Below are 54,686 nucleotides of genomic sequence, written 5' to 3' on the forward strand. Positions count from 1 at the left end.
CCTGAGTAAATAAAAGGTGAAAAGATAAAAAACCAGCATTACTGAGCGACCTCCTGGTTGTCACTGCTGGTCTCAGACAAATATAAATATCAGCATGCCCAGACTAATAAATATATAAGACAGTGTAGCTGTTTGTACTTTTCTAGGGCATCCTTTCCTTCATCCATCCTACCCCAGATAGGATCATGCAAAGCAATGTGCATGAGCACAATCCACTTGTTTTGCTTTCAGTGTATAAAACTGGTTTTGTTCCCAGGAATATCTATGAAGCAGGAAAGGAATTTGAATTTATAGTGTCCCTAGAGAGGGATACAATGGTACTATAAATCCAGAGCAATTATTGCCCTACCTTGTAGCTGGGAGTTTCCAGGACTTTTCATCAGCCCACTAAGGAGCAGGGGAGCTCCCCTGGCCCAACAGTGTAAAATACATCCTGAAGAGAGCGAAAGGGAAACTCTAAATGCCACATTAATATCTCTAACACACTCAAGAAACACAAAAAGAAACCACCCCAAAAAAAAAGAACTGGAGTTTTAACACCATAAGAAACAAGGCTGTGCTGTGTGTTCACGTGTCCAGTTTCAAACTGGTTCTGCTCTCCCGACCAAGGGCTTCAAAAACGAAGCAACTTCTTTGCTCAGGAAGTGGTGGCCCACGTCTTGCAGGAAAATAATTCAACTTCTATTGTGCTATTAAGTTCTACAGATCATACCATACAGTGTGATCACAGCTATGACACTACCAGTACTCATCAGCTCGTTGCAGATATGGAATCCAGAGCAATTCTGTAACACCTTACAAACAACAAACTGACACTTTATAAATACTGTGCTTTGGCCACACAGCACCCCACAAGCTCAGCAGGATCCTCAGCCCCTTCTGCAGAGAGCAAAACTGAGATCCAGAAGCCCACAAGGAATATTTACATAGGGAAAAAATGGCAGCGAGCTGCCAAATTAATCAGAATTAGACCTTAATTAGATGGAAAATTCAGGTCAGGATAAGATAAGAATTCAAATCTCGTGGGCACCAACCAGGGCTTTATTTCTAAAGTTGTTGTGCATTTTTAAGACAACAGTCAAGATGATTCCTTTTCCAGAGAAACAACTTGGCCATCAAATATGGATAAATCTTTTTTTTTTAGATATGCACAGTGGATCTTGGTTCTGACATAATGCTTCTCTCTCCCATCCTTTTAGATCTCCTACTGACATCAGAATGGGACAGACAGAAAGATTGTTCCAAGCAAGGAAATGGAGATCATTGTGGCAAATACTCTAATGGAGCCTTCAGCAACAAACCAAATGGCTATAAATAAGATAAAGAAATAAAATAAGAGATGTACCAACCCAAACTGTGATCTCTTCTAGTTACTGTCACTGAGATCAGAATTCCAAGGCAGCAAGGAGCTGCTTTGTACAGGAACAGTGATCCAGTTCTGGAAATCTCCCAGCAGCAACACCATCCTTTGTGTTCACATTCTCTTGGTCTCTGTGGAAGTCAAATTCTACCTGCTGCTGATCCAGGAACAGCATTATTCCTTATTGCCAAGGAATAAAAATGATTCAGACTAAACTCAGATCACCTTAATTGTCAACATTAAACTTGTATTTTATCACTGATTTCTCTGCTGTTTTTGTGTGATTGTTTCATGTCAGGATTTTTTTGCATTTTGCTGTTTAAGCTATAAGCTTCTTAAAGGGGGAGAGAGGAAAAAAACCCCCTTGACATAATACCATGAAATCAAAGAGCAAGCTGACTGGAAAAAACAGTTACTATATTTAAACTGCATTATCCTATGACAGAACTGCAGATTTAAAACCTTTCCACTTTGATACAGCACTTTTGCAGCATTTTAATGTGCCTGAGTAGATTTCAACTGGCTGAAACATTTTAATAACTGTAATTTCAGAGGAATAAAATAGCACCGTGGGAGGAAGAAACAATGCCCCCATTTGTCACTCATGAAGACTTTGGATTTGGAATCAGCTGGGGAGACGAGAGCAATGAGTTTGGTGGTCTCAGCCTAAGCCCCATCAGGCAATCAGCCAGGCTGCAAAAATCATGACATAATTTGGCACAATTAAGCAGAATATGATCACTTTGTCTACGTGCACTGAAAGAGATCCAGGCCTGAAATAATAAGGCTATTGCAGGTCAGCATTCAAGTGCATTGGCTCAACAACTGGCATTTTGTGTGGTGCCCTTCTGTGCTGTGTTCAGCTCCACTCAAAACTATTAATCTTGTTTGAAAATGGAGCTACAAAACGTATGTTTTTGTGTATGGCAAGAGACAATTCACATTATGACCAGTAACTCTGCTGTGAATCTGCTTTGCAGCAATAGGGATGACTTAATGTTATTGCAGTTTGAAGGAAAGCATCCTGCAGTCCTCTCTCAGGCCAAATTCCCATTTACTTCAATTAGTAAGCATTACAGGAACTGTTTTAATGCTGCTGCCTGATGTGTTGGCTGCTTCTTCTTAATATATTACAGGGAAAAAAGATAGTAGGCCAAATGTCTGAATATATCCTTCCATTATGGGAATGGAATTTCAGCAAGGCCAAAGCTGCCCCATTTTGTTGTGTTGCTTTCTGAGGTACCGCTCCGAGGGGTTCCAGTCTAAAAACCAAACTGCAGCTTCACAGGGGCAAAATAAATGGATTTCCCTTCCTTAAGAAGGGAGAATGCAAAGCTCTCTGCACCTGCTGGGAGTATGAATCACCTGGAGCTTTCATGAGCTCGGTGCTTCAGGCAGAGCTGAGATTCTGTCACTCTGATTTGGGTCAAGATAACCATCCTCTTTAAGAGACAAGGCAAATGTCATCAGAAGCTTCATGAATCCTTGCAGGGCGATGGAAAACAAGACTGATTTCAACTCACAATTCTAAATTTGTATGATATCAAGCGATGCCAAATTTAGCAGGTACTGCTTCTGCGGCACTGTCTACATGGGTATTTGTAGCGCATTCTGCACCGTTCTGTCTAGACCAAGCACTGTATCTGCAAATGTTCTTCAAGAGTGTGGCTGCCAGAAGATTTGGAAGGTGCCACCTGCAAAGAAATCCTGCACTGGTCAGCAGGATTGGTCTTGCACATCTGGGGAAAGACGGGGAAATGACTGTGAAGGAAACGCAGAGGTTACTCTGCTCTGGGGGAGAAAGAACTGCAGAACGGTCCCTAATTCAGTCATTCTTCTCTCAAAATTCCCTGAACCATAACACAACATGTGACAGAGATAAACACAGGCAGAGGACTGCCTAGAATCTTTCCAGATTTTATGGTGGGTCTATGCTCAAGATGGAAAAAAAGGGGAAGAATGAAGTCATCTAATATTAATGCACGAGAGAGAGACAATGGGAGTGGAGTTTACAAACTGTGGCTGAACTAGTGGATCCCAGAGAATCCCAAGAGTTCTCTCCAGGATTCACTAGAATGCAAGCTCTCTTCGCCTTCCTAGCAGCATTTTCCTCCTGCTAACAAGTTAGACTGAAAGAACACCATATCTACTTTATCCTACAGTCTGCCAAGCCCTGATTGCACATGCCATGGCTCTGGTATGCTTAAAATATTTTTCCATGAGCCTTTTTGGAGACAGGCACAAAAAGGAACCCAAGAATGACATAAGAAGTATATCACAGGGAGAAATAATATGAAATACGATCTGGGATTCTTTTTAATATCATTTTGTTTTGCAAATTGCTACTGATGTTTAATTGTAATGCTTAAAAATAGTAAGAAAATGAAAGGTGGGAGTTTCAAGTCCTTTGCAGGTGCTCTTGTATATGAAGGCTTTTAAAGATGCTTGTGTGTAAAAATACTGCTGTGGTAAATGTATTTTTAAAAAGAACTTACACATAATGCAGGTGATATTAACTCGGTAGAAGGGAAGAAACTACTCAGTGTGCTGTTAATCAGTGAAATACGTGAATTCAAGTCGCTGGTGTTATCCTGTATATGATCACTGTGGAAATTACGTGGGTTTTAATGTTGCATATGTATGTACTTATGTGTTAGAGGATACTAAAAACTCAGGTGTGGGTTAGGTAGGCCTGTGGCAGGCGTTTACCAGCAGTTTTGTTGGGACTGAGTGCATATTTTCCAAGATACATTGTTTTGATTTCAGATGCATGTGCACCTTGTGACTCTGGTTTTGGTTTGGGGATGATGGGATCATAGTTTATCAAGAAAACTATTACAACTGGTTAAGAAACATACAGTAAACTGTATGAACTATGTGCAAGTGCCACGATGACATTCCTTTCCTCTGTAACAGGCTATGTCTATTTAGGTGCAGTGTGAGGTTGTGGTATGAAAAGGAACATAACTGTACCGAGGCAACATTTGGCCATGCTGATTAATCCTGCTGATAAGCAAGATGAAATTAATATGGGCATGGCATGGAATAAGTAGTTGCCTTACCTGAACTAGGTCATCAGATCTAACCCATGAATTTCATTCAGAGCTGCCCTGTGAAGTGTAGGCTGTTGAGTCCTCCTTCCCTGGACCTTGGCCAGCCACAGAGGAGTCTTTTAGAGCAGTTGTACTTTTGTTAGAAAGGATGTAGGGCCACATAGACCTTAGAACATCATAATTTTACATGGGGTGTCCCCTCTCCATCCTTCTTTTGCTATCACGGAGATAAGACTGAGGTATTTCGTTCCAGATCAGACATACAGTTTCTTATAGCGTGGTGCTGTGGGTGGTTTATAAGTGATGGAAATGCAGATTGTATGTAGGATCTGCATTTATGTAAGCCAGCACACATGTAGGGATGAGCTTTTCTATTTGCACACGCATATATATACAAGAACATCTCCTGGCACCAAGTTTTAAAGGGATGGTATTTACACCGTGCGCTGAATTACTTGCTGTGTTGTGTGTGTGTTTTGCAGGTGTATTAATGTCAGTTGGCACTGATTTCTCTCTGTTTTGTGTTCACTGAAGTGCCTGTGAGTTGCTGGGTGGGATGGCGGGACCAGGCAGTTTTCTGTGTTCTGTATCAGCGCCGAGGGAAGCTGGGATCTCACCCCACACACGGCGCTGAAATCACACCCCGCAGCTCATTCCTGCTCACGTTATCGCCGCGCGAGCCGGGGCTGAGTGCGCTGTCACTGGGATGTGTGCGACGGGAACGGGGGGAGCTGTGGAAAGGACACTGCTCGGTGCCAGCGCAGGGCAGGACCTCTGGGCTAGGGGACACGCAGGGACACGGCCCTCACCGCTGCGCACTCTCGTGAGGGGTGAGGCTCCTGTCGCGACAGCGGTTGGTGCAGCCCCACAGAATCACAGAGTCGCTGGGGTTGGAAGGGACCTCTGGAGTTCATCCAGTCCAACCCCCCGCCAAGGCAGGGTCACCTGGAGCAGGTGGCACAGGAACGAGTCCAGGTGGGTTTAGGATGTTTCCGGAGAGCTGCCCTCCCTGGGCAGCCTGTACTCACACACAATCTGACTGCATGATGCTCGTGTCACGGCTGAGTTAGGGGTAGTCACCACACTATCACCACTCTTGACTGGATGATGCTCCTGTCGCGACAGACTTCGCCAGCCCCCCACACCTCCTTGGCCTGGATTGGTGCTCCTGTCACGACCGAGGTGGGGGCAGGCCCACACTCACCCTTTGAATGGACGATGTCCCTGTTACGACTGAGCTGGGGGCAACCCCACGCTCACCCTTTGCCCGGATGAAGCTCGTGTCACCACAGCGCTGAGGGCAGCCCTCACAGGACGGCTGGCGCTCCCGTCACGACACGCGCCGCTGCAGCCGCGCGCCAGCCCCGCCGCGACGCCTATCGCGACAGCGCGGCGGCATCTCCCCCTCAAGGGGCAGCCCCGCTCCCCTTCGGGCGCGGGCTGAGGCCGGCACAAGAGGGCGGTTCAGGCGGGGGCAGCGGGGCCGTCCCGGTGCTGCGGAAGCGCCGGCGCCGCCGCCGCGTGAGGCGCCGAGCGCCGTGAGGGAGAGCGGCTCGCGGTGCGCAGCGCCCGCGCCACGGCCATCGCCTCAGCGCCGCGGGGGCGGGGCCGAGCGCTGGCCCCGCCCCGCGCCGCGGCCCCGCCAATGAGCGGCGTCCACATGCCGCGGCGGCGAGCGCGGCCCGGGCGGCCCCCGAGTTACATTAGAGCGGCCGCCGCCGCTGCGCGCCCGGAGCGAGCGGAGCCATCGGCGGGCGCGGGGGAGCCCGAACCGTGACGGCGACCAGCGGCCTGGGCCGGCTAGGGGGAGCATCGGGCCGCTAAAAAGGGAGGGCGTGATTCCGAGCCTTCGTGGGCAGCGGGGCGGCTGCGCCTTGTTCTTCCCCACACCGCCCCCCCCGCGCCGCGCCGTTATCGCCCTCCCGTTGCCGGGGGTGGCTCGGGGCCGCTGAAGGCGAGCGGAGAGGCCGCTCGGCCACCTGGACGCGGCCCGTCCCCGCAGGGACCCGCCGCGCCCCTGAGACGACAGCGGCTCCCGGGGGCCCGCGGCTCCCCCCCGGCCGAAGCACCTGGTCCCCGCCGGAGAGGCGGCTCGGCTCCCTCGGAGGCGTGTGGGGTGGGAGGGGGTGGGGGCTTTTTTTTTTTTTTTTCCGGCGGCATTCCCTTTTTTCTCTGATTTTTTTTTTTTTTTCATTTTTTTTTCCTGCCCCTCCCGGCCTCCGCCGTGAGGAGTGAGGTGGGCTCGGGCTGCTCTGTCGCGGGAGAGGGTCTATGGTGGTAGCACGGGGGTGGTGAGGGCTGAGCAGGGGTCTCGCCGCCGCGCCCGCCGCCGCTGAGGAGGAGGAGGAGGAGAGGGAGGAGGAAGAGGCGAGGCACGGCACCATTTGCTGCTCCCTGCCCCGGCCATGGAGAACGCGCACACAAAGACTGTGGAGGAAGTTTTGGCTTATTTCGGCGTCAACGAGAGCACCGGGCTCAGCCTCGAGCAAGTCAAGAAGCTGAAGGAGAAATGGGGCTCCAACGGTAGGTGAGGCGGCCCCGCCGCGGGGATGCTGCCGCCGGCCTCGCCCTCTCCCCGCTCGGCTCCCTCTCCCACCCCTCTCTCCTCTCCCCCATCCTTGCCGGGGCCCTGTGCGAGGCCTAACGCGTGTGCACTGGCAAAGCCGGCATCTCTTCCAGGACCCGGAATAGGAGCGAGGGAGAGAAGATGGCTGACTTGAACTCCACCTCGTGGGTTTCTTTCAATCCCGAGCTCGCGGGGCTGCTCTGGGATGGAGGATGTCACCTCCGATCCCTTTCACCTTAACGGTGGGAAACCTCCTTGCATTCTGAATTGACGCCCCTTGGGGTTTAGTATTTTTATATTTTTTTTTGTCCGTCTTGACCTTCATTTTTCCTCGCTTTTCAGCGCCTTTTTGTCCCTTATTTTATATTCTTCTCTCCAGTCGGGACATAGAATTCAACCGATAAGATGTTCCCTTTTTTTTTTAATCCTTACTGCTTGGCCGTCCTAGTCCCTTCTGTACTCCCGTGCCGTTGTGTGAAATTGAAAATCTGTGAGAAGATTATACGGTGGAGGTGGTTTTTTTTAGCTTTAACACTGCTTTTATGCCTCTTGGATTACTAAATCTAGTTACAGGGAAATAAAGGGGAGAACAGAAATAAGGAAATACCCTTAAAATGGAGGAAAGAACTTGAAACATTTTGAACCAAGTTTGACGGTTTGGGTTGGTTTTTTTTAAGTGAATGTGGAGGAAAAGCTTTGTCAGAACGCGTTTGAAAAGCAGTTTGAGCCTTTGACCCTTTGTGTGCAGCAACAGCACAAGCCCCACAGCTGGCTGGAGTGATGACTTGGCTGAATTATAACCCTTGGCACACTCCGGCCAACCTTTGTGTCTTAAAACGCGAAACTCTCGGGCCCATTCACGTACTGTGGTGAAAAGAGCCACCTTATTGTGGCTTTCAGTGTGTCTGTCAAATCCAGCCCAGCTGAGTGTGTAATTCAGGAACAATACGTGGTGGATGCCTTCTAACGCTCTAACGTGTTTCTTCAATGATTTCTTTTCTCTGACATGCTTCCTGGAAAAACCTTCCACCGACAGAGTTACCAGCTGAGGAAGGTGAGCATGTTTGTGAAGTCTTCTCCTAATTCTTGTTGATAATTCATCTTTTTTTTTGTTGTTGTTTTTTTTTTTAACGTGCATGACTAAATGGCTTTGTTACGTATTGCAGGAAAAACCTTACTCGAGCTTGTGATCGAGCAATTTGAAGACTTACTAGTTAGAATTTTGTTGCTGGCTGCTTGCATATCTTTTGTAAGTATGACTTATTCTTTTTGATTTCATAGGCTTCTGTATCTCAGAATGACATGTTCCGGTGTATACAGAGAGAATTATTCTTTCTCAAGAGGTAGAATTATGAGATGCAAAGTAAATTGCTGCCTCTTAAATTTGTTCCTTGCGATGGGGTTTCTGTAGGAAACAAAATTTCAGGAGACTCTTTTCGTTGCATGAGTCATAAGCGCGTAACTGCATTAGACAGGTATGTTAAAAAGTGCTTCTCATTCAACCCAGTTTGCTTATTTGAGGTGGGATTTCCCAACGCTTTTGTTGGCTTTGAAAACTAACCTTGAGTAAGTAAGTGTTTAACTGGACATTCTTCTTGCCTGTGGGTTAATTGTTATCAGGCTCAACGTATAATCATTGGAAGACATTTTTGGATGCAATGCAGACTGTAAATAGAACCTCCATGGCGATTATTCCAGTTGCCTTCCCTTCCTGATAATAGCAAGGTGACAGTTGTTGCTATTGACAGTGACAGGAATGATGACGGCTGTGATGGCACCATAGTTGACCAAATTTGGTAACTGACCTTTGGATAGTCAAGTCATTAAATGGACATCTTCCTTTGCTTGCAGGATTAAAAGAACAAGAATATTTTAAACTTTTTTTTTTTAAAAAAAGGTCTTTCTGCATTATGTGTAATGGATATGTGCTCGCTGGAAAACTGAGCCAAGGCTAAGTATAGGAAGAAGATGAAGTCTGTATGTCTTGGGGGAGCTGGACAACAGAAACAGAAGTGTGCAGAATATTAAATTGTTTAGGTAGGAGTACAAGTTTACAGTAGACTTTGCCCTGGAGTTGTAATTAACTACTTAAAAAAAAAAAAATGCTGCAGCAGCTCTTGGGGGGAGTGGAAATTGTGGTGACTCTTTAGCTGAGGGCAAACCAATTAGGATGGGCAGAGGAGAATGTGCTCTGAGGCGATTGTGTTTGATGGGGGAAAGTGCCCTGGTGTGGTGCTGCAGTTTGTGCTGTGCTGGTGATCCACTCTCCCCACAGAGCCTCTTCTCAAAGGGCTCTGGTTTTGGTCTGCAAGACACCATTACCAGCTGAGCAATGACTGGTGACACCAATCTTGACCATGGAGACAGATGTGCTTTACTCACTGTTCTGATTCCTGCAGAGCAAATCAAGCTGATTGTAGAAAATTGAATTAAACGTCATTCAAAAGCTTTTTTTCTCCCTCCTCTTTGCTCTTTTCCCCTCCCAGAGGTTGAGAAGGGGATGTATTTTTGTTCATGAAAAGTCAGGAGTGTTGCTGTCATCTCATGAGGCAAATGACAGCGCAGAAGTTTGTTAGCCTTTGGTGCCAAGGTGCATTATTTGTTTTTATTTTAAGCAAGTAAGTGAAATAAATATCAAATTCACCAAACTCATTGCTGAATCTGAGTAAGTAAGAGACCAGGCTGGCAGAGGTCATAGAACATACACTGCTGAATCCTCTTGGAAAACTTGATTAGTGGCTGAATTCAGTTGCTTTTTTCAGGATGGTTAATTTTCCTATCTAATTAAGAGGAGACTGGAGTTTGATGGAGTGTGGGATAGATCTGGGTTCTCTGCTTCTGTGCAGCTGACATGGTATATGACCTTGGGCTACTGCTCTGCCTTTTCTGTCTCCTATTTTAGTTATGGATTCACACTAAATTGATGTCACTAGTAAAGATTTTCTCTGTTTGATGAAATGTAGGAAAATCCCTAGATATATTATAATTTTGATAGTTCCAAAGCACTTTGCCTTTGTGCTTGTTTCTGGCTTTTTCCTTGTTCAGAAGGTGATTATCTATCTGGTTTTCTTAGGTTTTAACACTTTTCTTGATGAAAGCTTTTTCTTTTTTTAATGAGACTTCTGCAGTAGCGGTAAAGAACTGTTGAGTATGTTGATATCAAGATTGTATTACTGCAAAAATTAGAAGTAATTACATCACTTAGATTCTGGTGTCCTTTATCAGCTGTATATTGTCAAATTAAGAAAATGATGGAGATGCAGGTATGAGAGGATCTTGAAGTCACTGTTTCGTGTTGTGGGAGTTTTTATGGTGATGGTGTTGCAGTCATAAATCATATTAGTTTATTGCTATTAGAACCGGCTGCACAGAAACAGCCATCTGTAACAGAGATCTGCATTAGGTTTTTGTGCAGAACCATCCCCTCTTCTCTACAGTATAAACTCCTGTGTTCAGAGCTTGTGTGCCCTCTGCTCCCACCCTGCCTGTCAGGGACGTGTCAGTGAAACGACTCAGACCGGCAGCTGGGTCTGTGTCACCCCGGCTGATGGCTGGGGGCAGATGCTGCTGGTGCCACGTCCCACATTCCAGGTCAGAGCTGCTGCTACAGATGTGCTGGTTAGTGCAGCCCTTAAGTCTGGCCTTTGAAGAGAAACAATATAAATCATTTCTGATGGTGAGTAAATGCATCTGTGGATAGGCTTGTCCTGGTCTTCTGTTGAATCTGCGAAGCCTCCGCAGAAATGAACCCGTAGAGTGTCTCAGCAGTTCGTGGCTTTTCATTCTTGATACGTGTGTAGCATGTACTCAGATCTTCAGTATTTACTTAAAAGAACAACTTTCTTTGCTGTATAAACGATTTTGACAGGTTGCAAGGTGTTAGCTGGACGTGGTGTGGGATAGTTCCGTGGTGTGGGTGCTTTAGGCAGCGGTGTGTGCTGAGCTGTGCAATCTCAGCTTTGCATCGCACTGTGATTTCCTTCTACAAGATATGACCCAGGCTATAAACTCTACCAAAACTTGAAGTATTTTACAGCATCCTAAGAGCATTCCCTCCCCTCAGTTATTCCTGTGATTCCTAAGCTGACTTAGAAGTGAATGTTCTGGGAATAGTGGGTATCTGTGTTCAGAGTAAAACAATATATTGTTAAAACAGAGATTTTTCTAACCGGTAAATTAGCATGAGTATAACCTGTGTTAAAAGGGGAGCAAAGGTCCTCCTGGAGGAAGTCTGAGACGTGTCAGTAACAATGTTTCAAGCTTTGCCCTGAAATCACCCCAAAAGTTACCTGTTAAGGTCAGCAGCAGTGAGTATGTGGCACAAGATAAGGGTTGCTGTAGGACATTACACTGACATACTTTTAGCTAAACTTAGATTGCTCAGTAGCACAAGGGTAGCGGTGATAAAATTGTGAGAAGTCATTGTGGTTTCATTTTATGTTGTAGAAATTAAACTGTGGGTGCTAGGTATCTTCCCCCCCCTTATTTCTATAATAAACACAAAAATACATTTATTTTCAGAAGTATGGAGTAATAGATCTGATGAGTGCTCACAATCTGCTAACCCAACAAAATTCTTAATTTTGTACTTACGCATGTGGTTAAGATGTCTTGGTTTGTGTTTGTTGGGTTTTTTTTTCCCTCCTCTCTCCTTGTGTAGCAAACAAAAATCTCTGCTGAATTAATGGAACTAAAACTGGGAGATTTTTCTTTAGTAATTCCTGGCACTCAATATAACTGACACGGACCAAGTATCAGGACTCCTAAAATAGTTCACATCGGCTTAATTTTAAGCTGTTTTGTACTGAAAAGATAAATCACTTAAAAGAGGGTTTTCTGAGCAGTAGTTGGTACTCTGTCCAAAACACACTAAAACTTTAATTCGTGGTATCCTGTGAGAAGAAAGCTCTCTTAAAAGCAATCTGGACATCTTACATGGCCTGTTTAATTAATCCAGGGCTTTTTGTTAGGATGAGGTCTTACTCCCCCTGCTTGATGCCGAGTTTCCATTGTCAAAATGAAAACCAAACAGAAATTCCTGTGAGGTTGTTGACAACGACCTGTTTGCTTTTCCTCTGTTGGTGGTGAGCGGGTACAGCCTGCTGGGCAACACAGTCCTGCCTCCAAACTTCCACTCTTTAGTTCTGTTTTTGTTACTTAATGACACCTGAGGTAACTTGTCTCCATGAGGTACCTGCCAGCACAGCGGTGGTTCACTCGTGGAAGTGGAGAAAGCTGTGAGGGCGCTTGTGTTGTTTTCAGCAGTGGTCACCTCATTGCTGGCTGACTTTGGCATTGTCCCTCTGCCCCCTTTTCACAAATAACTCTGAAAACTCAGTGCTGTTTGCCTGTCGTTGTGTATCTTCTGCCTTAGTGTCCTGCAGGTCCACCCCATTAGGCTTTGTTTAAAATAGGCTCTGCAAGCTCTGGCAGCCCTAAAGCAAATATGCTGAATGAAAGTTGTCCTTTAAGCTGCTTATGTTGGCTGTTGATATGGGACTCTTATGTCTTGCTATTATTGCCCTTATGTTTTTAGATTTGAATTTCTCTCGAGCGATTATTTTATTTTTCCTACTCTTTCTTGAATACGTGATGACTTTACTCATTGACAGTAGTGCCTGAACAGTGCATTGGAGATCAATGACCTGGAAATTAAGCTGTTCTACATGAGTCCTTAAAGTGATTAGGGCTGAAATATGGAGGGGGCCTTTCTGAGTAGAAGTTAAAAAAGAGGAAAAAAAAAAAAATCTCTCATTGTAAACCTCTCCAGGGTCTTAAAAGTGTGCTAGTGGAAACTTTTTGACAAGGACTCAATGACTTGGACAAGAATTGTCTAGTCTTTACCAGGCTTCAGAATATGGGTTGTTGTTACTAAAAACGCCGAGCTAAATACTTGTGTTGCTTGTTCTGCTTCCTCTTTGTTTTCACTGTGGGTTGTTTTTTTTTTTATTTTACTCCAGGCTACTATCAAATAATAAACCTGATCTGTTAAGCAGCGTGTGCTGTGTGTCACAAGTATCCTAAATGGAGTGTTAATGTAGCTGTGGTCTGCTGTAACAAAACCAAGAACTCGCAGTGTATTTGGTTATTTTGATGTGTCTGTTTACTAAAACGTTCTAGAACTAGAGTTTGGATTGTTCCACTGTTAGTAATTGTGTGGAAAATTTTGGGGGGGAGAAATTTGTATTGCTGGCTTCCAGGATTAATTAGATACATCATTTCAATCTTGTCGCAGATCGATACTTTTGCCAGAAAAACAACCATCCGATTCTGTACCCTCAGGATCTCCAATTTGAGTTCATCTGCTCCTTTTGAAATAATGGCTTATTGAAAGTAAAGATCCCTTGAAAACTTAATTTTGGCTCTCCTTGACACACTTGGATCTCGCTGTCCTTGCAGCTGCTTTCCTGGCCTCTGGAAGTTGTGGCCTCTCTCAGTGTTACTTCATAACACACGTGGGCTTCAATCAGGAAGGGTTCTGGTTTAGCATCTTGTAAAGCAGATGTTTTATACCAGTTAACCTTGTAGGTGCCTGCTCAGATGAGAACATCCCAAAATAATTGAATTTACTTGCTTTATTGGAAGCAAAACAGGGGCTCTACAGAATTCCAGTAAAGAAAAGGAGGGAAGAAATAGACACCAAGCAGCTTTTCTGGCGGCAGAGTGTGACCTTGTAGACACTGAGAAGTCTGGAAATGTACCATTGACTTCTCCTGGAGCTCAAATGGCAGAAAGTGTTCGAGGGGATTGGATATCCAGGGGTGTGGGAGGAGGGAAGAAGCACCAAGATGTGGAGAGCATGAGAGATCCTGACTAAAGCCCTTCTCCAGAGGAACTACCCAGCCCCTGCAAACGTTGTGTTGCCAGTTGGAATGTCTCAGTCCCCTTAATGGCAGCCTGGATCTTACAAGTTTATCCTTTTGTAATAAAAATGGGTTGTAGGGTTGGATTTTCTTGACAGTCTGTTTTCTGCTGGAGGCTTTCATTGCTGCTGCTCCTTCCTTTGCCCGTCCTGGAGCGTCTCTCAGTTGAGCAATAGCTCAGAGCAGCATGTTGGGGGAATTCTGGTGCTGCTTTAGTAACAGTTTGCTCTCTGCAGCCCTCGGTGATTCACTGTGCTGTTGCCTGACTACCAGCCCTAATTATCTCAACACGTTGTTCCTATTTACTGTCACTTTCCAGGCTTCCTGTTGCTCAACAGGCTGATGAAAAAGCCCTTCCTCTCTGGTCATGTTGGCTTGACTTGTCCTCAGGAGATGCAGAGCTCTGCAGAGGCCTTGACACAGTCAAGTGAATGACAGAAGCCTAAAACTAGAGTGCATTTGTAAAGCAAATTAATGAAAATAGAATTTTATGCCTTTTATGCAAGTCCTCAGGTTGATTCACCTTTAAAAATTGAGTTTTGTCAACTACTCAGCTTAGAATTCAGCTTCAGTGAATTCACTTAGATGCTTCAATGAGACACCACTTGTACTTAAATAAGTAGATGCTTGTTTTTCATATCTACTCAACAAAACCTTGTAAAGCTGTATTAAGTTTTTTGTCTAAGTTGCTGGTAAAGGACAATTAAACTTGACTAAAATTCAGATTCTGGCAAGGTCTGTGTTTTAAGTAGTCTAACTAATCTATCTACATTCTGTTTTATACAGTAAGGGATTTTCTCTTTTTTCATTGTCATAACTGTTGTCACAACTTCTGCTTTCGCTTCTGAAGCAACAGTAGCAATTGTTTCCCAAGTAAATAGTTTAAAAGAATCCTTTAAAAGAAGAGTGGCCTTTAAAATGAACTTTGTACTACTTTAGTAAAGATTCTTTTTCTTTTCCATTGCATATTGCCAACTCATTCAACTAATTACAAAACTACAACTTGGTAGGTTGAAGCTTCTAAGATTGCCCAAGTCCAAGCAGTTGAATCTCTCAGGCTGAAACTCAGCAAAGGGGTAAAGTTTGCAAGGTGTCTGTGTCAATCAGTAATGTAAATCGTTGTGTTCCTCTTACAGGTCCTGGCCTGGTTTGAAGAAGGTGAAGAAACAATCACAGCGTTCGTAGAACCTTTTGTAATCTTACTTATTTTAGTAGCCAATGCCATTGTGGGAGTGTGGCAGGTATGCAGAGATTTTTACAATGTCAAATCACAAATATTTGGGGGGTTTTATGGTTTGGGAGGAGTCTGTGTGCACTGCAGTGTTGGGTGCTCCATACAAAGCAAGTAGGATGTGTTGCTAACTTTAGATTCCTGAGAGTCAGCAAACCATGAAGCTTCTCGACACAAAGTGTTGACTTAAAGGTAAAATGAAAAGCTTCAGAAGTGTTGCCAAAAAGGCAAAGTGCCCATCAGTGTGTTTGGCCACACACTGGTGAACACATGAACCAGACAGGCCAGAATGAAGGCCTGAATTCAGGAAACAGATCAGATCTTGCAGAGCTCGGAACAATTGGATCAACTTGCTTGGATTTTTTTTTTCCTAACTAAGGAGCAAAGAATGCACTTCTAATCTCATTTCTTGTCTGTTTTCTCTTGAGACAACTGCTATGTTGTAGTACATTATTAATGCACTATTAATTCTCCCAGTTCAATTACTGTGGTACCTATTAAGTGTACACCCAAAGGCTGCATGTCTGTCAAAAGGCAGAAGTTTCTTCTGAAAACATCTAAATACCATGACATTTTTCCTACATTATCAGCTGTGAGCTGACTTAGATGGCTTTTTATAAATCATGGAGACAGTAATAACAGTAACACAGTCTAACACTTCCTGAGATGCCAAAGTAAAGTGGTTCACATCATTTTAGCTTAATAATTCGATCACTTCACACAGGGCATGTTTTGTTAGAATTGTTTTTCTGCAGATCAAAAATACTGAAGGTTTTTTAGGGTCATTCAAGTTATTTGTGCAGTTGGTTGGGTTTTGGGGTTTTTGGTGTTTTTTTTTTTTTTTTAAAGGAATGGTACTAATGTGCAATAATCACTGGCTATCTTAGTGCATTAGGTTTCATGCTTTAACAAAAAAAGGCAAACTCACCAAAATGACAACAAAAATCAAGAGGAGAAGTCCTGTTAATGTTTAGAACATGTTAGAGAGGACCCTGCATGCTGGAAGAAGTGGCATTGCTGCCTGCTGTGCTCTGCTTTGTGCTGGCCCAAGTGAGCTGACTGAAGGCTATCCCTCCAAAAAATTAGTTTTTAGCAGTTCCCAACTTGCTGCAGAACTGCTGGAGCTGGTGTGGAGGGAGGAGGTCACGTTGATCCAGAAGTAACAGCATTGCCCCCTTAAGAGTAATTTTATATTCAAGTCTTCATAAAGTAGTTATGCAAGAGTTAATGTTTAACTTGAAACTCTGAGCTGCAACTCTGCAGCTGCCGATTGTAAGCACGAAATGGAAGGCAAAGCTCTCTGTGCAGCTTGGGGATTTTCTTGTGTAGCTGTATAGGAAATAATCAATTTTTTCAGGCAAGGTAGTGTGCCAAGAATACCTCTCTATATATTTCTGCATGCAGCGAACTTCATTGTGAAACAAAGAGTTGCTGCACAGATTAAATGACTCATTCCCTTGTTTTACTGGGCATGGAAAATCAGTCACAGTGCAGAGTCTCCACCCATAAATGTATGTGTTCCTACAGGTACTGGATGTGAGCAACTGAGTCATTGCCCTCAACCTTCCCTCTCACGTGCACTGTCCCCAGAGAGCCATCTGTGAGTGCTTCAGTGCCTGGCAGGATGGTCTGGCTGCCACAACTCCAGGCAAACTGGGGGCAAAGAGATTGAGTGTAGCACGCTGAGCTGGCTGAAGCAGCTGAATCACAGAATCCTTGAGGCTGGAAAAGATCTTTTAGATCATCAAGTGCAGCCGTTAGCCCAAGTGCTGCCAATGTCACCACTAAACCGTGTCCCCAAGGGCCACATCTATGTGTCTTGAATACCTGCAGATATGGTGACTCAGCCCCTTCCCTGAGCAGCCTGTTCTGATGCTTGACAGCCTTTGTGGTGAAGAAATTGTTCCCAGTAGCCAATCTAAACCTCCCCTGGTGCAACTTGAGGATGTTTGTTCTTGTCCTGTCACTTGTTCTAGGGGAGGGATGAAGTCTCCCTGAGCCTCCTTTTCTGCAGGCTCAGCCCCCTCAGCTGCTCCAGAGCCTTGTCCAGTTCCATTCCCTTCTCTGGACACTCTCCAGCCCCTCAATGTCTTTCTTCTTGTGAGGGGCCCAAAACTGACCCCAGGACTGGAGGTGCCTCAGCAGTACCCAGCAGGGTTGTGTTGAAGTCACCTTCCACTTTATTTTGCACTTTTTAGGGTTTTGTCTAATGTTGGCTCCCAGTTCATCCACAGAAAAGCAATATCAGCATTATTGTGTTGAGGAGCAGAATTAATTTACCTGGTGGAATATGAGGCTGGTATTAATTACAGCTTTATGGGTCTGTGCTGGTATCTGCACTGCTTGGCCCTGAGCTGTGCCATGTAAATTCTAGTTCCTCAAGGTAGTTTTGTTAATGCTCATTTTCAGCTGCACTGTTAATGTGGAAGTACCAAGTCCTTCAGCCCTTGAATTTCTGATGCTTCTGTTTCTGCTTTGACATGCAGGAGGGATTTTTTATTATCTGGAAAAACTGATATATATTTGAAGGGCAGACAGTGTAAAAACTGTGTGCACCGTCCCATTATCTGTAATTATCAGGGCTAAGTGATGTTTGGACTTGTCAGTAGGCAGGGAAATGGCAAGTAAGTTCCTTCTCCATGAGCTGGAGAAGGAGCACTAATAAGCTGCTGGTTCCTATGTTGTCCTTTATCCAGGTAACATCACAATATTGATCCCAATCTCAGTAGTGCTCAGTGAGAGAACTGCACCTGAGACAGGAAAGCTGTCGTGTTAGTGGAAATAAAAAAGGTTGTCATATGTGGGGATTCATCCAAGTTTGTAAATTAAGAGATTCTGGGAAGGTTTCTAGTCTGCTTTAATTTCACTTCAGAGTCACTGGATTTGCTGAAACAAAGTTGATTTTATGTTGTTTGAGGTTTGTCTTAACTTGATCCTTGACTTCTGCCAGTAAGTGAAATTCAGTAGTGCTTGTCTACTCCAGTCTGAGTCTAAGCTGCTCCAGCTAGTAAGGAACAACCAAGACTTATACCCATGAATCTTAATTTCTGTTTAGGGTTTTTAATGTCAAAAAGCACATTGCGTATGGATGTAACACAGAATTCTTTGTGTGGCCTCCCTGGGACGACACAGGGGATGTTTTTGATGGAAAATGCTGCAGGGTTTAAATATGCAGTGTCGAGGTTCTAACTGCCCACAAACACCTGAATTAGGCTGTAAAGATTTCCAGTCAGCAACCTCACAAGGGGAGGTGGAGGGGGGGAGGTCACAAAATGTGTGTGAAAGAATGGAGCTGAGCTGAGTTGGTAGTATTCATATGATAATGCTTTTGAAAAATCACATCTGACCTACTTATTTTTCCTTGAGGGCTTTAGAAATGACACTTTTTTTTTTTTTCTTTGCTGTCTTTTAGGAAAGAAATGCTGAAAATGCTATTGAAGCTCTTAAAGAGTATGAACCAGAAATGGGCAAAGTGTACCGACAAGACCGGAAAAGTGTGCAGAGGATTAAAGCCAGAGACATTGTCCCAGGGGATATTGTGGAAGTGGCAGGTAAGACCCATTTGTGTAGTACGTACATGTGTCAGAATATTCATGTAAAATTCTTGCGGGTAGGGGCTTTGTCTTAATGATTTGGGGGGGGAAGTTTTCAGAGCCTCCTAAGTATATACTTCACTTATGAACAGTCTTGTTTCTGTTTGTCTGTAATTACCTTAAATGTGCATTTGCACTGAGGGGATTGTTTTTCAAATTGCCACTTAGTTTAATTGGTAGGTCTAAAAGCAAAGCATCTTAATTGGAGTGGTGGTTTTAACACTTGTCACAACTCTAAAATGTTGTTTTCTAATGCCTGGTTTCAGAGTGTCCTACAGTTTATCTGGTTTTCTATCACAGAATACCTTTTTCCTTGCTTTTAAATGTGTTTCCTTAGGTTTGGGAGCGCTGAGATTTTTGGTTTTTCAGTCATGCTCTGAGTTTTCATTGAATGTGTTTTTCCAACTCTTACCCTTGCAGTAGCAGAGCCTTTGAACTTCTCTTCACAAATGTCTTCTGTCCTCTCAGCTGGTGTGACTGGCACGTGACATCGCTGTTTTCTCATCTTTCTTCATTCTTTAGTGCTTCTTTTGCCTATTGCTGTGTAGGAGATCTCAAACAGATAAACTATTTAGAGTAGAGCTTCCCATTTCTCCTGTATAAACATTTGAAGGGACTGTCTTGAGACTGGACTTTTGCCTTGAACTTTCTGATATCCTAGATTTGCTCTAAAAGGTGTATCTTTATTTGGAAGGGGTGCAAAAATGTGAGTGTTGTACACTGTTAGCTAAAACTCCATCGTTTTGGTGATAATGCCATAGCAAGAATTCATTCTCTAAACTGGGCTTATTGATGACTTCAGTGTTTCCTATTCCTTCCCAGCTAAATGTAGGTGGTTCTTGCTGAGTGTCAGGAGTGATTGCACCCTCATCTTTTGTAGGTCATTATCAGCTGTTAACTGAGTGATTGTTCCTTTGGGAACAATTCGGGGTGTACATCAAACCTCGCTTTTCACAAGTGTCACTTTGATTTTTAGAGGTGGTAGCTGTCTCAAGAGGAGATAAATATATACCCTTAAACTCGCCTCTCCTCCTGTTTTAATTAGCAGGCAGGGAGAGTGTGCACTCAAAATGAAGTTGGTGTTGGCTACCAGCCCAGCTTTCATTCCTTGAGAAACTTCAGCACTCGCTGAGCCCTGTCTCGAGCCTCCGTTTTGTGCACAGGATGATTCAGCTCCCAAGTACAAATCCAGAGTGCTGATAGCGGAAATTAGGGGGGAATTGTGATACCTTGTCACTGGCTGTGCTCTTTGACTCGCTGTTCCTGCTCTGCACAGGCAAAGCTGGGAGCTCTGCAAGGAGCTTTGGTTTCAGGCTGACGTTTGCCGTGTCCTTTGGAGGGGAACAGGGCTGGATAAATGACAGATTCTGCAGGAGATGTCCACTCCAAATCCTTATCCTGGTTTTTTAAATGTCACTGATGGAATGGGAGTTTTGGAAGGAGTCGATGTCATAGGAATACACTTGTGGGTTTTGGTATTTTAGAGGAGTACTGGTAGAATTGCAAGTTGATAACTGCATATTGTGCACTGGTTTTGGGGGATCTCACTGAGGAGAAATGCTGGATTTTGCTACTCTGCCAGGTGTCAAGAGCACAGAACACTTTCTCCTTGATTCTTTGCTATTTCAGAAGAGGTACAGATTGCATTTTCATCTTGCAAATTTAGCTTTGCCTTTGTTCTGAATGTGAACACCTGGGGGATGTGTGGGCTTTTACTTACCTGCTCTGTATTGTCAGGATCCATAAAATCAATTACTGTCTATAAAAGATCTGTGTCTGAAGGAGAGAAGTGATTTGGGAATAACCCCTGACTAGCATGCCTGTAGCACCAGGCTCTTTAACAAGCACAGTATCCTTTTTCTCATAGGGTTACTACTGCAATATTTTAAAATCTACTTGTAGAGCAGTGTCTGATAGTCCAACATCTGTAGAACTCCTTCATTTTATTTTTTTTAAAGAAAGGACAAGTTCATGTAGAGAAACAAACATTATCCAAGCTTTATGACTGTCCTTTAAGGTGAGTGGTCTGGCTTGTTGATGGACTGAAGAATCTTTTATGAGTGGAATCTTTAACTGGTGGATCAAACAATCCCAAGCTACTCATGATATTTTTCTTATGATGGCAAATACACTTAAATTACCTTTAACTTGAAGCTGCAGTTGATTGTAAGTTATGTGGATGTTCAGTAGGGAAATAAGTGCTTCAGTGTGATACTGAAATAATAAATTCTGGTAGCTGGGCATTGATGAAGTTTTAATTGTGATCGAACTCGGAAAAGCTCCTGAGCAAGTAGAGAAGAGCCACACGGAGTGTACCAGTGGTGGTGTCAGGACCTGGAGGTGAGGGAGACTCTGTGCAGGCCTGTGCCTCAAGAGCAGGAGGACTCTGATGGCCTTTGACACGGTGTTTGCAAAAAGATGACCATGTAGGGAAGTGCCAGAGCACTCCATGCTGGGATACATATCTGGCTCTGGAATTCTAGGCAAGGTGCCAATGACATTTGTGTGTCCAGGCAAATATCTTTCAACCAAGTGGTATAAACAGCCAGGTGACAGGTTTCTCCCCTGTGCTGATAACTGATTTTGAGCAAATTTATTCAAGTCTTCCACTCCAAAATAGTTGTATTTAATGCTGTAACAGCTTTGGTAATTTGAAGGAGCTGTGGATGGGTCTGACACACAGATGACTGTTACAGGAATTGTTAGATGGATATTGCAGTTTGGGGGATGTGGGGGAATATATTTCCCTCTTTACATAGCAGGAGTTCCCTGAGAATAAGTAGCATTGAACCATTTCTGAAACTACTTGTTATTTGCAGTAGTTTTGAGCCCATTAAAGATAACCTGGGTGGCTTAGTGTAACCCAAAGACAGTGCAATAATGGTTTATATTATCACTTTTTATTCTGGCTCCTGGGGCTGTTTGTAGGGTTTGACTGTGTTCATTATACAGACTATCCATCTGCCTCATGGTCTTCTGAATTAAAGCTGCTGGAGCAGATGCTGGTTTATTTGACTTGAAGTAATAGGGGGAAACTGCAGGTTTGCATTGTCACCTTGCAGTAAATATGGAGTAACCTGAATTAAACTGTCCCCTAGGTGATAAATAACCTTCTGTCTGAGGTGTCTCTTGGGATCAGTGTGATAGGGCAGAGCAGTGGATGAGCAATTACCCTTCCTTGGGTCTGGTAGCCAACAAATTCCACCTTCTGCAGGTGTAGCAGACACTGTTTGCTCAGGGACTATGCAGACATGAATTTCTTCACTGCCTGGTGGTAGGAGGACTTTCTTCCACATCTACCTAAGCAGAGGTGGTGGAAAAGACCCTGCACAATGAACAGGAACTGTCTGGGATGCAGTTGGGGTGACAGGTTTGGGGAGGGGTGGTGCCTTAAATTTACTCTCAGAGCTGTGGGTGAGGGTTTCTGAGCTACACAGTTTGTTTCTCAGAAGTGATGAACTGAAACCCATCCAGATGCTGTCCCCACATGGCTCTCCAGCTTGCCTGTCTTCAGATGGATTATCATGCTGCTATAAAAGTTGGGCTTAATTGGAGGGTGCACTCTAAACTTGTAACCAGGGCTATCTTAATAGATTAGATATACTTCGGTTTAGTTGAGTTTTTGTTTGCTAGGTTAAAGTAACATTTCAAAGAGAAACTTAAACCAGCCTGGCCTTAGTTCTTAGAAGGTTTTTTTTTTATGAAGTTCAGCCTGACAAACTGGGCTAAACTGGTTGCAAATCACTTCCTTTTTTTAGGGAAGCACATTTGGGAACAGAAGTGAGCTTTGTTCACTTCTGTTGTATTTTCCTGTCTAAAAGTTTCTGGTTTAGATACAGTGTATCTGCATTTCTGTAATTTAATAAATGAAAGTTCATTAGTTGCAGTCAGTGAGCGACCAAAGCAGAGTCACAGTAGTTCCTCTTTTCCCTGAATTGGGAAGAGGAATTGAATGATGGTTCTTGTCATCTGTTACTGTATCTGTAAGTACTCAACAGCTTAAAAATACACACAGAGTTTCCAGAAGCTGTTGCTTATTAAATCAGTGTATATTCCACAAGACTTAGTTTTATACCTGGCATAGAGTAGGCAGGAATTACTTTCTGAAGCTTTTTATTCCAACTGCAGAGCAATTTAAGACTCTTGGTAAAGCACTTGGGTGCTTTATAGTGAAAGACAGATAAATTTTGGGGTGGAGAAGGTCATGAAGGAAGATTCTTGAGGTGAATTGTGTCAAACTCCCAGGATTATGAAGAGCTCCAAGTTCTCCCTGGTAATGCAGGCAACAAACACTGATGTTGCAGATCTTCCTCCAACATATACGGGTCCTTGTGTTACTCTTCTACTAACTGGAATTGATTTTCAGACTCTGTGCTAGAGATGCAGGTTTACTTCTTCTGGGAAACTACTGAGATTGGAAAACATAATGAAAAGGATGGAGTAAGGCTGAATTCCAGAGCAGAGAGCTGCTGGAGCCTGTTCTACAGCAGAGTGCTGAGACCTTCTCTTGATGGGGAAACAAATGGGCTGCAAAAGTTGAGGATGTTTCCCTGTCAGGTCTGGTTTTTGAAGCACATATTTTGCTTTTTTTCACGAAGGACTGCTTTTGAACCAGGAGACATAGGAAAGCACATCAGTGGTTAATAAATACATGTACAAGTAGTGCATAAATCTCTGTGCTTCAGTGAACATTTTGGCCAACACATCAGAGGCAGCTCGGAGATAACCAGGCACAGTCCAAACTCCATTCCAGGCTTGACTGGAGTCTGGAGTTATGTGAGGTTCAACTCAGGGCACAGCCTAAACTTGGGTCACTTTTAACACACATTTGAAATCTTACAAAACACACTTCCCATTTTTTTCCCTAATTCTCGTAGCATTCTCCTCCAGAGCTGCCAAACCTTTCAAGTAAAAACAGGGAAACCAGTTCTGGTTTAGTTGTTTGAATTGAGAAGGTATCTGGTATTCTGTGCTCTGATAGAACTGACACCGAGTGGGGTTTTATTATCAGCACAAATAATACTGAACAAAATGCTTGGACATCAAGGTAATGCTCTGTTAATACCATTTCACCCTGGCAAAGCAAGCTTTTTTTTTTGGTTTTAAGGCTAAAGAAAACTTGCACTTCCAGAATTCTTCCTTTGTGTTCTTATGGTACCTAAATGCAGCATAACTTGGAAACTTTGGTGTGAAGATGTGATTGCTCTCTACTTAATCTGGCAGAAGCTGAGGCTTAATTTACAGTCCATTCTTTTTGCTTTTAGATGTCTTTATAGGCTGATCACAAGAGTTTTGAATCTAGAGCACAGTGATATAAATAGATCCACTAATTAAAAGCTAAAACTAGACAAATTCAGACTAATAATAAGTGCAGGCTTACAAGCAGGGTCCCTGTCCATGGGCACATCTTATCTAATGTTCTGGTGCCCTCTTCAGAGAGAATGACACGAGCCTGTTTTTACAGAATGAGAAGGAATAAAATAGGAATAAGTCAAGCCTTATGTAGTGTTTAATTCAGTTTCCATTTTTTTCCTGAAAAACGACTCCAACCTGAAAATGTTTTGCTCCCAGAAACCTTTTGGTTTTGATTGACACTAATGCAATATCTGTGTGTTTGAAATTTTTAACCTCTATCTTTAACAGATCTTAGCTGAGGATACTCACACTGTGCATACACTGCACAGAAAACTCTAGGGATATTTTACTTTCTGTCCAGAATGCAGGAGGTTTATATAGAGGCTGTTTCACACAGAGAATGAATGTATTTAAATGTCTTGTTCTGTCTCCTTGTCAGTAAAAGCAAGTGCTGTTTTACTGCTGTGCTTACAACTGATGGACTGTTGCTGCTCTAATCTGTGCCTTGTTGAAAAATAAATCTCACTGCTTTGAAGTGGAAACTCAGACTTAAAGTGTCTCATAATAACTCCTCTGATTTTGACATACTGACACTCTTGGCCTTGTATGAGAGTGTAGTTGGACTCAATTATCTTCCTGTTTTACCGAGCTGATTTTTGGGAGCATTTTATTATCCCCCGTTCAGGAAGCGTTAAACACTTCAGACCTGTTACTGCGGAACAAGAATTAAGTTTCTGGGAAGACAAGATTGTCTGTACAGGGATGGGGAGAGGAGCTGAGCTGTGCTGTGCTGAGGAAGTTTAATATAAAAATTTAATTGTGCTGGAGCAGCTCTGCCTCTATAAACATACACAACCTGATCATGTGTCAGTTTGAACTGTTAAAATCCCCCAACAATTCCCAATTCAATACTCGCTCAGAACTCAGAAAATCTCCGGTTCTGTAGCATCCCATGTGTGTTATTGGCAGTTATTTAATGAGTAAATGCGTTATTTACTCCTTTCAATCCTTAAGCTGACTCCCATACTTGCATGTAGGAAGTTTCTGTTGTTTCAGTTTATTAGTAAATACCCACACAGTGGTGTCCTCTGATTTAGAGATAAGGAACTTTTATTTTTGGGCAAGAGAGGAGACTGAAATAACTGACTCTGAAATTAAGACATGAAAAATCTCATTAGGAAAAGCGGTTTAAATGACTGTACCCATAATAATATGTCATGTTGGAAAATTGCTAACACTTACTGTTTTTTGTCTAAAGAATTAACAAATACTGAGTCTTTTTCCCTTTTGATGGTAAAACCCCACGTATTTTGAATGAGATGTTTTAATAGCAGTGGGGGGCAGGTTGTATGGGCTGGATTTGATAGTATTTCTACCCTGGCCTGATGAAATGAGAACATCCTAATAAAGCAGGAGAAAAACAATAGTGTCTTGAAAATCAAAATGTGCCAACAATGAACTTTAGTTTATTAAGCCCCCTTTTTTTCTTTGTTCTTCCCATTTGGTATTTTATGGAAGTCGGTTTGGGGATGTTCTTGCTCTCAGGTTTCAGGAACTGTTTGTTGTTCCCAAATAGTTCAGCTATAGAATAGTTTGGAGCTGTACTGATAATCTTTATTGCAAAAGTCCAGCTCCAACCCCCAACCTGCTGATAACAGAATTCAGGTTGACACTGGCTTTGGTTAATGATAAACATCAATAAGAAAGTGTGAGGTACATATTGTGTATGAAGAGCCATTCTGACTTCCACAGGATAAAAGTCCTTTTATTTGCTGAGGGACCTTTTGCAAACACTTGGTACTTCCTTTGCTAAGAACAGCATTTGTTCTTGTTACACATTAACATAAAAAAAAAAAAAAGAAACAAAACTCTTCTCTCTTTATGATGTACCTGCCTGTAAATCCCCTCTGAGCAAGTCTCCAGCTGTGGGAGGGATCAGAGTTAATAGGGCTGATATCAGTGTTCAAAGTACACATTTAAATTAGTAGTTTTATTTTGAGGCCTGTTCTGTACCATGGTGGCTTTTGGGGGTAAAGTGAATGCTGCTTCCTGAACTTACTGTCACGAGCAGTTTTGGTTAGAAAATGTAATTTGAGACTTGGAAGGTGAGCACGGTCCTGTTGTAGTCCAAAGTTCTTTGTCAGTAGCTAAATTGTAACAGGGACTGAAATCCACACAGCTTTAATAGTTATTTTCCTTCCAGCTTCATTATTCATAAAATATGTACCCCATCACTTCTTCCTGGGCTGCTCAAACCACACACTGGTCTCACCTGCAGCATTAACACTGGATTTTGGCTGTAGAGGTCTCCCAGGGAGTGTCTCAACCCCCATTCTGACAGAATTCCAAAGTTCAATATTTAGTTTCATTGCTGTGCTGGAAACTGGTGAAGTGTTGAGGGGGTGTCAGTGCTCAGATGAAACACCTGGATGATGAGTTGATTGTTTCACTGTAGGACTTGGTCACTGCCAGGTATTAAACTGGGGCTGACACTGTTCAATACATTCAATATTTGAGGTTGGCTTGGAGACTTTAGAATTATTTCCTCTTTCAAGGCAACTTTGCAGATTGAGTGGGGCAATCTATGCCCTGGGTTGTCCTTTAAAGGCTCCCTTCCTGAGGAGCTCCAGTTGCTCTGCAGACACTCAGTCCCTGCCGAGCTCTGCTGATAAGAAGGGTTTGCACTGCCCAGAAAATCGAATGTGGATGTGAATGACTGTTCATACAGAGGGGAACTTGACCTGTAGCAGTGTAAGATAAGTGTAGGGAGCTTTGAACTTGAGGAGAAAAGCTGGGGTGTAATCAGTGGGAATCTTGGCTGATAACACTGTTGGTTGGGTGGCTGAAGAACCCAGATTTTCAGATATTAAATTATCCCTATTTTCAGCGAGGGAGTGTTTAAAACAATTAACATAAACTTTTAAAATGCATATCACAACTCAATGCCATTCCAGTTTCTATCAAGGAGTGGGGAATTGTAAGTTATTTGCTTCAATATAGACTCCTGCACAATTAAATCAAATGGGTATTTGTCTTTTTTACCCCCTTACAGGGACCAGGTTGTTTTGAAACAGATTCCTTTGTTGTGTGCTGAGGCTCAGTATTAAAATTCTAAAATTCTGTGTGTGAATAAAAAGATTCTGTGGGTAAAGCTGTAATGATTCAAACCAAAGCCTTCTTCCACCCTTGCAAACAGCAGTTAATGTTCTATTTAGAAGGCTGCTTTAATCAGTAGTTACATATTTGACTACACTGTGCTTTAGAACATATATGTGGGTAGTTTTGAAAGCAGCTTATTTGATTTCTTCAGAACTGTTGTGGAAACCAACTGACTATTTAGGATTTAAAACTTTGAAAATAAAAGATGAAAATATTTCTGCAGCTGACCATTTTAGATGTCAGGCTATGAGATTATATCCATTTATTGTATCAGGTCAGTACCGAGCAACACAAACACATATTCACCCTCTAAGTTCTTGTTGTCTCCCAAGCCTTGGGTAATACTTCTGGTTTTTGTGGACTGAAGTGTAATTTAATTTTTAAAAAGACCCCCCAAACCAACAGCAAAACACCAATTTCTTCCCTGTTTTAAAGTACATGGATAAAAAAGCCTTCTGCTGGTGGATGAGATGTGCACTAAACTGCTCACTGAAAATTTCCTGTGGTTCCTATCAATCATGGGATGATTTCCTATTTATATTCAGTTTCAGCTGTGCTCATGAAAGTATATTCCAGATTATAAATGACTTATTGTCATAGCTGTTATTTTGCAAAGAGCTGCTTAAAATAGCTCTGTATTTGACCCTGATGTGCAGCTTTCCTGCCTATTGGAAATGCCTTGAATATTTTACTACAGCCTTCTCAGACAGAGATGGGGAGTGAATAATGTGTCTTATCTCAAATTGTTGAGATAAACTTAGAAAGCTGCACTATCATAATAAATTTGACACTTCAGTTCTGGGGCTTCAGGCAATTGCTAATGACAGCAGCACTTTTCAGGGAAATACTGCTGCTTAAATATCAATAATTATTAGAGGGATCTCTGCAAACACTTTAGAAATTGGGCATATTATATATGAGTTCAAACCACTTAGAGCAGCTCAGAAGTAAGTTCAGAAATCAACTTGGCCATGTTCTGTCCAGTTCCTTGAAGGTGAGGGGTTTTTTAACAGCAGCTTTTTTGTGCTGTGGAGGGATCAAGTCTTCCCCAGTGTTGTGGTGGAGGAGTTGGCTGCAGTTTTCCAGCCCTTTGGAAGTGTTGGTGCAGATGGGCAGCGTTTCACCTCGTGGCCTGGTGCTCAGGGATGACTGAAATGCAGCTGCTCCTGTGCGTGCACAGAACCCTCCTCAGCCTCCAGGAGAGCTCATTGAATAGTTTTGCCTTTTTTGGCCTAAGTCACCGTTTGTCTCGGGCTATTTTCTCTTGCTGCTCAAGGGCATTGCGGCTTAAATTAGTGTTCACATGGTATCATGATGCAAAAAGGGAATTTGTGGCTGTTTTTATTGTCCCTTCGTATACACACGCTCACAAAAACACATGGCTGAGTCTGCAAGCAAAACCACACAACCTTCTGCAGATTTTAATGGTTGGAGTTTCTCTGAATTTACAGAAAGTCACATGATGTAGGTTTTCCTAATGTTTGTAGTCACGTGTAACTCTCCTCTTCAGCATTTTACTCCACGGTTTTCCAATCCAGGGTGTGAGTGGTTGGATGATCCAAGGCTGTGACACCACTGGCGAGTTTTTTGTGGTATTATTTGTTCATGTGCATCATTGCTGCTGGTTGCATAAGCAGTTCCTGCAGGAATTGCAGCTTATTTTAATTTTCCTGCAGGGACGCACACTCCATCTACTCAGCTGAGCTGTCTTTAGTTCGTTATCCTCCCTTCTTTGTTTCTTTGCATTATTTTATGATAAAGTAGCTGACACTTGAGTGCTTGCAGGGCTGAATTACATCAGGAGTGTTCAGCATTGTGTGTTCAGTGGAATATTGATGTGCAGAGTGGAGAACCCCTCCAGATGAGTCAGAAATGAGCCTCATTAATGTGCTTTAGCAAGGGAATTTGCATGCAGCCATTTGTTTGCAGGAGGCACAAAATGGTGGGGCTTTAGCTCTTTTCTTAAAAATTCTTAAAAATTAGGAAAAGCTGCATAAGAGGAAGTAGGAAGGTATAAGAATTAACTGTGGGATGGTGGAGATGCTGGAACTCAGTTGGCAACTGTGGATTCATTACTCTGCCATTTTTAGATGCTGTTAAATTTCATCATCGACCTTGGTGTCTCAAACACTTGTTAGTGGATGTTTTTTAGTTTGTTTGTGGGTTGTTTTTTTATTTTTTTCCCTCCAATGTTTTCTCCTGTAAGGTATAAACATATATTGTAAGATAAACATGAGAGCTGTGTGAAAATTGTAACTGGGATGTGGATTGGGGTGTATTTTAATAGAGCAGCATTAGTGGAAAATAAAGCTACTGTGTGATCTGCAGTGAACTCCCAACTCTGAAACATCTGGCAGAATTCAAAGTATAACATTACAAGAGCATATTTGCAGAAGCACGTTATTCTCACAATTGCTGCCAAAGAAAAGGAAAATACAACTTCTTTTAGTTTTCTAAATAAATAAATGGGGAGAATTCGATCTTTGGAGTGCAGAGGACTCGCTTTGGGCATAGAGAAAAACAACCAGAAGACTCTCCAGGACCAGTTGTCCTGGACAAGGGAACTTGATTCACCTTGGGGTTTGACTGTTTATAAATTCGTCTTCTGAAATGGATATCTTGCTCTTGAGAATGTTTTCCCTTTGCTTTCAAAGGGCCATGTGGTTAGAAAAACAAGCCAGTGATTTACAGCTGCGTTCTTTGAGATTAGGTAGGGGCAGATCTGAATTGGATGCTCCGAAAATTGGAGTGTTGCAGATCACAAAGGCAGCAATAAGCTGTGGGTGATTTTGGTCATCTGAACAGGTACTGGAAAATCACTTTTCTGGCTGATAAAGGTAATAGTTCACTGGGTTAGAAATCTCTCAAATAGCAACATTCTAACTTTGTCCTGTGCTTTCTTTGTAGTTGGAGACAAGGTTCCTGCTGATATAAGAATTACTTCCATCAAGTCTACAACTCTAAGGGTAGACCAGTCAATTCTCACAGGTATTTCTCTGACTTTTGTATAATTATGTGCATAATTGGAAGTGCCTTTGCGCCGTTTATTTGAATAATCCATTAGAAACAAGCCTGCAGTGTTGAATTACTCTGTTGCATTCAATGCAGCAAAGTTCTGACCTGGTAACTTTGAGTGGCTGAATGTGTTGCTTCATCACTGGCTTTGTGTCCCTTTAGTGGGATGAACATTCCTGCTGAGACTTGTGATGGTTTTTTGGTTGTCCCTTCCCCCCCAGCACAGACACGAGTAATTTGTGGGAAACTAAAATATAAAAAAATTCAGAATTTCTCTTCTAGTTTACACAGTCTTCTAGGTTTGAACATCTTGTCACCACTCAAATATGAAAGTAAATCTTAGTAAATGTCTTCTGCAGCAGTGCTCTGTTGTCTCTGCAATACTGGCAGCATTTAAGCTGCTCTTACTAAAGGCCCAGCACACTCCTCGAGCCTTATTTGCTGAAATTCTGTGCACACACATTCATGTGTTTTCTGCTACCAGCCCTCAAGTGCAGGAGCTATTTTTAGAGCCCCTTTTCAGATTTGTTGAAAACAAAACAAAGTAGAAGTACTTCTGAATATAGGAAAGAAGCTGGGAATCGACCAAGCGTGGTCCAACAGTTTGCTTTCAGCTGGAACACGAAGATCTGTCAGCCCTGTTTTGGTAGCATAAATTAATGTTAACTAGCTCTGAATTTTAAAGCAGTAAAGTGTTCATAGGAAAGCTATTTTTCATCCTTGAAGCCCCAGAGTCTCTCAGTACAGATCCTGAATAGCACAGAACTGATCGAGCTTACTGATGTTTAGCAGAAGAAAACGGAGGCACTCCGTGGTTGGAACCGAAATAAGTAGAAGAAATGACCCACCAGAAATCTATAAAAAGGGAATGATTCCTTGCCTTTATTTAAATTACAGAAGTCTTATCTTAAAGAATTCTGCTTTCAGCCAAGTTGATGCTCCAGCCTCCTGACTAACAAAGTAGAACTGAAGTCTAAGATGCTGTTTAACAAAAACCTTTTAAAAGGGAGAACCTTTGGTTCTCTTGAGTTTGCACAGAGTAGTGTAACTCTGCCTGGAGCTGAGAGCACCACCTTGTGAAATCTGATGCAGCAACAAACATCTGTTTCTATAGAGAAGGAACCTTTCTATACCTGTGACATTTTCACAGAAACAAATACGTAATTTTCATTACAAGTCAACCATTCGGTTTTCTTGATCAACTGAAATACTCCCTGTTTCACTTAAGCAATTAAATAAAATCGCTTGAGGAAAGAAGTTTAACATCTTAGATATTTTAGGACTAGGATTGCAACTTTTTGATTCCCTCAGGACTCAAGATACATCTACAGTCTCTTCTTATTATTTTAGGTGAATCTGTGTCTGTTATTAAGCACACTGACCCTGTGCCTGATCCTCGTGCTGTGAACCAAGACAAGAAGAACATGCTCTTTTCTGTAAGTTTTGAAATTGTCAAGTCTCTTGTAAAATAATTCTGAAGCTGATAAAAATGTGCAGAACTTTAAATCTTCCCCCGAAAGCTGTAGGACTTTTGTTGTATTCTCTATACACATCTCTGTGTGTGTCTCCAGGTACTAAGTGAATTAAAAATTAGAATTAACTTTTAATAAAAGCTGTCCTTGGGGAAGATGCTGGATGAAACCTATATGAGGAAAATTATTTTTGTCCTTCACAGGGAAGTTCTGAAAGCTGGAGCACACACACTTTTAAAGTGCTTCTACATTAATTACCTAAATGATAGTTCTTATGAGTGATAAGAATGCCCACACAAATGGTGGTATTGTGTGGCTAAAATTGAAAACTCTATAGGACTGAAACAGTTTGTTCAAAGGAAGGATTAAATACCTTTCAGGTAAGAAAATAACTCTGATTGCTGGCAGAAAATTTAACTGTTCTTTCTCATGTATGTCTGTTCACATGGGGAGCCCCATAGAACACATCTATTACTCATAGTAAATAACATTAAATCTGGCAAAATACAGTCCTAATTAAAAAAAGAAGGAAGAAAAACCACACCTAAGATTGCAGCTGAAATCCACACTGCTTACTCAGCAGCTGGGTTTGCCTGTGCTGCTCGTGAGGGATCGATACTGAGTTGTTTCGAACCTGTTCTGGAAGGAAAAATTCCACATTGGGAATGTTCCCTAACAGACACAGGGGCAGTGTCATCCTCTTCCTCTTTTTCTGTCTCCAGGCTGACACACGGTCTGGACTTGGATAAGGTGGTTTAGGGTATTTTTGTGGTGTTTTGTTTAAAATCAGAACAAACCCAAACCATTTATAGGTTGTCTGCAAGTTTTCTCTTCCCTTGCCTTTCTCTGCCTCAGGGTACAAACATCGCTGCTGGCAAGGCCATGGGAGTGGTTATTGCGACAGGAGTGAACACCGAAATTGGGAAAATCCGTGATGAGATGGTGGCTACCGAGCAGGAGAGAACCCCCCTGCAGCAGAAGCTGGATGAGTTTGGGGAGCAGCTGTCCAAAGTCATCTCCCTCATCTGCATCGCCGTGTGGATAATAAACATCGGGCACTTCAACGACCCCGTTCACGGCGGCTCCTGGATCCGAGGGGCCATCTATTACTTCAAAATCGCCGTCGCCCTTGCCGTGGCGGCTATTCCCGAGGGTCTCCCTGCTGTCATCACCACCTGCCTGGCCCTGGGAACTCGCAGGATGGCCAAGAAGAATGCCATTGTCAGGAGTCTGCCCTCTGTGGAAACCTTGGGCTGCACCTCCGTCATTTGTTCTGACAAGACTGGTACTCTGACCACGAACCAGATGTCAGTGTGCAGGGTATGTTCTTCCAGTTCTGCTCTTCTCCTCAGCCACTCTGAATAGTCAGCATTGCTGGAATTCCTCTGATCCTGAGTCTTTGGGTTCTCATCTCATCAAAATCTTGCTTTATTTTCCTAAGATAAGCTTCCACTTTTAATTCGGTTTTCCACTGTGCAGTCTTGAAGGGCTTTTATCTCTTCCCTTATTTAGTCATGGCCAGAAATAGCTCTGGATGGAAGAAAAAGCTGCAAGCAGCTTTCCATTGACTGTTCTGTGAGCTTTTCACGTTATTGGTGATTTTTTGGTGGGATTTGTGCCCTGTTTCAGAAAGTTACACCGTGGAACAGGATGTGTGTAAGTGTTAAACACTTACCTATTTAATTGAGAAAGATAACCACGGGTGGAGAAACTTAGTATGAGAAATGTAGATTTACTGCAGTAGCTTTGATAGTCAAAGGTGTTTTCACTGCTGAGTGGTTCCACCTTTATTTGGTTATCTTATCTCCAGTAGCTCTTACTGCTCTGATGGAGATCACTGTGGTGTGCTCAGTGTGCAGCATTGTCTGACAAATCTGGCAGCTTGGAGGTGCAGTTGGCCCTGCCAGCATTGCCAGGGTCATCTTCAGTGTTTGGTGTATTTTTAGGTGAGAGCATGAGTTCTGTGCCCCTCCTCCTTTCCCCCCAGTGTTCTTTTAGTGTTGGTTATTTTGGGACTTTTACAGCTAGTCCCTTAACATAATGCCTGTTCAGTTGCCAGTTGGTGCTTCTGTGCAGGGATTTTATGGAGAAAACGCCGAGTTCTTGTGTCTGGTGACTGTAGAAGTTCAGTGGCTCAGCAGCTCCCGACACCAAATGTTCAGAGTCTCCTTACATTGGGTTAGAATTCCAAATGTGTGAGTGGTGAGCACTGCACACCAGTGGCCAAAGTTTGTAAGCCCTAGGCACTTTATTCTCATGTGATTGATGGCTTTTTCTTCCTAATTGGTGGGTGACTTGTTCTACTTCCTTAAGTATCGTAGTATTTATACCTAAGAGACACAAAGCAGCTGCTCATCAGTATTCCAGAGGAGGTTACTTGCAGTAGAGTTGCATAACTGCCCTAGTCTTTGCAGGGATTTTTTCATCATGCAGATGCCAAAAGCAGGAGGCTTCCTGGTTAACTCATCGTTTAAGTTGTGTTTACTTGAAAGCTCAAAATGCTTTACTCCTTATTTAGAGGTAAATGCTTTAGATCCTGTACAGTACAACTTTCCTTTGTTCCTTGTTAACCTCTGGCAGCTGCAAAATGACATGAACTGCAAGATTCTGGTAGCAAAACTCCAATCTTTGAACAATTTTATTTTATTAGGCTGTATTTTGTGAGGATGCTCATCTAAAACAGGGCAGCACAAGGAGGGCAGGGGGAGACATTGCTAAAATGTGATGTGACAAAATGACCTGTGCTAACCAGAGGATGAGAAGTTCCATTAAGATACACCCTCATTTAGTGAGAAATTATCTTTTCCACTACCACTCCAGCAAGCCATGAAGAGTGAGGCAGCTTCAGGCACTGTAGTTTTCATCTGTACCTTCTCAGATGTGGCTCTGCCTGCAGCTCTCCCACAAGGGAAACAGAGGGAAGAGTGAGGTGCAGGTCTCTCAGGGGTACAAGTGCATCCTTCAGGTTGGTGTCTGAGTTTGAAAATGTCATTTCACCGGTGCTAGGAGAGCACTGGGGCTGGCTGAATGGTTTAAACTACCAGTGCACCATGTGGTAAAGTGCCCTGTAACTAGAAAATCAGGACAGGAAAAACTTTCACTTCAGCCTGGTGTTAGGGCACATTAGCCTTAGTCTGGCTCTTGTCGAAATCCTCACCTCTTAGATCTCCCAGCTTCTCCTATTTGTGGATGCTTTTATTTTGACTTTGGCAGGAATTATCAGTTTCCAAGCTGCCCTGTGCTGCTTTTGACTGGAACTGCTGTTTCAAAGCAGAGAAATAATTCTTGATTCACGTTCCATGAGAATTAATCCACAGGTCTGAAGCTTAGGAAGAGCTTGGGTATAGTCAGGATTGTCAAGTGGCATGTGAGGAGTCTCCACAGCTGAAGTGAAGTGCACCTAGTTTGTGTTTTTCAGCTGTGCTGTCCCTGTGTCTCAAGGCAGTTTTGAAAGCAGAAGGGCTGTTTTCTGTACTTTGTGGCTTCAGAATACGGAGCTGTTCAAACACGGGGAGATCGAAGTGCAGAGTATCAGGTTTTGTCTGCTTTGTTTATTCAACCTAAACTTGCCTCTTGGACCTCCTTGCTCTAGGCCTGTTTAAATCTCTTGCATTAATTATTGTTCAAAGATAGTAACAATTCTAACCCTCTAATTTCAGATGTTTATCCTGGACAGAGTGGAAGGAGACAGCTGTTCCCTGAACGAATTTACTGTCACTGGTTCAACATATGCTCCCATGGGAGAAGTGTAAGTGTTCTGTTGAAGTTAAATATTTGTCTGATCATGTATTAACTATTACTTTAGTCCTGAAAAGTGATGCATATGATACTCAATAGTGATTGGTAATAAATGAAAGGCCAACCAGTGAATGCACACTGAAGGACTGGGAGAAAAGTAATTAACAGGAAAACAAAGTTAAATTCTAGAGTAAACCTTCATAAAACTTGCCTAATACAACCTCCAATATTGCAGTGGCCCTTTGATAATCTAAAAATTAATTAGGGGTAGAGAGGATTTATTGTACTGAAATCTTACTGGACTGAGATTGTCTATCCCTGTGCTTCAAAATGAGGTTTACTTTTTTATTAAAAAACTGGATAAATCTGAAGAGGTGAGGCTTTGCTAATCTGTGAACTCAGTGTTTCTAATTGCTCTGCCTTGGAGAAAGGTGGAAGTTGTTTTTTCTAAAGTATCTTCTGAATGCATTGGAGTTAATTCTTAAATGTACTGTAAATTCCTCAGTAGTTTATTGGTGCATCTCTACTTGACGAGATGTGTGTGTTTGTCTCAGCCTTTGGTATTTGAGCTGGTGCTAAACCCAGTCTCTTAGGAAAGGAATGAGGTTTGGTTTACTTTATCAGTTGCAAGTCTCTACTAGTGAGGTAGATGGTTCATCCTGACAACTTCAGGAATTTTTAGGGCTCTGCTTCTCGACTGGGTTGTTACAGCTCCTTTTACTTGGTCAGTCTTTGATATGTTTTGCATCTTATCACTTCAGGTTTACTTTCAGAAGAGAATTTCACTTGAGTTCTTGTAAACATCTCAGCCTTGTGCAGTTTCACTGTTTGCCTCCTGCCATCTCACCCATCTCAATAGTGATTATCTGTTTAATTTCCATGGCACTGAAGAGCCTGGTGTTCTCTGCAGCTGGGACTCTTTAATTCCCCAATTCTCTTTTTTGTTTCAAAGCTAATTGCTGTCAAAAGCTTGTGCTTTCATTTCAAGCAAGGTGACACTCTAGACCTTGCAGACACTGTTGAGCTCTAGCTGGTCTCACAAGAGCTCTAGATAAACAAAATAATAAAATATAGTGTGGTGGCAGATGTTGGGTATAATGAGACAGACATCATTATATGTTAATGTTCTGGTTTTACTTGCTGGAGTTGGGGAGATGTGAACAAGTGTGATAAACACGCTGCATTCACCTACACAAAGGGTTCTGTGAGAGGGAAATGGCCTCAGAGAGGCTGTCAGAGGAGAAACACAGCTGAACTCTCAACCCTTTAGGGCTTATTTCTTTCTGCCTTTATGGACAGCTTTTAAATCAGGGGCTTTGCAGGGATTTTAAGTGACTGACTTCACCTTGGATTACAAACTGTCACCAGAAATGACGGCTGGGGGGTTAAGAGGCACTTGTTCCACTGCTCTGCCCCAGAGCAGGACCTGCTCCAGATATGCACCGTTTCTGACACATGTTACTTTGTACTTCAGACACCGTTGTTTTCCATAGCCTGTTCTCTCTCATAACCACTTAAGTGGTTTTTGCACTAAATCAGTAATTTTTCATTTACTCTTCAAATATTTGATATGTAATCCTCCTCTGAGGTGCATATAAAATAACAAATATATCTTAGAGAAAACTCCAAATTTCATGCTGATTTATTTCCCAGGGATGTTGGAGGTTGTCAGGCAGTTTGAAGTAGTTTTGCCATGTCTCAGCACGTGCTTACTGCAAACTGAGAGCACAACATTTACAGTCATTAAGAACTGCAGCAAAAGCTGGCAGAGATTGCATTTGACCTTCAAATGGGTTCATCTTTAGCTAATTGAAAAGCCTGAAGCTGGAAGGAAAAAAACCCTCCTTTACCCAGAACTGACCCCAGCACCTCAGGCTCTGCCTTTGCCATTCTTCAGAAACTGTTGATAAGGAGCAACTTGTTGATAAAATCCCCACCCTGGTATAACAAGTGATGGATGTTCCAGTATATTCTTTGAGTTCAGAACAGGTGAAAACAGGAAGTTTTAGCTGGGATGGGCGAGGTGACAACCCAAGAGCTGCTGAGAAGGTTAAAGAGTTGACACTTCAAAGCCACTGCTTATGGCTGTTGAATTCTATACAAAACAAAATGCTGAACCCATATTTGTTTCCTTAAGATCCGTTTTGTTCACGTGCTTTGTTACACAACACTGGAATTTGTTTGCAGCACCACAAGTGAACAAAAGGTTACATAATGGGACATGTCATAGTCTGTGTTGTGGATTCTTATGGAGTACTGATCCACATCTTTCCACCATCAGGCCTTTTATTTCCCTCCCGGAGAGCTTTAATAAAAGATGTTATATATTTAGTTCCGTCGTGCTGGTTTTGGTAGGGGGAAAATAACAGTATTGAACACTGGCTTGGTTCTTTTATGCTCGCTGTGGAAGTATGGTAGTGCTCCAGAAAAGGAATTAATTTATTAACTGTTTCCAAATGTGAGAGCAAAGCAGTTATTTCTTATTTGTACCTTCCCTCTCTCTTAAGACCTGAGGTATTGATCTCTGAGTGTGTCTTACTGCCAGGAAGGTGTTTCTGTTCTAGTGGAAGTTGTGTTGTGAGGTGACTTGGCTTTTCACTGGTTTAGGAGGTTCACATATAGCACAGATTGGTTTTTAAGAAATTGAAAGAGATGAAATCTGCTTTTAGACCTGCCCAGTGCGTGCACTTCATGCATTGCAGTAAATCTGCAGAATATACAGTAGGAAGACAGTTGAACTCCTAAAGTATCCAACAATATCCCTCTCCTTCCTGGAACTCCCCTCCAAGCCCTGCACACACTCTGATCCTGCTTTCCTTTCCCTCCTCACTGAGCTCTTTCCCACGTTGCTGTGTGACTGTCACTGGAGGAAAAGGTGAGATGCTCATGCTAAATAACTAACTTGATTCTCCCCCTTTTCTCCCTCTGGAAAGGCACAAAGATGACAAACTCATTAAATGTAGTCAGTATGATGGACTTGTGGAACTTGCAACGATCTGTGCACTCTGCAACGATTCCTCTTTGGATTACAATGAGGTAAGAACAGATCCTGGAACACAGGAGAGCAAGAACAGGGATAAATGGTTTGTTCTCATCTGTGCAGTGCTTTTCCGTGGTAAATCCCCTTCTAATCAAGGGGGGGAGAGTATTTAGGTCCTCTGAAGTATTAATTCTGAGAACTACTTGTTTGTTGAATACTGAGAAAAGTAAATGCAGCAGCAAGTGTAATCTGTAATTTGGAGATCTCCTGCTGCTTTCTCACTTTGCCTCTCTGCCTTAGGGTTGCTACATCTCATAATGGCTTAAATGCTTGATGAAAAGTACTGACATCTTTCTCTGCTGCTCTTGAGAGCAAAGGCTTCAAATTCCTACAAATCATACTCTTCAAAGCTGCTGCTCTTTAAAAATAGTTCTGCTTGTTTCATAAGCCACAGTAAATCTTGTTAAGCCTTTTTTTTTTTTTTTTTTTTTTCCATTGTGAAACTTGAACTTCTGTCTCTGGTGGGCTCCAGGTGAGGTTTAAACTCCTGTGTTTTTGTTTGCTTTGTGTTGACTGAAGGCTAAGGGAGTTTATGAGAAGGTTGGTGAAGCCACAGAAACAGCACTTACCTGCCTGGTGGAGAAGATGAATGTGTTTGACACAGACCTGAAAGGACTTTCCAGAATCGAACGTGCCAACGCGTGTAACTCGGTGAGCGCTCCGCGATCCGGGATGGTTTTAGGATAGAGATCTGTAATGTGTATTATCTACATGCATTTTCATGTTGTTGCCTTTTTTTTTTTTTTTTTTTTTTAAGGTGATAAAACAACTCATGAAGAAGGAATTCACTCTGGAATTCTCAAGAGACAGAAAGTCCATGTCTGTCTACTGCACGCCCAACAAACCGAGCCGCACGTCCATGAGCAAGATGTTTGTGAAGGTCAGTTCCTCACCTGAGCAACTGGAGCTGTGGGATGGCTGCAAAGCAGCACAACACTTAAAAATTATGGTGCAACGAACTGCAGCTGGAAGATGGAGGAAGGACTTTGTAAATTAAGCAAGCGAGGGTTTTGTTAAGCTAAATCACTTTTTTTTTATGCCTCTACAGGGCGCTCCTGAAGGTGTGATTGACAGGTGTACACATGTCCGTGTTGGAAATGCTAAAATACCATTAACCCCTGGAATTAAGCAGAAGATCATGTCTGTCATTAGGGAATGGGGGACTGGTAGAGATACGTTGCGTTGCTTGGCTCTGGCGACCCATGACAATCCTCCCAAAAAAGAGGAGATGAATCTGGAGGACTCCTCAAATTTCATTAACTATGAGGTAAGATTGGTGCCACTTCTCCTTCTCCCAAACTGGAAAATGGAACTCCTAATGTCTGGTTATTTCTTGAGGAAGTTACATCTGAGAACTTTCTGGCTATTTTTGATGTCAGACACAATAGTTACCCACTATGTGTGTGGAGGGAATGTTTAGTGTAAGAAGAGACTTTGTGTTTTAGAAGAAGCTGTTGATGGCTGGTAGAAGTTAAAAAGCCAGCTGCAAATTGAAATATTTCACTTATAGGTCCTCAGGATCATAACTCCTTCAACTGTTCTCAGAGACTGACTCTGAAAAATATTCCCAAAACTGCATTGTGGTTTCAGCCTTGGTGGTTTTCAGTTTGGCATTGCCCAACTGCAAGAGCTCTCTGGGGATTTTGTGCTGGAACATACCTGCCATTGTATGCAACGTGCTGTCAGCTGCAGGGGCTCAGTCCATGATTATCATCTTTCCTGCTCTGTAATTTTCCAATGAAATCTGTATCTGGTATTTGGAGGGAGGGAAATAACAGTTGCATGAGAGCTTTTGGCTTGTGCTCTGTGCTCCTGGCACTGATTACCAAAATTAAAGACTCGATGCTTGCAGGTTGAATTTGCAAAGCTGGCAACTAGAGCGTGTTTTAGCCAAGAAAATTTGAAGCAAAATCTGTTTGGAAAGGTAGGACAAGGAGTAAAAACAGATGTCACTACACTAAGAGAGATGTAACATGCAAGCAAAAGGCTTTCACTGCTGTCAGATGAGGAATCCACAGGATCTTGCACTGACACTTGCTGTGTCTCATTCCAGACCAACTTGACCTTTGTGGGCTGTGTGGGAATGTTGGATCCCCCGAGGATTGAAGTAGCTTCATCCATCAAGCTGTGCAGACAGGCTGGCATCAGGGTCATCATGATCACCGGGGACAACAAGGGCACGGCTGTGGCCATTTGCCGCCGCATCGGGATCTTCGTGGAGGACGAGGACGTTTCCACCAAGGCCTTCACGGGCCGGGAGTTCGATGAGCTCTCCCTCGCTGCCCAGAGGGACGCCTGTCACCATGCCCGCTGCTTTGCTCGGGTGGAGCCTTCCCACAAATCCAAGATCGTGGAGTTTCTCCAGTCTTTCGATGAGATCACAGCCATGGTAAGCGATGGAGCTGGTCCCTGGTTTGAAAGGCAAGCACTGTGTTTAAACCCTAATTAGACCCTTTCAGACTAATGCCCCCATCTGGAAAACACTTGTCTGCACATTTCCTTGAACTCTAAAGCCTCAGGATAGTTCTGCACTTAGTGATGTTTAAGGATCCAAAACCACACCCAGTGCAGATTTTCTTTCTGGCCCTGTACACAAATCCCCACCGTATTTATTTAATTTTTTGCTTCAACTCTGAATTTTTGTTTTAGACTGGTGATGGTGTCAATGATGCCCCTGCACTGAAGAAGGCAGAAATTGGAATTGCCATGGGTTCTGGCACTGCAGTGGCTAAAACTGCCTCTGAAATGGTTTTAGCAGATGACAATTTCTCCACGATCGTCGCTGCTGTGGAAGAAGGACGTGCCATTTATAACAACATGAAACAGTTCATCCGGTACCTGATCTCCTCCAACGTTGGGGAGGTTGTTTGGTAAGTTTAAATCTGTTTTCTTTGAACTAGAGTGGTGATGGTGGAGACTTCTGTTGGTTATTTACTTCAGTATTTCTCAGGAAAACCAGAGGAACAGGTTCTCCAGGTAATCGATCATTGTGGGCGTCTTTAGTGAAGAACTGTAGCTGGCCACAGAAGCTGAACATTGTGTTGTTACAGAGAATATTGTAGCTCAGTAGGTAATACTTTGCAATTATTTCTGTGATTGGAATAACTCTCTAGAACAGGAAAACAAAAACCTTAATCAGATATTACAAGATCTGGAGTTTCAGGTAACTTAGTCACAGGCAGAGCTGAGATGTTTGTTTAACCTCAGGTTCCAGGAACGTGTCTCGTGTTCCTCTGTGAGGAGCAGTGGTGACCCAGCACCACAGAATGCATTTCTGGTAGCAGAGTGTCAATATTGATCTCCTCACAGCCCTCACTTCAAAGCAGACTTTCTCCCAGAGTGGAATAAAACACAACAATTGTCTTGCTTTGTTTCTTGTCAACTTTAAAGCCGTCCTTCATATGGCTCTTGCTGCAGCCCCTGTTTCTGTTCTATTTATTCCCACAGCCTTGGAGCCATGAAAGCTACATGCTCATTAAACTTCTGCAGGGAGTAGCAGTGATCTAGGGAAATGCAGCTTAGTCATTTGAGCTAAAATGTCTTTTAGAAAGTGGCTTGCAAGCCTTTATCCATATGTGTGTGTATATATATATTTACCTCTACAGACAAGCGGAGAAAAACAAGCCTAAAGCAAAACCTTCAATTTTTGAAGTTAACAAAAGAAGACAATGCTTCAAAGCTTACATGCTTTAGTGGTTAGAAGTGTTTGCTCTTGGACATGGTTTTAGTTTTCTGATTGTGAATACTCAGCTTGTGATCTGAAGTGGAGAGCTCTGTGGGAGAGAACAGAAGCGATGCTGCAGGCTTAGGCTTAAACCTTAAAGGACTGATTACATGAATAAGCTTGTAACTGGTGGGTTTCTTTATAGCATCTTCTTGACTGCTGCCCTGGGTTTTCCTGAAGCTCTGATCCCTGTCCAGCTGCTGTGGGTAAACCTTGTGACTGATGGTCTCCCTGCCACTGCTCTGGGCTTTAACCCTCCCGACCTGGACATCATGAACAAGCCCCCCCGCAACCCCAAAGAGCCCCTGATCAGTGGGTGGCTCTTCTTCCGTTACCTGGCTATTGGATGTGAGTACTAAGGGCTTTTTTTTCCTTAAATAAACTCTAAGACAGGAATTACAACTCAGTTTTTTTTTTCCCAGTGCTGGAAGCCTTGAGGTAGAAGTTCAAGTGTGGCAAGTGAGGTCTTGTTTTGTGTACAGTTCACAGTGCTGAGAAAAGCACTTTGTTTTCTTCCAGGCTACGTTGGTGCTGCCACAGTGGGTGCTGCTGCTTGGTGGTTTATTGCTGCTGATGGTGGTCCAAGAGTTTCTTTTTACCAACTGGTATTTGCTCAGTTTAATATCTTTGGGGGGAGGGGGGAGGTACCTGCTGCTTTCATGCTTGAAATGACTGTAGAAAACTGGTAGGTTGCAGGAGTTTTATATAATTGAACATTTTCAGACTTGTTAGTGTAAAATTTGATCATGATTAATTAGTCTTAACAGTAAAGCTCAGGGGTGGGATACCTGAGCCTCTAACAATTTGAAGGGTTAATTGTTGTCTTGTAAGTAAAAGCCTAAATGGGATTTTTCTAAAGTGGGCAAAAGTTTATAAGCACTGGGTTTGAGAGTCACAATTTTGCCTAATTGCCTATTTTACAATTTCCCAAGTTAACAAGCTGTGGAAGTGAGCTCACATTGTTCTGTTGCAGAGCCATTTTCTGCAGTGCAAAGAGGACAATCCGGATTTCTTCGGGGTGGACTGCGTGGTTTTCGAGTCCCCATATCCGATGACAATGGCTCTGTCTGTGCTCGTCACCATAGAGATGTGCAATGCTCTCAACAGGTTCGTGTGTCTGGGCAGGAAGGCAGAGCCTCTGCTTAATTCATCCCAAATCCTGCTTTTTTTTGTGCAATTTCATTCTTGGTGGACAGCTCAGCTAACAAAGAATGAGTCACATTTCCTTTCTCAGCCCTGGTAGTGCAAACAAAATGACTCTGAGATAACATTTGAGATCTCTTATCATAAGGTATATTTTTAAGGCTGCCAATTCACTCTGGTATTTTACTAAGCACAAGCAACTGAAATATTTTCCATTATTTTTAATCTAAGCTTAATCAATCAGATTATCCCCTCCTATGTTGGTATAAAGTGATATCAAGGAGAACTAAAATAAGAATGCTGAAGATATGGAAAATAGTTTTTCCTGCCCTAAGGGAGTGTGGGTTTAGCCAATTAATATTAGATTATAAATGGAAACCACTAAATAGCACAATGTCAAGGGTATTTTTCTTCAAATAGCTTAGAGGTCAGTTAATTTAAAAACAAATAAACTTAAAATACAAGTGTGTTGGGGCAGTCCTACATAGTAAGGTGCTGCTCTACATCCAGTGCTCTGGATCTCAGCCTCTTCTGCCTCAATGCAGGTGGAATCAAGAGCAGGATTAAAGAAGGTGCCAGTACTTGACCCTCTGTCAGTCTTTCAGTGAACTTCAGAAGAACTGGGTGGACTGAGGTGGATTCTGTCTCATGCTGCCATGTCCATCCTTCCCACAAGGGAGGATTTTGTGAAAAGAATGGACCAGATCAGGAATGAGCAGAACATACAAGAGCTTTCAGGATTAAATGTGAGGCTGACTGACTGCTTCTCTAAGCTGACTTTCAGGGTAGTTTAAAGTTGCAACATGCATATAAACCCTCTCCTGGGACCTTCCCTGCCTCCCTGACTGGGATCCCTGTGCCTTGCTGTGCTGTCTGGATGGTGTTGTGGTTCATGGAGCTTCCTGTCGGTGTTACCTACACACACGTGTCCCATGTTCCTCTTGCAGCCTGTCAGAAAACCAGTCCCTGATGAGGATGCCCCCGTGGGAGAACATCTGGCTGGTGGGAGCCATTTGCTTGTCCATGTCCCTCCACTTCCTTATCCTTTATGTGGAACCACTGCCAGTAAGTGCACGTGCCTCACATCCACCTTGGAGATAGAGCACAAACCCGTGTGGGGCTGGAGGGGGAGAAGGGATTCTCCTGGAATATTGTGGCAGCTTTGGTCACCACAATGTAAGGAAGATATTAAGGCATTAGGGAGTGTTCAGAGGGGGCAATGAAGATGGGGAAGGGTCTTGAGGGACTGTGTGAGGAGCAGGTGAGGGTATTTGGTGTGTTCAGCTGGAGAGGAGGAGACTGAGGGGAGAGCTCATTGCAGTTACAAATTCCTCGTGAGGGGAAGAGGAGGGGCAGGCCCTGAGCTCTGCTCTGTGGGGACCAGGGACAGGACCCAGGGAATGGCCTGGAGTTGTGTCAGGGCATGTTCAGGTTGGATGTTAGAAAAAGGCTCTTCCCCCAGAGGGTGGTTGGCACTGAACAGGCTCCCCAGGGCAGTGGGCACAGCCCCAAGGCTGCCAGAGCTGCAGGAGGGTTTGGATGATCCTCTGGGGCACAGGGTGTCACTCTTGGGGATGGGCCTGTGCAGGGCTGAGGGTTGGACTCACTGATCCTTGTGGGTCCCTTCCAGCTGGGCACATCCTGGGATTCCATAACACTCGGCTTTTCTTTCAGATTATCTTCCAGATCACGCCGTTGAACGTGACTCAGTGGCTGATGGTGTTGAAAATCTCCCTCCCTGTCATTCTGCTGGATGAAACACTTAAATATGTGGCCCGTAACTACCTGGAACCTGGTAAAGATAGTGTGAGGCCTGCCACCAAACCCTGTGCTCTGTCAGCATGCACCGAAGGAGTTTCCTGGCCGTTTGTGTTCATTACTATGCCCTTGGTTATCTGGCTTTACAGCACAGACACTAACTTTAGTGATATGTTCTGGTCTTGACTGACACGGTGACGAGTTTTACATTCAAAGGAGAAAAAAAGAAAAAAAAAAAAAAAGAGTTTAACTTAATTTTTTTATTGTTTAGAGCAACTGTCTATTTCTGCTGAATTTTCACATGAACATATTTGCCGGTGATGGAGGTTTCATAATCTAGATTTTTTTGGTTTTTTTTTTGCTTTTTCTGACTTCAGTGGGGGCAATATATTCCTCTTTTATACACAGTTAAAGTGTCCATTGACATGTACAGAGAACTAACACTATTTTATGCAAATATTTTTTTGTAGATGAAAAGCATGTACAGTGTTCTGTTCAATAGTCTTATTCATCATGTAAAAAAAAAGAAAAAAAAAGAGAAGTAAATTTGTTTTGAGCCAGCGGACACTATCAGACTAAATTGGCAGCAGATTTTAGGGAATGAATGTGTGTTGTCTAAAACTAAAAAAGCATGTAACTGTTTGTCTTCTGCATGATCATCCAAACTTAATTTGTCATGAAGTCAGGTTTGATTCACGAGCAGAACTTTCTGCACTGGGTAGAGGGTCCTGCTCCCTCGGTCAGGATTCCTTCTCGGTTCCCCTCTTCCCTCACTCTTGGTTCTTGACTGGCCTTGTTTACACCAGTTTCTGTATGAGGTAATGCCTAATCTTGCTCGTGCAGAAAATGCCATTCCAGGTGCAGCCTGCTGGGGTTCTTCCATACTCTCGACACACATAGGGTTGTTTGGGGTTTTTTTTTTAAGATTATTTATTTTGTCTGTTGTATTTTATTGTAACAAGACCTTATTTTGCCAGTGTTGCCCGTTTTGCAAGGACAGGGAGGGCTACTTCTGTCTCCTTTTAAAGCCTTTTTAACAAACACAATCTCTATGAATTCAAAAGAGGGTTTAATACTTTATTTACACATCAGAGCCTTTCTTTTTCTTTCTCTCTCTTTCTTTTTTTTTTTTTTTTTGTTTCCCCCCTTTAAGATCAACATTTGCAATGAGACCTGGAAAAATTACTTGCACTGCATAGGTAGAAATTAGATTTCCTCCACTTAGGGCACTAATGCTCAGTTGTATCCATGGGGTTACTCTGCTGGCCTGTTGTAAGCCTGACTTGAAGTAACAAGCTCGTGTGTGTTTTTTGTAAAATCTGTAAATAGCACATGACCAAATTGAACATATTGTATAGAACTATTTTTATTTTGATGTGGCACTAACCACCTTCATTATTACGGTAAATGTTAAAGCATGTTTTCAAATTCAGTCCTGTATCAACAATGTGTAAGTCATTAACAGTCCTAACTGTGGTGTTTTTCTCCAATGCCTTCCAACTTTCATCGACTAAAGTGAGTATTTCTCTTCCATTTCACCCTGCCAGTGGTGACTTGCTGTAAAATAGCATTATGATGTATACATGTTGAAGAATAAATAGTAATTTCCTTCATTCCCATGCTGTGTTTTGTCAAACTCTGCTGTGCTACATTATTATCACCACTTTAGACTCTTGTTTTGTGGTCTGAAGCTCAAATTACCGATTCCAAAGGCAAAGCACTTGCTTTTGGTTTAGTGTATTTTAGGGTCTTGTTTTATAGCACCCAGGAGCCTTTGTGCCCCAAGGTCTTTACAGCTTTTGGTCTTAAGTTACAGATTTGTCTAATTTTATCTCAAACTTAAGACCCTGACAGCTGTGAGCGTGAATGTTTAGTGTCCAAAACTCTCTGGTACTCGTGGTCAGGTGCTGGTTTACTCCAAAGCTTTTCCCTGCTCTGGAAAAGGGGCTCCCACTCTCCCCTCATCCCTGGTACCTGCAGTGCTGCTCCTGGCAAAAGCAGCTCGTTATTTGTGCAGTGGCCACCTGAGAAGGCAAAAAAACCCCAGTCTCAGTTTAGCAGGGCAGTCTCTGAAACCTGTCCTGGGGTCCCTGTCTGTAGAGCAGCAGGTGCTGTGTTATCTTGTGCTGGCTCAGTCTGAGGAACCAAATTCGGGCAGCTTTGAGATCCCTCCTGGAGGGACAGGACAGTTGCAGGCTGTTCCTGTTGGTGCCAGCTGGAATCCAGTGAGCACACATCATTCTCTTGGTTTAAGCTCTCAGATTTAGACTCTCCCCTCAGAACACTCAGGCTCCATCAGAAATTCCACTGCACTGCAAGTGCTCTGTTTACAGAGACTTTGGCTTGTCTGGAGTCGATGCTGGAGTGGCTCAGAGGAGCTGACCTGATGATGTAGTAGGTGTGTTGCTGAACTGTGAGCATTTGAAATCCCCTCGAATGCCCTTTTTTAGCGTGGAAGAGCCAAACTAAGGTTTTGCATTCCACAAAACCACTGGCCTGCACTGGCCATTTGCTGTATCGATAACAAATGAGCAGCGTGAGGCTTGACCCTGTTTCTTGAAATGGAAAAATAATAGTTCATGTGATTTCAGGATTCCTTGAGATCAGAATACGTCCCAGTATGTTACTTGTTGCAAACAAATGATAGCAAGTTAGTTCTGTGTGCTCCCAGCATCATTGACATTTTCCAGGGCAGGAATGCCACTGAATCCTTGAGCACTGGTTCTGTTGAACCTCCAGAGCACCATACTGGTGGCCTTTTTAAAGCCACCATCAGTGATCCTGCTTCTTGTACAATCCTGTTCCTGTCTTTTATGCCAAGTGATCCTACTAATCATCCCCTTTTTCCTTCTCTAAGAAGATGAAGGGGAAAATGACTGTTGATAGGTGGAATTCAGTCTTCAACACCTGTGTTGAAAATGAATCTTGCTGCTTTTGTCCTGGATTTCCGTAGACATCTGAGAGCTTGCTCATGTCTTGGAGGCACTTGGGATAGGGCCTTGTGTTCCTCCAGTTTGTTCTAGAAAGCTGGATGAGTGGTGGGTAAATGGAGAAGGATCCATCCCTACAGGCTCCTGAGCTTACAGAACAGTCAGCTTGTACAGGTGCTCCTACAGAGCCCAAGCAATCTTCATCTACTCTGGTCTTCTTTTGTTTCTCCCAGTCTCGTCCAAATTTTCCTGCAGAAATGGAGCAATAGAGTTCCCCAGGATCAGCAGGTGCAGGTCTCAGGTCTGGTGGCAGCTGTGCTGTGCTTTAGGACTTCTGTTTTCCAAGTGTTGTAAATCCTTCCAGGTCTTGTAAATCCTTCCTCCTGGGCAGCTCATCCTGCCCTGGAATCACAACCCTGTGATCCTGGAGGGAGTGCTGTGGGTCTGGGCTCCACCCTGCGAGCTGAGCAGGCAGTGGGAGTTGCAGTAGGAGAGGAAAAGGCAGCTCTTCTGATGGCTCTTCTGTTCCAGAAAGGACAGAACTGCAGTGCAAGGTTTGGAATCCCTGCAGGAAATGTGTTAACTCAAATGTTTACCTTAGTTGTATAGATCCTGTCATCCTTCGGCCTCAGCCTTTTCATCTGGAGAAGCCAGGAAGGGAGGACCTTTCAGAACAGGCTGACTTGCCAACATCTTGAAGTTGAAATTCTCATTTAATTTCTTTGGTCCCAAATATTTCCTCTTCAGCCTCCCCAGGTTGAAATAGGGCAGCTGGGGGTAGCAATAGGTAACTCCCATTTTCCTGTTCCTATTTTCCTGTGTTCTTGAGATCACACAAACAGCAGCACTTCCTCAAGCAGAAATAGCTCCGAGTTCCCCAGGCTTGATCTCCCACTCCATTCCTAGAAAATAACTTCATATTTTTTTGTTTCTCTTTGCTCTCATCTCACCAAGCTTTGTCATCTCTGCTGTTTTCTGGATTCCTTGGTGCCCTCACACGTCGCTGCTTATTTTCTAGTGTGAGAGGGATGTGTAAGACCAGGATCAATCGTGTGATTGATGCTGCCTTATGCTGGGAACACCAGGAAGGATATTGGCTTGTGCTGGGAACCCAGTGGGGTTTGGAATGAGAGCAGCTCCTCCTGAATCCAGGGTTCTGTAGCAAGGAGGATGCTCAGGCAGCTGCAGCCCAACATTGGATATTTAGACAGGAGCTTTTGTCTCTGCAGTGCCTTGGGCTCCCTCTGCTTTCACGTAACGAATGATCCAAAGTGCTGTCCATGAGCTACACAACGAGCTGCTCCTTCTTGCTGCCATCCAAGCAATAAAAATAGTTCATACTTGGTTTCCCAAAACGTTGCTGCAAATAAATGAGGATGAAAGAGGCTGCAGAAAAACATACACCAGTCTGTCCAAGTGCCCCAGGGCTCGTGTTTGCAGGGAGGCTGGCTGGGAGGTTAATGGTACGAAAATGAGATTTTAATCTGCTGATAGAATGCAGTACAGCAGTTCTGTTCAGAGAACACAGCTCCTGCCCACAGTTCCTGGTAAACAGCCTAAAGAGGGTTCAATTTGCTGAGATGAAGGGAGGTAAAACCGATACAGAGTCGTCTGTCTCTTGCACCTGTCTTGTTTTACTTTTTTGCACTTCTAACCATTAACTGTTTCCCTAATCTCTGCTAATTACATCCTTAATTGCATTAATATGCATTTTCAAATCTTAGCAGGAGAGCCCAAATTTTACAGTGTTGAAGCAGTGTTGGGAAGAGCTTCCCTGGAGTTGTAGGGCCCCAGAGCACCCCAGGCTCTCCCAGACACGGGGCTGACCTCACTCTGTGGTGTGGGGACGAAGGACAGCGGGAGCTGCAGGGCCTTGTACTCTCCCCTCGGCCTACACGTTAATCTGTGTAGTGTGATGACTTCTTCAAAGCTTTCCTACTGCTTCCCAGAACAAGCTGCCTGGAAAAGGGACATTGTTAGGTCACTTTGGGGACCAAACTTGGAATAATGCCTCGATTAGAAAAACACCCTTAAAATCTTCGGCTCCACCTGCGTAGGGTGAAACTTGAAAGTCAAAATTCCAGCTCAGCGAGACTTGTCTGGTGCCACTGATCAGGCAGAGAAAGGCCAAATTAAATGTCTTAATTATTTGTCACTGCAGCCCTTGGTAGGAAGTGCTGGCTCTGCTGGTGATCAAGGGAGCTCTGCTCAGAGGAGCTGAGCTTCAATCCAGAGGGTCTGGGCTTTAAGGACAAAGTAACCTGAGAGTGTCCCTTCAACGACAGAGCAGCCAGTTACCAAACTTAACATTCTTTCTTCTGTCACTGTTGATCTTAGTCTTGCTTGTATAATGATAACTGAGCATTCATCCTTTCATTAACTGATGCCTTTTCTTTCTTTCCTTTTCAGCAATACTGGAGTAATCGCTTCCTAAACAATTTTGCAGAAATGTAAGGTTGTTTTGTTGCGTGCATGTGTTTTTAGCAACACATCTACCAAAACTTCTGCATGTATCGTGTAAAGATTCTTTGCTTTCCCTTAAAAACAAAAACCTCATTGTGTTCTCTGTGGAAGAAATGTGTGGTACCATTAGGACTCCATGATACAGATGTACAAACGTGCAATATAGATTTTCTCGAGGCGGAACTCTCTCCAGAGAAGGTTGGGTTCTGTGCTGCATGGAGAAGAGTTGGGTTTTCCTTGAACGAGAATCACGGAGCTGTCAGCCAACCTCCCGTATTTCCTGTATGTAAAATGTCGGTTTATATACAATGTACAATATCAGATAATGCATGCCTTGGGTTGTAGATGGATCTCTCTGTATTGTATCATCCAAACATCCGACTCCAACAGCTTCTGTACAATGCTCTCCTATTTATAAATCCATGGAAACGATTACAGATGAATGTTAAACCGTAAGCCTCCACTTCATAACTTTGGATTTTTTTTTTTTATCATCTGTGCAAATCAACCTCTTTTGCACTGTAATGTAACTTATTTAAATCTAAGGCAGTAAGACAGATGTTGGTGCAATACAAAATATCGTGATGCATTTATCTAAAAAAGCGACGACAACGTAGCCAGTTCCCACAGCTGCATGTGTGACCTTTAGAAGTTGTAAATAAGATCAATTGTCTATTGACATGCTGACAGTAAAAGGAGCATCACACCTTAGTTTCATTTGTATCAGGTAAATAAATTTATTCTCCAATACGTACTCGGCGTGGTATTTGATGCACTTTGTTTCCTGCAGGTCCGTGCTCTTATTTTAAATGCCAGGATGCCACTTTTTAGCACCACCACAATCTTCCCTCCTAGAACTATGCAGATGCAGCTGCTCCTCGGCAGTATTGACCTCCTCGCTGGTGTGATTTCCTCTGTCCAGGGGCTTGTGTGTGTGTTTAAGGGACACTGTCAAGTACTTTGATCACTCAAGTTTTTTTAAAATGCTCCATTGTTTGTAAAATCCCTCTGAGAAACGTAAAATAAACAATTCTTTCCCAACTACATCTTTTATTTTATTTTAATTTTTTTGGTCCTTTTTATGCCTCCCTCAGCCTGAAGTAGCTCCTGCTCCAAACCACACCACGAGCATCCTGCTGGGAGTGCTTGGCACTTTGGGCTCACTCCCTTCCCCACACCAGGGGAGCTCACAGTGCAGGAGTTAGGACAAGGCCAAAGCACCTCAAGGGGAAAAGCTGGCTTTTCCAAGTGCCCTGCGATGCTCTGCTCCAAGGTTTTTGTTTGGAATAAGAGGCAACTTGAGGAATGTGTTTTAAATGAGGTGTAATGCCCCTCAGCGCCCCGAGAGCAGCACCGTGCTGGCAAACGGCCTTATCCCAACGAGGTGACACGTCCGAGACCCTTCAAACGCCACAGTGAGAGGTTTAAAAATACAGAGGTGGAATTCCATTGCCCAGCAGAACTCTGGGATGGTGGAGGGTGTGTTAAGGCATCGGGCTGAGCTGCTGTGGCTGCTTCCTACTATGGTAGTGTTGTGTGGGCAGGCTGAGCTCTGCTCTCAGCCCGGGTCTGGGGCTGTCAGTGCCCAGTTCCACACTCCTTACCTCCCGCTGTGGCTCCATTTGGAGCCTCAGCACAAACCCAGAGCTCTGGAAGCACAGCCCTCCCCTCTGGGGCAGCACAGAGCTCCCCTCTGCACTTCCCAGGGACACCTGGGCTGAGGGATCACAACAAACTGCCCCAGTGACACCTCTTGTCACAGCCTCAGCCTGGTGTAATTCAGGAGGCAGCCAAAGGGACAAGGAGGGTGACTCACAGCTGAAGTGTTGCTCAGATCCCACCATCAAACGTACCAACGTGCTCCTGCCTGGCCCATCTCCTGCCCCTTTTCTCAGCCTGTGGAAATTCCTGTCCCCAGCACGGAGGTAAAGCTCAGGGAGATACAAAGTCATTATTCAGCGAGCAGCTCGAGCTGCTGTCACAGCGAGGCGCATTCCAGCACCTCTGCGCTCAGACAGCGCCTCTCTGAGCAAACTGACACCAACTCACACCTGATCTTCAAATGGTTCCTTAAATGATGATGTGCAAGCTGAAGGCAGAGCGAGTCCCCCAAGTGACCCTGAGGCAGCACTCTGGAGTACAGCCATGTGAGCAGAACGTGATGCTCAGTGGGTTGCCAAGGTACTCAGTGCAAGAGTGTGTGGTAAGAGATGCTGAAATCAACAGCTTCATCTTCCCCCTCCTCCTCCTCCTCCTCCTCCTCTCCCTGCAACCCCCGGCTCTAAAGCATCACATGGATGAGCCACTGACAGCAGAGAAAGGAAGCAGCTCCCCATAGATCACTTATGAGGCATTATGGGCACATTACATCAAACTCTAAATACAGAGGGCAGGAAATAACCCCATTTTTACCTCGAGGTGAATTTGTGTGTGATTAGAGCCCACATCCACCCCCGGCAGGGTGGGCGAGAAACGAGAGAAGCCTCAGGGAGAGGAGGTGGCGAATTTTCTTCCCCACTGAGCTAGGAAAAAGCCACAGGAAAATCCTGGGACTGTAAAAAACAGACCAGCAAGCCCCCTCTGCTCAGCCTGCAGAGCTCTGAGCACCTGAAGAGGTCTTCTGAAATATTACATCCCAAGAGTTTACCCACGTGGGAGTGCAGAGAAGACTGCAGATATCAGTTTAGCAGGGTCCAGGGATTTACCTGATCAGGGCGAGCCCTGCGCTTTCCTTAGAGACAGTGGGAACTGAACCTATGAGAATAATTCCCTTAGAACTGAGCCTACAGGGATGATAACCTTCCTGCTCCTGGAGCGGCCTGCTGGGCAGTCTGAAAGACTAACAGCATCCAACCTTTCCCAAGACAGAGCTGCTGACACTCTGATCCCTAATCCTAATGGGATTAAGAGCTCCCTCACCAGCTGCATGGCAGTTTCAAGTCTTTGAAGTCTTCTCCAAGATGTTTCCAGCTGGGTAGAAGCCCTGCTGGCAGCATCCCATCAAGCCTCTCGGCTCCTCTTTTACCCTGTGGAAAGGCTCTGCCCACTGGGCTGGCACTGGGACTGGACTGGGGTTAGGACTGGGCCTTACAGCTCCCCTCACCCCACAGCACCTTGGTGTCCTACCACAGAACCCAAGCTGTAAACATCTCTGCACCTCTGTAAGGCCAGATGATGGATGTTCTTCCTGCCACCCTGTGAAGCCTCTGAATTTACTGCAGGGATGGTAAATCCCAGCACAAAAGGAGATCAAACCCACCTGTTTCCTCATCCCCCTTGTCAGGCAAGAGCAGCAGCAGCAGCAAAAGCAGAAATCAAAGCACAGCACAGGAAGGGTTAAATCTCTCTCCCAGAACCTCAGATATTTCCAGTGAGCTGGGTGGAGGGTCCTTAAAACTTGTCAGAGCCCAATATTCCCACCAGGAGAGCAAACACTTGACCTCCAGCTTTATCAAATTGGCTGAGTTTCAGTGTGACATTATCCTCTGCAGAACCGACACCCAAAGGTCAGCGGGAGCCACCTCCTGCTTCCTCACCTATTAAAAGCTCTCCTGGGGAGCTGAGGAAAGGTGACAGCCTGTCTCCACCCCCTGTCCCTCCTCTTGGCACAGCCAGAATCCAGGGGCTGCCCTGGCCAGAGAGAATTTGGGCTAAAACAAGAATTACTGCTTTTTTCAGAGTAATGCCAAACTCTCCCCGTGTTCGTCACAGACACCAACATTCCAGACTGACAGTCAATCCACACAAATCTCCCATCTCACTTTCACTATGGACCTCAGCAGGGCAAGCAGAAACTGAGGTTACATCACCTTCCCACTCCTACACTGTCCCCTCTGCACCCATCAAGCAGCTCCTCTCAGTCCCAGATCCCAGCTTTACTGGCTTCCCAACAGACACACACTTATCCCAGGAACCACATGGCCAGCAGCTTCCACAGAGCAGCCCATGGAAGTTGTGTAGCCACAGACTGCTGTTGCTGTCCTGCTGATGTCATCACACTTCAGTTTCCTGGAAAACTATTTCATATTCCAAGAGGATGAAGCCAAGTCAGCAGCTTCAACCCCTCACACCGTACTGCACATCAAGCATAGCACACACTCAGTGCAAGGAAATAAAGCAGGAATAAAACAATTGGAAGCATTTTTCGACAGTTAAATAGTGCAGGGAAAGAACTGGCATCGTAACAGCCTTTTCCAGCAAAGCACACGCTGGAAAAGGCCCTT

At 43.6% G+C, this 54,686-nt stretch overlaps 1 protein-coding gene across 2 annotated transcripts; it reads left to right on the forward strand.

The window, feature by feature from the left end:
- Window positions 1-6,591: 6,591 nt before the first annotated feature.
- Window positions 6,592-51,217, forward strand: ATP2A2 (ATPase sarcoplasmic/endoplasmic reticulum Ca2+ transporting 2). 2 transcript variants are annotated; one of them, XM_050318091.1, is made up of 21 exons: window positions 6,592-6,936; window positions 8,016-8,033; window positions 8,146-8,228; window positions 14,979-15,083; window positions 18,486-18,624; window positions 30,088-30,168; window positions 31,546-31,631; window positions 32,523-32,987; window positions 35,327-35,415; window positions 38,339-38,441; window positions 38,965-39,096; window positions 39,203-39,325; window positions 39,494-39,712; window positions 40,499-40,834; window positions 41,095-41,315; window positions 42,315-42,517; window positions 42,689-42,774; window positions 43,143-43,276; window positions 44,260-44,377; window positions 44,987-45,107; window positions 50,410-51,217. In XM_050318091.1, the coding sequence occupies exons 1-21, from the start codon at window positions 6,819-6,821 to the stop codon at window positions 50,421-50,423; spliced, it is 2,994 nt and encodes a 997-aa protein (XP_050174048.1). In that variant the 5' UTR covers window positions 6,592-6,818; the 3' UTR covers window positions 50,424-51,217. The 2 variants fall into 2 exon arrangements, with proteins under 2 accessions (XP_050174048.1, XP_050174047.1); XM_050318090.1 differs by lacking the exon at window positions 50,410-51,217 and having other exon boundaries at window positions 44,987-46,683.
- Window positions 51,218-54,686: the final 3,469 nt, after the last annotated feature.

The sequence above is a fragment of the Myiozetetes cayanensis genome, unplaced genomic scaffold (assembly GCF_022539395.1).
Source record: "Myiozetetes cayanensis isolate MyiCay16 unplaced genomic scaffold, myiCay2020 scf21, whole genome shotgun sequence".
NCBI classification, from domain to species: domain Eukaryota; kingdom Metazoa; phylum Chordata; class Aves; order Passeriformes; family Tyrannidae; genus Myiozetetes; species Myiozetetes cayanensis.

Bases quoted from the DNA above. Each gene is read 5' to 3' on its own strand.
- ATP2A2 (XM_050318090.1), top strand. From the start codon at position 6,819: ATGGAGAACGCGCACACAAAGACTGTGGAGGAAGTTTTGGCTTATTTC. The intron at 31,632-32,522 runs GTAAGTTTTGAA...TCTCTGCCTCAG, and splicing joins AGAAGAACATGCTCTTTTCT to GGTACAAACATCGCTGCTGG. The intron at 35,416-38,338 runs GTAAGTGTTCTG...CCCTCTGGAAAG, and splicing joins TATGCTCCCATGGGAGAAGT to GCACAAAGATGACAAACTCA.